This window comes from Myxocyprinus asiaticus, chromosome 45 (genome assembly GCF_019703515.2).
Source record: "Myxocyprinus asiaticus isolate MX2 ecotype Aquarium Trade chromosome 45, UBuf_Myxa_2, whole genome shotgun sequence".
Taxonomy (NCBI): Eukaryota; Metazoa; Chordata; class Actinopteri; order Cypriniformes; family Catostomidae; genus Myxocyprinus; species Myxocyprinus asiaticus.
This window is the reverse complement of record NC_059388.1, coordinates 2,870,973-2,943,061: the sequence shown is the minus strand read 5'-3', so window position 1 is coordinate 2,943,061 and position 72,089 is coordinate 2,870,973. Positions and strand designations below refer to the sequence as shown.

Below are 72,089 nucleotides of genomic sequence, written 5' to 3'. Positions count from 1 at the left end.
ACTCTCCCCTGAGGGTAACCTGTCATGACAGCGCATCCGCTGCAGTGTTGAGGTCGCCTGGGATATGAGTGGCTCGCAGCGACTTGAGGTGCTGCTGACTCCAGAGGAGGAGATGGCGGGCGAGTTGTGACATACAACAGGAGCATAAACTGCCTCGACGGTTGATGTATGCTACCGTTGCTGTGTTGTCTGTCCGAACTAACACATGCTTGCCCTGGATCAATGGCCGAAACCTCCGCAGGGCAAGCAGAACTGCCAACAACTCGAGGCAGTTGATGTGCCAACATAGCCACAGGCCCGTCCAGGAGCCGGTGGCTGCGTGCCCATTGCATACAGCGCCCCAGCCCGTTTTGGAGGCATCTGTCGTAACCACGACACACCTGGTCTAGAGGAACGCCTGCCCGTAGAAATATGAGGTTGGTCCAAGGGCTGAAGAGGTGGCAACAGACCGGCATGATGGCCACGCGATGTGTCTCGCCGTGCCATGCCCATCTCGGGACTCGAGTCTGGAGCCAGTGCTAAAGCGGTCTCATATGCATCAACCCGAGCGGAGTGGCCACTGTTGAGGATGCCATATGCCCAAGGAGCCTCAGAAACAGTTTCTGTGGGACCGCTGTCTTCTGTCTGAACACCTTCAAACAGGTCAGCCCAGACTGTGCGTGTTCTTCGTGAGGCGCGCCGTCATCGAGTCTGAGTCCAACTCCAAGCCGAGAAAAGAGATGCTCTGAACCAGGAGGAGCTTGCTCTTTCCCAGTAGACCCGAAGCCCTAGTCGGCTGAGGTGCGAGAGCACCAGGTCCCTGTGTGCACACAACACATCCCGAGAGTGAGCTAGGATTAGCCATTCATCGAGATAGTTGAGGATGCGAATGTCCACTTCCCTTAATGGGGCAAGGGCTGCCTCTGCGACCTTCGTGAAGACGCGAGGGGACAAGGACAGGCCAAAAGGGAGGACCTTGTACTGATCCGCCCGACCCTTGAATGCAAACCGCAGGAAGGGTCTGTGTTGAGGTAGAATCGAGACATGAAAGTACGCGTCCTTCAGGTCTACCGCCGTGAACCAATCTTGATGCCGGACGCTCGCTAGAATGCGTTTTTGCATCAGCATCTTGAACGGGAGTCTGTGTAAAGCCCGGTTCAGTACTCGCAGGTCCAAGATTGACCGCAACCCATGTCTTTCTTCGGTACAATGAAGTAGGGGCAATAAAACCCTGTCTTCATCTCGGCCGGAGGGACAGGCTCTATCGCACCCTTCCGTAGGAGGGTAGCGATTTCTGCACGCAAGGTAGAAGTGTTCTCGCCCTTCACCGAGGTGAAGTGGATGCCACCGAACCTGGGCGGATGCCTGGTGAACTGAATCGCGTAGCCAAGTTGGATGGTCCGGACCAGCCATCGCGTTAGGCTTTGGCCATCAGGGATGATTTAAACCTACAGGCCTTGGACGGGAGCTTTGGGTGCCCGCACCAGGTATCGGCGCTCTGCGGGCATAGGTGTACCGTGAGCGCCTTATCCACCGGGGGATTGCTGAATAGCCCTTGGCTGCCCCACCATTGAGGGTAGTGAGGGCGGGGGAGCTGAATGATCGGGAACGGGCAGTAAAAGGTGCCTCCCACAACCTTGTCAGCTCCTCGTGCACTTCCGGGAAGAATGGAACTGGGCCAGGGCGTGGCTGTGAGCGGCTGTGAGCCCAGGAACCAATCATCAAGCCGCGAGGGTTCAGGGGAAAGCGGAGGGTTCCACTCTAGCCCGACGCTTGCGGCTGCCCGCCTGTGACTGGGCAACCGTACCCAAGGGGGGGAGCCCAGCTGAGGCTTCCGCGTCCGACTGGACAAGTCCGCTCTCCGATGCTGCACTCGAGAGCTCATCACCTTCGCGGGCTCCGAACAAGAGGTCGAACTCGCCGTGAGACGAGCTGGTGGACTCTTCAGGAAGCCCGATCGGGGCAGACAAGTGTGCTGGGGAATGGGAGGTCTGTGGGGGGATACCTGGTGGAGGTGGTCCCATTGGGGTCCCCAAATTGCCCCCAGTGCTAGCCGCGCTGGCCTCATACCCGTAGGTAGAAGGACCGAGGCAGGGAGCCGCTGGGGTGGCTTGCTTTCTCACGAAGGCAAGCCACGACCGCAAAGTTGCCATGGTCATGTTCTCACAATGAATACATGATCCATCCACGAACGCTGTCTCCACACGGGTAGCGCCCAGACACGAAAGACGAGTCAGAAGGCGAGAGATAACGACCGCAACCAGGAATAACACACAAACGAAAAGGCATCTTTAAAAAGGCGCATCTTTAAAAAGACATTCCGTGTGTGCCGCTCTTTTAGAGAAATATACTCTTTTTTAGAATATACTCTCTTATTTCTGCCGAAGCACCCAGGGGCGTTCTCTGCAGTGCACCAGTGCAGAGGGGGTAGAAGCCACTGAAATGCACCGTCAGATCCAGCAGAGGTGAATGAACAGCCGTGGGAATTCAGCTCAGTGAGCATTGACCGTTCGGCTCCGAAGAGAAAATCTGAATGAGTGGTTGCATACCAGCTCCTTTTATACCCATATGTTCCGGGGAGTGCTATGCAAATACCACTCGCCAATTTTCATTGGCCTTTTTTCAAAGACCAGAGGTGTTTCGGGCTCCCAAGAGTGACCCCTAGTGTCACTACATCGACACAACGTCGAGTGAGTGACAGATAGGGAACAGGAAGTGTCTCAAATCTTCTGTGTGCAATCTGATTGAGATCAAAATTGAGATGTATGTTTAGTCTTGGGGGCTAATCCCATGGATTTGACTATTTTGGGTCATAGCGCCACCACCTGGCAGCAGGAAGTGTGGCTCTTACAACAGACTTTAAAATAGACCTCTTATATTTACCCAGATTGCTTCAAAATGGTTTAGAATAATGTGTCCACCTTGCATTATTTTCCGAAAGCCACCGGGTGGAAATGGACCAATTGTGCTAGGGCCCGTCATCGCTGCTTGCAGCTATATTTCAGGGTGTTTCCCGTCCACATAACTCTTCCTCAATATCTCCACCAGACAGTCTCTAACATAAAATTAAAATCTGCCTACCTTAATATTGGTTGATCAAGGTTACACCGAAGTAGTTGCCCACATTGCCTCCACCATAAACTGTTGGGGGTAACAGTTGGGTCCCCAATATGAATACTGAAGAATAAAAACATGACTCAGGTTTGCAATCAATTGAGAGAGAGTGTACTGATTTTTCTCTGCAGTTCCAATTAGCATCACAAGTCAATGGGATTCAGTAGTTCAGAAATACAGAAGAAAAAGAAGCCAAAAGAGAAAGAAACACAAGACAAAAAGGAAAGTACTCATTCAAAAATATTCACAAGAAATTATAGTCATTTGCTAATTGAATTAGAGGTGTCACAGTACAACAATTTCTAAGATTACGATAGATCACTTACTTCAAACATCCTAACACTTACAAATATGGCCTGTTTTCACCTTTGTACAAACAATAATTTGATAGCCATACCATTAATCAGTTCCCATCATTGGTTTTACAGAACTTATGTGCAGATGTCACAGGTTAGCTATAAGTTTTGACCACCCCTTTTTCTCTATCCAGAAGATACCAAGGAAAGTAATTAATATCCTTTGTGGTTTTTGACTATGGCAGAGTCACATGTTATAGGCACCACAATCATTCCAAACATTTAATGAGTTAGACATTGCCATGGGTAGGCACTATCTCCTCTAGGACTGGAGGCCTTCTCATAAATCTTGATGGAATGTGGGGCCTCCGCATCTGCAAAAAGCAAGACATAATACTGAGAAAAACAAAGCACACATAAGGCCAAACGCAGCACATAGTCACCTAATATGATAATAAAATCACATAAAGAAGCTAAAAGTTTCAGCTCAGTGATTATATGAGGTAGATATATTGTATGTAATGGTTACTTTTACGAACTACATAAAAACATGGATAATAATAAAATCATAATTAAAATCTCTCTCATTCAATTAATAATGTTTGGATTAACATGGAATCAAATGGTTCTATATAGTATATATATATATATATATATATATATATATATATATATATATATATATATATATATATATAGTTGATTAATTATGTAATAATTATAACGGATGTATATTTTTGTGAATAAATGAAGTACAATATAAATGCATATCCTCCAGGAGCTGGGCTAAATAAATAATCACTGTTATTGTATTCCTGGCATGGGGCCAGACCATCAGTCACCCCTCAGATGACACATGTTACTTGCACCTTATGGTTAAAGGAAAATAGAAAATTGATTAATATAATAAGAATAAATGGAGATGACAAAAGATGAGATATAACCTGGTCTGAAGCCCACTGATGATCTGCATGATCACAGAAGAGCTGCTCAAGATGATTACTGAAAGGAGATGAAAATATTTGTGCTGCATTATGTATATGATGGCAGGAATCACCATCAATGTCTAGAAGTTTTGGGCAGTGGTTCTGTCATTCTATTATTTCTAACCCCATCTTGCTGACTCGCATGACAGCATGACATTACAGGAATCCATCATCATGCTCACAAGGTTGATCCATGAGATATTGCTGGCACTGAAGAAATTATCCAGAGCTTTCTCTAGACTGCCTGCGGTTACTTTCAAGATTTCTATAGACCCAAGGTGCTCCACATCAACATCCATCCTCTCTGGGTTATAATAGCTAACCAGGATGGAAAGGAAATTGTTTTTATCACCATTGCAGGTCCTTTCATCAAAATTAATTGAAAAAGGGTGTTTTTGTGTTTTAATGAAGATTCTCTCTGAAAAGGTTCGCCCCAATCAATGGACCATTTTGTAGGATGATTATGTGTGAGTGAGTGAGAACTTTATTCTGCTTAGTGCAACTTTGTCTACAGCCAATGTCTGGACTAAGTCCACAATCACACGTGCCATAGTGAAAGGGATAGAAACTTTTCCACTTTATCACATCCATGCAAACGCATATCTTATTATTTTCTTGATATTATGCTATATAGCCAGTAAAGTTTGCTGTAGGTTGTCAAGCCTAGCATATTTGTCTACACAAACTTCTGCATTGGTAACACGCTGAAATATTAGCACAGGCCCTTGAACTCTCTCATGACATCTGGTCCTTTGGGTGTTGCACTTTGGCTCAGGACAGGTAGAACACTCATAGTTGTCATTATAGTGTACTGTATACTTTCTCTTTATGTATTTCTGTCTGACAATGTGAAAAAAGGGCATGTGAGCCCTTGTTGCCAAAGTTTATTTCCTTGGTACAGAGGGTACACTAAGCATGCTGACGGTTTGTCATTTTTTATATATATATATTGAGAAAGGGAGAAGCTGTGCTGTACTCCCTTCACCTCAACTTTTCTCTCCAATTTTGGCTATTCCCCGCTCAACTTACACCTCACCCCTGTCACGTTCTGTCTCCATCATGTTTACCCTGGACTCTTATTTTGAAGTTTTGCTCTGGACTCCATTTCCAACAGTGCACTGCCCTCATCACCTTCATCTGTTCCACATCATCCTCACCTGTCTTCAATCTCCTCATTAGTTCTTGTGTGTATATATATACACTCCAGTTTTGTTCAGTGTTTGTCAGTTCTCATCCGTGTTATGCTTGTTAGTTTGTTGTTTTGGTTTATGGCACTCTGTATTGTTTTATATCATCTTCATTAAAAAGCCTACAAATAGATCCATTGCCTCTCTTTCATCTTCATCTTCACTACCACAAGCCATGACAACCCCTGACTCAAGTTGTGCTACATAAATGTCAAGTCAAGTCAAGTCATTACAATGTTTTAAATGTCAAAAATATGGACATGGGTAAAACAGTTGCAAAAATAAAAGCATCTGTTGCAAGTGTGGTGAAGAAGACCACAACATGGAGAGCTGTCAAAAATGACAAAAATGCTGTAATTGCACAGGAGACCAGCTGCATCAAAAGAATGTCCTACATGGATCAAGGAGAAGGAAATACAGAGAATCAGATGCACAAAGAAGATCAGCTACCCCGAGGCAAGGAAAATGGTAGACGCTGTCCCTTCTTTTAGACTGAGTAAAACATATGCTTCTGTTGTCAAGAAATCTGTGAAGACCACGCAATGCCAGACAGACCTGGATGCACAAAGATAAACCTCAAAATGTAAAGCAATAAATCTCTCAAAAGGACCAAGAATACAAGAGCCCAATGTGAATCTATCTCAATCAATACTCAGTCTAATCAGAACTCAATAGAAAATCAAACTACAAATAGAAATACAAGAAGATTGAGTTGTTCGCAAGCAAAAGATGAAATAGCAAAGACAAAACAAACCAAAGATGTCGAAATGAAAGAAAGGGATAGTTGGAGTAGAAGTCCATCCCCAAAAGGAGAAATCAGGGGAAATATTCCTATTTTTCCTACATGAGAATGGAAATATTTTTATCCAATGGAACTGTCGTGGAGTTGCAACGCCTAGCTACAATTCTCAACACCCTTGGTTTTTGACTTCAGGAGACAAAACTACCACCAAATTTTACCTTCTCTTTTAAAAATTTTACAATTTTAAATACTTTGGTCCTACTAATAGATAGACTTCTGGTGGTACAGTCATTTTAATCAGAAACAATGTGATTCATAGTCACATCAATGCGAACAGTAATTTACAGGTAACAGCAGTGCGTTTCACCCTGCAGAGAACTGTTACATTATGTCCCATATACATTCCTCCAAATCTTACTGTAACACACAAGGACCTGGATGGCCTAGTAGCCCAACTCCCTTCTCCATATATACTCATGGGAGACTTTAATAGTCACAACACTCAATGGGGAAATACCCATTGTGACACCAAGGGGAAGAGGATAGAAGAATTCCTATACAATCCTGCCTTATGTCTTCTATATGATGGATCCAGCACTTACCTACACCCAGGGCACGGAACATACTCGGCAACTGACCTAACAATTTGCGAACCCGAATTATTTTTAGACCTTTCATGGAAAGTATGGCAGGACCTATGTGGTAGTGACCACTTTCCATTAATACTAACCCTAAAAGGAAAAGAAGAAGCTCTAAGAATAACAAGACGGCAGTTTAAAAAAGTAAACTGGTATCATTTTCAAACGCTTTGATATGAAAGGTTTAATGAAGTCTCTGAAGATGATCTAGATGCTATTAAAACAGTTCACCAGCACACTCATCTCCATAGCAAATGAGACCATTCCAAAAACATCATCAAATGCAAAATGCAAACGGATGCCATGGTTTGATGATAAATGCAAGACAGCTATAAAAGAACGGAAGAAAGCGGAAAGATTATTCTTCAGAAGACCAACATATGAAAATCTTGTTAAGTTTAAAATCAGAATCAGAATCAGAATCAGCTTTATTGCCAAGTATGCTTACACATACCGTCACAAAAAACTTTCTGCATTTTTACATTTTTAATAAAACATCGTTTAGTATGTTTTTTAAGTGATTTGAATTATGAGGACACTAGAAATGTCCTCATAAACCACATTTATAGCATAATACCCTTGTAATTACCAGTTTGTAACCTAAAAAAGTCCTTGTAAGCCACTTAAACCTGCCCACACATACATACATACAAACATACACATACGTAGTGCAAATCTAATATAAATCTGTTATGTACAGTGCAAATACAATCTGTTATGTAAATAAGTAGGACACTATGGAATCCCAGGAAATGAGGAAGCAGACACTGCTGCAAAAGAGGCTTTATCTGCGGATTTCAAAAAGTGTCCAATACCTCCCACTGACCTAAAAACCTTAATAAATTAATATATTAAAAACAAATGGCAAACTGAGTGGGATCAATGCACCATGAACAAACTCCATGAAATCATCCCTATTGTTGGCAAAAGAAGTTCCTCTCTGTTTTCAAATCGCAGGGACCAGATCGTCTACACCCGCTGTCGAATAGGTCACTCCAGGATGACACACAAGTTTTTAATATTAGGAGAAGATTCACCAACATGTACCTTCTGACAAAATCTATAATCCCTGAAACATGTTTTATTAGACTGTACTGGTCTTAACCCCGTGAGAAACCTTTTTTATTCAGTCAGCACTCTGGAAGAAATTTTTAACAAAGTCAAATTGGGGGCCTGGGAAGCTCAGTGGTAAAAGACACTGGCTACCACCCCTTGAATTCGCTAGTTCGTTAGTTCAAATCTCTTTAAAAACCTTTTATAGAATTCCTTACACATTTCTCGCCATGGAAATAGCCATAGAAGCTGGCATGGTGTTAAAAACAAACAAACAAACAAACATCCTGCACCCCGGAGGCGTGGAAACCCACTGCCGAAGCCGGCTCCTTGCTTGCGCTGGTTTATCCCTTTCCCTGCAACTTCAGGGTCTACACGCTTTCCCCCTCAGGCGGATGTACCCGCCCCCACAAGTGTGAGTGTAGCGCCTGGGCCGGCCCGCTGGCGTTGCGGGGATCTGGAACACTTCCGGGATCAGTGTCCTGTGATGGAGCTGGGAACTGTAGTCCGGATCCCCGACACACCACAGTCTGACCCCGATGGGGCTGGAGGGTACATGATACCGGTAAGAATCAAGGGGAGTACACACCAAGCCTTGGTGGACACAGGTTGTAACCAGACCACTATCCACCAATGCTTGGTTCAACACAAGGCTTTGGGCACAACTAAAAGAGTGAGGGTGAAATGTGTACATGGGGATATTCACAACTACCCTGTGGTGACCCTCGTTATTAAATTTCGGGGAACAAAGCATAGAGTGGAGGCCGCGGTTAGTTCCCGCCTCACCCATCCGCTGATTTTGGGGACTAATTGGCCTGATTTCAGAAATGTGTTAAAGGGAATATGCGCGGATGGGTCCTGCACAAAAGCGACAAGATGTGAAATGTGCGATGCTCTGGCAGGGGAGGCGGAACCGGGGCCGTCTTTGTCAGCTCCACGTCAGGATGACATGAGGGGGGGAGAGGCAGCAGCCCCTCCCATCCTCGGGGGATTTTCCCATGGGGATTTCCCAAAGGGGATTTCCCTCTGGAGCAGTCGTGAGACGAAACCCTCAAGCACGCCTTCGACCAAGTGAGAGTGATCAATGGTCAACACCTCCAGCCGAATGTCACACTTTCATATCCCTATTTCGCAATTATAATTGAGCGGTTGTATAAAGTGACTCAGGATGCTCAAACCAAGGAAGATACAACCCAGCTCTTAATACCATGGAGCCGCCGGGAAATGGTTTTCCAGGCGGCTCATTATAATCCATGGTGGGTCACTTAGGGGAAAGGAAAACATTGAACCGACTAATAGCCATTTTTATTGGCCGGGCATTGGCGGCAATGTTTGCAGGTGGTGTGCGGAATGCTGCGAATATCAGCTGGTGAATCCATCGGCCACCCCAAAAGTGCCATTGTGCCCCCTTCCGCTGATTGAGGTCCCCTTCGAGAGAATTGACATGGACCTTTTCAGGCCATTAGTGTGGTCAGCACGCAGACATCGCTTTGTACTAGTCCTAGTGGACTATGCAACATGATATCCAGAAGCAGTGTCTCTGCGCAACATCTCAGCACATAGTGTTGCGGAGGTACTCTTCAAAATAATCTCCCAGGTGGGGATTCCAAAAGAAATCCTCACCGATCAGGGCACAACCTTTGTGTCACGGACACTACGCAAGCTTTACGAATTATTGGGCATTAAGTAAATTCGCACCAGCATTTACCATCCACAAACAGATGGCCTGGTGGAGCGATTTAATAAAACCCTTAAAAACATGATTCTTAAATTCGTGCACAAGGATGCTAGAAATTGGGACAAATGGCTCGATCCCCTGTTATTCGCAGTATGAGAGGTCCCGCAATCCTCCACTGGGTTTTCCCTATTTGAGCTGCTGTATGGGTGGCGCCCGCGTGGTGTGCTTGATGTCATACATGAAGCTTGGGAGGAGGGATCTTCAACCAGTAAGAATGAAATTCAATACATTCTTGATCTTAGAGAACTCCACACCTTGGGGCAACTAACACAGGAGAATTTGCTCCAAGCTTAAGAACGACAGAGCCGACTGTACAACAGGGGAACTCGGCTAAGGGAATTTGCACCAGGAGATAAGGTTCTCGTATTACTCCCCACATCAAGCTCCAAATTACTCACCAAGTGGCAAGGACCCTTTGAGGTCACACAGTGAGTGGGGGATTATGAGGTAAAGCGAACCGACACGTAAAATGTATCACCTTAACCTCCTGAAATTGTGGAGGGAGGCGGCCCATGTGATGTTGGCTATGGTAGTTCCTGAGAGGGCGGAGCTCAGGCCGGAGGTAAATACAAAACACAATCACGTCACCCTTGCGGAGACTCACCATACCAACTCGCAGAGGTTGCAAAACTACAACAAGAATTTGCAGATGTGTTTTCCCCTCTACCGGGTCACACAAACCTCATCCAAAACCACATAGAGACCGAGCCGGAGGTGGTGGTACATACCCATCCCTACTGATTGCCCAAACATAAAAAAGAATTGGATGCAGTGCTCGATATGGGAGTAATAGAGGAATCCCACAGCGACTGGTCCAGCCCAGTTGTTCTGGTGCCTAAGAGTGACGGGTCTGTACGGTTCTGTGTGTATTATAGAAAAGTCAAAGCGGTGTCTAAATTTGATGCCTACCCAATGCCTCGTATTGATGAGTTGCTCGATCAGTTGGGCACTGCTCGCTTCTAATCAACACTGGATTTGACAAAGAGTTATTGGCAGATCCCCAATAACCAGATCCCCTTGACACCAATTTCCTGTGAAAAATGGCTTTCTCCACTCCATTCGGATTACACCAATTTGTGACCCTTCCATTCGACTTGTTTGGGGCTCTGGCCACATTTCAGCGCCTCATGGACAGAATCTTCAGACTGCATTCGGCTTACGCCGCTGCCTATTTGGATGACATCATCATTTATAGCAATGACTGGCAGCAGCATATGCAGCATCTGAGGGCGGTTCTGAGGTCACTGCGGCGGGCGGGGCTCACAGCAAAGCCTAAGAAGTGCGTGATTGGGCGGGTGGAGGTACGGTTTCTCGGGTTCCACTTGGGCCACGGGCAGGTGTGTCCCCAAATTGACAAGACGGATGCAATTGCGTCCTGTCCAAGACCCAAGACCAAAAAGGGGGTGAGACAGTTCCTGGGGCTGGCTGGCTATTATAGAAGATTTGTGCCTAACTATTCGGACGTCACCAGCCCGCTGACTGATCTCACTAAAAAGGGAGCTCCAGACCTGGTCCAGTGGACGGAGCAGTGCCAACACTTTTTTATTGCAGACAGACGCTACAGACAGGGGGCTGGGCGCTGTACTCTCGCAAGTGGTGGAGGGGGAGGAGCAACCGGTGCTGTACATCAGCCGCAAGCTCTCCTTGAGGGAAACAAAGTACAGCACTGTAGAAAAGGAGTGTCTGGCCATCAATTGGGTGGTCCTCACTCTCCGTTACTACCTGCTGGGGCGGGCCTTCACTCTCTGATCAGATCACGCCCCACTCCAATGGCTCCATCGCATGAAGGATACCAACGCGCAGATCACCCGGTGGTATCTGGCACTCCAGCCCTTTAAATTCAAGGTGGTCCACAGACCGGGAGCGCAGATGGCAGTCCGGATGTCTCCCTGGCCTGAGTCGGGTGGTGGGGTATGTGGCAGCGGGGGCGTGGTCGAGCGTCCGTCAAGAGAGAGAGTGGTAAGGGTGCATACTTCTGAGCCAAATTATGACTAACACCTGTCTCTAATTGTAGTGAGATTGGGGAGTGCGGCATAAAAGGACCATGCCAGCACCAGATTGGGAGAGATAGACTGGGTCGAGAACTTTACTGTGAAGCTGATGAGTTATTGTGAAGCTGATGAGTTATTGTGAAACTGACGAGTTATTGTAAAGCTGTAAACCAGAGAAGTGGTCAATTAAAAGTTCACTACCTGTGTTTGAAGAATCCAGTTCCCGGTGTCCTTCTTTGTTACACCCACATCTAGCAATTCAGATATCCTAGACCTAGACAATTAGTGACATAGTTGAATTTTATGCGATGTTAGCAAGCTATAACCTAGTAGTAAGAAGCAACATAAAAAGCTTACTCAATTTCAGTTTGCTGACTTTGACATTCCCGCAGAGAAAGCAATTTGTCTTTGAGACTTTGCAGATGAAGTCTGAGTTGCGAGTGGCTCAAACAACATCAGTATACTTTTGACTGGACCACAGAATTATTCCACTGAAGAGATGACAGTATGTTGACCTGGAGAGGGTAGGATCCTTCAGCTCATCATATCATTGGTGCACACCCCCTCTCCCCCACCCCCCTTTAAAAAAACTCCTCGGAGTTGCATGAATCACATGAATGCCCATTTCAGTGTAAAAACAGCAAATTTATTTTTCATGACCACCCCTATCAGCGTGCCAAATTTCATAATTTTCCTACAAACGGTTCTATGGGCTGCCATAGACTCTCCTTGTGAGGAATAATAATAATAATACTAAACGCCAGTCACATACCTTTTACAGGTATGTGACTGGCGAGTTTGCAGGTATGTGAATGGTTCCTGGGCTTTTCCCCATGCAATTTTTTGTTGTGGTGCAGTGGATGTGCACTGACTTGTGTAACATAAAGGTGCAGGTTCAAATCCAAACAAGGGTGACTTGTAAAGTGGTGTGCGATTGCTCTATAAGTCATATGCGCTCTGTGTGATCTTTGGGTTGTGCAATGCTTGCCATGTTGGTGCTTGGCCCCGTAATTGCTGCTAGCAGCTATATTTAGGGGCCAAGCACCGAAGGTGCATAGACTCTGTTGTATCCGTTAGTATTATTATTTGTATTATTCCTCACAATGGGAGTCTATGGCAGCCCATAGAACCGTTTGTAGGAAAATGATGAAATTTGGCACACTGATAGGGGTGGTCATGAAAATTCAATTTTGGGACATCTAGGACAAACTCCATAGCACCACCACCAGTTCAAAAATTCAAAAATGTTCTATTTCATGCATCTTCTAAACCGTCTGTCCCAGAAACACCATTCTTTTTTTTTGTCTGATTACTCTCCTCTTGATGATTCAAATGGACGCCTTACATTAAAGTGCCTCCCATTGAAGTGGCTGCCATTATGGATAATATATTTTTCAGTTTAAAAGTTTCATGTCCTTCAAACTTTGTCCGATTTGTCCAAACAATGTCTTGAAATATTCTCCAGCTGCACAGAAATTATAATAAAAAATTTTGATCTTCGACATTGTTGAAAAGTTATGCAAACACATAGTTCCCTATCTGTCACTCACTCGACGTTGCGTCAATGTAGTGACACTAGGGGTCACACTTGGGAGCCCGAGACACCTCTGGTCTTTGATAAAAGGCCAATGAAAATTGGCGAGTGGTATTTGCATGCCACTCCCCTGGACATACGGGTATAAAAGGAGCTGGTATGCAACCACTCATTCAGATTTTTTGTTTGGAGCCGAACGGTCATGCTCATTGAGCTGAATACTACTGTTCATTCACCTCTGCTGGATCTGACGGCGCATTTCAGTGGCTTCTCCCTCCTCTGCACTGGTGCCCTGCAGAGAACGCCCCTGGGCACTTCAGCAGAAAAACTAGAGAGTAAATTTTCTGAAAGAGCTTTTTCCCCTCTGTAGGGCTTTACCGGTTGTTTAGATCAGTGTTACTATCAGAAATAATTAATAATTATTTCTGTAGTTATTAATTAATATTTAAATTAATTAATTGAATCTAACTCATTAAAACCTCATATGGGGCTCCAGTAAATGTAGTGCGCTACGTTTAGGAGCGGGTTTGGTTATTAGCAATATTTAATCATTATAAAAGATAAATATTAATTATTAAAATCAATAGAACATTGATGAGAATCAATGTTAGCTTTTTTAATCCTTTAAATCAACAATTATCAAAGATAATCGTTAATTGTTAACATCGATGAGACATTAATTAAAATTAACACTAGCTTATTGATTATTCAAATTCAACAATTATCAAAGATAATTATCAATTATCAAAAATCAACAGAATATTAATAAGGATTAACATTGACGAGGCACCACCCTGGAATCAGGGACTAATAACCAGATAGTATAACAGTCTCAATATTAGATTGTTTTCTTAGGAAAATCAATATCCGAAGAATATCGATCTTCAGCAACAAAAACAATGAATGATGGCTTGAATCCGAGCACTGACATCCCGTCAGCATGATGCAGGCGTATGCAAAACAAACCAAAACACTTCTCTTTGTAATATAAACAAAGTTTATTTATGCAGTAATATAAATTAATAATTAATACAATGCAGTCAATAAACTTCCGACTTACAACTACAAACTAAACAGTGATATGATTAGATATGGAAATCAAAATAATCCTATAACACATGAGGGTGTGTGTGTGTGTGTGTGTGTGTGTGTGTGTGAGCGAGTGTGTGTGTGTGTGTGTGTGTGTGTGTGTGTGTGTGTTTAGTACGAGAGAAAGAGAGAGAATAAAGTGACGGCCCTAAAGCCGATTTCGCGATCGTGGGAGAGAAAGCAGCTGTTAGTTTATCGCTCAGAGACGCGGTGGACGGCTCGTAAAACAGTCCGGCGTTCTTTGACTCTTTAATGGATAAACTCAGTTTACCGGTCTCACCTGCGATGGCGAAATTGCACAACAGTCCAATTTGGTTGGACCACAATACAGCAAAACAAATTTGTGATAATTAATACCCTGAGTATTAATAATGAGCAGACATGGCGTTCCGTAAACTGTACAAGCAAAAACCTTGAAACACAAGAATAACACACTATAATATTCTATCTCTGCCCAGACGTAAACCTCTTACTTGAATCGCATAAGGACGTAGAATGTGTGTTCATCCGTCCTTATGCTCCGACCCGGTTCCTTGAGGCTCGGGTGATGACGGGAGGCCGTTTCCTCGCTCTGTTGGTGGGCACAGCTGCTGATTCTCGGCGGGCTGGCGGAGAACTCAGAAATTTCGACTTGATTGAAGATGGAAGAGAAATCTTTAATCTCTTCACTTCTGCAGGCAAACGGATGAAGATGCGGATTGCTTGGCGGTCTCCTTCGGATCTGTTAGAGTGTTCGGTTGAACACAGAGTAATCTCAACTCGTCCAGCGAGATGGAGATTGTATGGCCACAGTTTCAAGTCGGACGTTACTTCCTTGTGCCACGAGGTTGCACCTGAGAGCTACGTCTATACAGGGCGAACAAAGTTGCTGAAAGCAAATCCCGGAAGCATTTCAGAGGTATTTCTACTCCTGATGATGTCATGGTTTGAGGGATGTTCTGTTGTGTGCCTCATCCAATAGGAGTTGAGAGTTCGATCCATTAGTGAGCATGGCTTCATGGGATTAGTAGTCTGTTTTGGACTCCCTTTGTTTGATTTTGGCATGATTTTTATCAGTATAATTTATGACCTGGTATGTGGGGGCCTGAGTTAGGTTTTTACGACTGTGTTAGGCCTGCCTTTGTCTTCTATCTGAATACATGAGGCCCAACACCTTTAAAAGAGTATATATTTCTCTAAAAGAGCGGCACACACGGAACATCTTTTTAAAGACGCGTCTTTTTAAAGATGCCTTTCCGATTGTGTGTTATTCCTGGTTGCGGTCGTTATCTCTCAACTTCGGATGGTCATGATTGCTGTCTTTCGTGTCTGGGCGCGACCCACACAGAGTCGGCATTTGTGGATGGTTCATGTTCTCACTGCGAGAACATGACCATAGCAACGTTGCAGTCGGGGCTTGCTTTCGTAAGCGGCTTGCTTTCTTTTCACGGCGAGTCTGGCTTCTTGTTCGGAGCCCATGAAGGTGATGAGCTCTCGAGCGCAGCATCGGAGAGCGGGCTTATCCAGTCGGATGCAGAAGCCTCAGCTGGGATTCCCCCTTCTGGGACGATTGCCTAGTCACAGGCAGATGCCGAAATGACGGACATGCTTTCCCGGGCGGCCACGAGCGTCGGGTTAGAGTGGAACCCTCCACTCTCCCCTGAACCCTCGCAGCTTGATGATTGGTTTCTGGGCTCATGGCGCCGCTCAAAGCAGCCACGCCCCACTCAAGTGCCATTCTTCCCGGAAGTGCACGAGGAGCTGACGAAGTCGTGGGAGGCACCTTTTACTGCCCGGCCCCGATTCCGCAGTTCCCCCGCTCTCACTACCCCGATGGCAGGGCGGCTAGGGGCTATACAGCGATTCCCCCGGTGGATAAGGCGCTCACGGTGCACCTATGCCCGCAGAGCTCCGCCACCTGGCACGGACGACCTAAGATCCCATCCAAACCCTGTAGGCTCACGTCGTCCCTGACGGCTAAAGCCTACAGCGCTGCTGGACAAGCCGCCTTTGCCCTGCATGCCATGGCTCTCCTGCAGGTCCACCAAGCCAAGGCGCTGAAAGAACTGCACGAGGGTAGTTCCGCCACAGATTTGATGCAGGAACTGCGCTCGGCGACCAACCTCGCTCTCCGAGCGACGAAGGTCATGGTCTCTCGGGCGGACGATGGCCACACTAGTGGTCCAGGAGTGCCACTTTGGCTCAACCTGGTCGAGATGGGCGAGGCCGACAAGACACAGTTCCTTGCTGCCCCCATTTCCCAGGCGGGCCTATTCGGCGACACCGTCGAGGACTTTGCCCAGCAGTTCTCGGTGGTGAAGCAGCAGATGGAGGCAATCCGGCACATCCTGTCCCAGTGCAGCTCAAGATCCCACACCCTGTCTGCTTGTCACCAAGGACGTCCCCCTGCGGTGACTGCACCGGCTCCACCGCAGCCCGCCCCTTCAGCCCGGCCCCGCCGTGGAGCCCACCGCAGGAAGCAGACGCAACCCGTCTCACAGCTGGCACCGAAGAACCCACGAAGAACCCTCAAAGGTCCTTTTTGTATGATTTCGCCGCATGCCCAAGTGGCTGCGGTACCCAACAGTTCAGCAAAAAAGCGGCTTCCTTCCTCCCTGGGTCACATACCCGGTGTGTACGGTCGTCACCACGACTACCGTCCATGGGCTTTTTCTTGCAGGATTGGCGCTCCAGTGGTGGCCTTTCCGCCCCTGAGCGCCCAGCTGTGGCACACAGCCACCCCCGATGTGGCAGTCTCCATGGGTTACGAGGACAGGCCTCTTCCTCCCCCCTCCCAGTCTGTTCTGGGGGTGGTCACAAGGAGCCAGGTAAGTGCTTCGATGTCCCTAGACTCAGCACGGCCACGACGTGGTATGGCACCTCGCGCTCCGCCCCGCTGCGAGGCCCCACCTGCCGGTATGTCCAACGACGTTGTCCCCTTGGTCCCCCTCACGCGGAACTTGGATGCGTGGCTCACACTTTCCAATCTGTCGCGATGGCTGATCCAGTCCGTCCGACTCGGCTATGTGATTCAGTTCACCATGCGCCCGCCCAGGTTCAGCGGCATTCATTTCACCTTGGTCAAGGGTGAAAACGCTGCCACTCTGCGCACGGAGATCGCTACCCTCCTACGGAAGGACGCGATAGAACTTGTCCCTCCAGCCGAGATGAAGAAAGGGTTTTACAGCCCCTGCTTCATCGTACCGAAAAAAGGCGGTGGGTTGCGGCCAATCTTGGACCTGCGAGTACTGAACCAGGCTTTACACAGACTCCCGTTCAAGATGCTGACGCAAAAACGCATTCTGGCAAGCGTCCGGCATCAAGATTGGTTCGCGGCGATAGACCTGAAGGATGCGTACTTCCACGTCTCGATCCTTCCTCGACACAGACCCTTCCTGCGGTTTGCATTCGAGGGTCAGGTGTATCAGTACAAAGTCCTCCCTTTCGGCCTGTCCTTGTGTCTTTACAAAGATCGCAGAGGCTGCCCTTGCCCCGTTAAGGGAGGTGGGCATTCGCATTCGCATTCTCAATCTCGATGACTGGCTAATCCTAGCTCACTCTCGAGACATGTTGTGCGCACACAGGGACCTGGTGCTCTCACACCTCAGCTGACTAGGGCTTCGGGTCAACTGGGAAAAGAGCAAGCTCCTCCCGGTTCAGAGCATCTCTTTTCTCGGATCGGAGTTGGACTCAGTCTCCTTGATGGCGTGCCTTACGAACAAGCGCGCCCAGTCGTTGCTGGCCTGTTTGAAGGCGTTCAAACAGAAAACAGCGGTTCCACTGAAACTTTTTCAGAGGCTCCTGGGGCATATGGCGTCCTCAGCGGTGGCCACCCCACTCGGGTTGATGCATATGAGGCCGCTTCAGCACTGGCTCCAGACTCGAGTCCCGATATGGGCATGGCACCGCGGGACACATCAGGTGGCCATCACGCCGGTCTGTCACCATCTTTTCAGCCTTTGGACCAACCTCTTGTTTCTACGAGCAGGTGTTCCTTTAGAAATGGTCTCCAGGTGCGTCGTGGTCATGACAGATGCCTCCAAAATGGGCTGGGGCGCTGTTTGCAATGGGCACACAGCCGCCGGCCTCTGGACGGGCCCACGACCGCATTGGCACATCAACTACCTCGAGTTGTTGACAATTCTGCTCGCCCTGCGGAGGTTCCGGCCATTGATCCAGGGCAAGCACGTGTTAGTTCGGACAGACAGCACGGCAACGGTAGCATATGTCAACCGCCAAGGTGGTCTGCGCTCTCGTTGTATGTCACAACTCACCCGCCGTCTTCTCCTCTGGAGTCAGCAGCACTTCAAGTCGCTGCGAGCCACTCACATCCCGGGCAACCTCAACACTACAGCGGACATGCTGTCATGGCAGGTTACCCTCAGGGGAGAGTGGAGACTCCACCCTCTGGTGGTCCAGCTGATTTGGAGTCGATTCAGATGGGCACAGGTGGACTTGTTCGCCTTCCAAGAATCCTCCCACTGCCCGCTCTGGTACGCCCTCACCGAGGCTCCCCTCGGCATAGACGCGCTGGCACACAGCTGGCCCCCTGGCCTACGCAAATATGCGTTTCCCCCAGTGAGCCTGCTTGCACAGACCCTGTGCAAGGTCAGGGAGGACGAGGAGCAGGTCGTCCTGGTAGCACCCTACTGGCCCACCCAGATGTGGTTCTCAGACCTCACGCTCCTCGCGACAGCTCCCCCCTGGTGAATTCCCCTGAGGAAGGACCCTCTCTCTCAGGGATAGGGTACCCTCTGGCACCCAGACCTCTGGAATCTCCATGTCTGGCCCCTGGACAGGATGCGGAAGACCTAAGCGGTCTACCACCCACGGTGGTAGACACGATCACTCAGGCTAGGGCCCCCTCTACGAGGCGCCTGTATGCCTTTAAGTGGCATCTGTTCACTAAGTGGTGTTCTTCCCGACGTGAAGACCCCCAAAGATGCGCAGTCGGATCAGTGCTTTCCTTCCTGCAGGAGAGGTTGGAAGGGAGGCTGTCCCCTTCCACCTTGAAGGTGTAAATTGCTGCCATAGCAGCACACCACGACGCAGTCGACAGTAAGTCCTTAGGGAAGCATGACCTGATCATCAGGTTCCTAGGAGGCGCCAGGAGGCTGAATCCCTCCAGACCGTGCCTTGTTCCCTCATGGGACCTCTCTGCAGTTCTTCAGGGTCTACAGAGAGCCCCCTTTGAGCATTTGCAGTCAGCCGAGCTTAAGGCACTCTCCTTGAAGACTGCCCTCCTGACTGCGCTCACTTCCACCAAGAGGGTAGGTGACCTGCAAGCATTCTCTGTCAGCGAAATGTGCCTGGAGTTCGGTCCGGGTTACTCTCACGTGATCCTGAGACCCTGACTGGGCTACGTGCCCAAGGTTCCCACCACCCCTTTTAGGGACCAGGTGGTGAACCTGCAAGCGCTGCCCCAGGAGGAGGCAGACCCAGCCCTGTCGTTGCTGTGTCCGGTGCGCGCTTTACACATCTATTTGGATCGCCCACTGGCTCATCGATGCCATAACTATGGCATATCTCGCCCAGGACATGCTGCCCCCGGTAGGGCTACGAGCCCATTCTACCAGAGGCGTAGCGGCTTCCTGGGCCCTGGCCAGAGGTGCCTCTCTAACAGACATTTGCAGAGCAGCAGGTTGGGCAACACCCAACACCTTTGCAAGGTTCTACAACCTCCGGGTGGAACCGGTTTCGTCCCAGGTAGTGGCACGCAACACAAGCGGATAAGCCCGGGATAGCTGGCCGGGTGTATCGCTTGCACATAGCGCCTTCCACCTCCCTTGGAGCTGAAGATGTGCACCATTAATTCCCAGTAGTGTTCACAAACGTGTTCAAAAAAGTGTTCAAAAAAGTGCCGGCCCAGTACACGTGCTAACTAAGAGTCCTGTTCTGGGGTATGTGCTCCGCATGTGGCGGTTCCCTGTAAGGCTAACCCCATGTGATATATATCTACCGCTAGTTTGTTTCCCTGTTGGCAAACTGCGTCTTCTTAGGGCAGAGCCCCTCTGCCCCAGTCTCCATGTTTGTAGTAACTCCTCCCCCGTTGGGTAGGATCTACCTTGAAGACTCTCCACATGGTCGGAAAGACCATGTGACGTATTCTTCCACTTAAATATCCCCCCCTCTCTTTGGGTGAGGTGTGGCCTCCACGGTGTCTTCCCCTTGGGAGGGACACCCCCCGACTAAACCTGGCGGCCCAGTCGGATAATCCCCCTTCTTTTTTAGGGAGTGGAAAAAGAGAAGAGGAAAAGAGGCCACGACTGGGTTAAGCCTGTCTCTATCTTTTGGGTAGTCGACTTGTCCCCAAAGGGTCGTTCGACACTCATAACTATGTTGGGGGAGGTTATGTGTCGACCTGGTGTGCTGGCTATGAGGCACACAGTAGTCTGCCCACCACACACCGCCAGTTCAAGTAACACAGTTCAGCCAATTGTGGCATTTCGTATAGGGACCCCTAGTGTCACTACATCAACACAACATCGAGTGAGTGACAGATAGGGAACGTCATGGTTACTTGTGTAACCTCCGTTCCCTGATGGAGGGAACGAGACATTGTGTCCCTCCTGCCACAATGCTGAACTACCCGCTGAAATGGCCGGACCTTATATCGGCTCCTCAGCATAAAACCTGAATGAGTGGTTGCATACCAGCTCCTTTTATACCCGTATGTCCGGGGGAGTGGCATGCAAATACAAAATTTCATGGAAATTTTCATTGGCCTTTTATCAAAGATCAGAGGTGTCTCGGGCTCCCAAGAGTGACCCCTAGTGTCACTACATCGACACAATGTCTCGTTCCCTCCATCAGGGAATGGAGGTTACACAAGTAACCATGACGTTAATGAGGTGGCCGTGAAAACAGATTTGAGGCTGTATCTCGGTAACCCTTTGTCCTATCGAAACAAAACTTGGTATGCTTCATGAGGACCATGGTCTGCACATGCCATGGAGGGCACATACAGCGCCACCTATGGGTCACCACCATATTTCCTAAAATCATGAGGTTGATGTCTTTGGACTACTTAGTAGGTCCTCGTGGTGGCGCGGTTACTCACCTCAATCTGGGTGGCGGAGGACAAGTCTCAGTTGCCTCCGCTTCTGAGACCGCCAATCCACGCATCTTATCACGTGGCTCGTTGTGCACGAAACTGCGGAGATTCCGCTCGTGGAGGCTCATGCTACTCTCTGCGATCCACGCACAACTTACCACGCGCCCCATTGAGAGCGAGAACCACTAATCGCGACCACGAGGAGGTTACCCCATCTGACGCTATCCTCCCTAGCAACCGGGCCAATTTGGTTGCTTAGGAGACCTGGCTGGAGTCACTCAGCACACCCTGGATCCGAACTTGCGACTCCAGGGGTGGTAGTCAGCGTCAATACTTGCTGAGCTACCCAGGCCCCCAATCAGGATTTTAACATCTGCTACCAATCTCCAATTTTCTTTTCTTCTAACTGTCCGATGTCAATCATTTTACTTTTTATCAGCAGCTCTGTCAAAACTGGTTAAATGTAAGCTTCCTGATCAATGTCACTGTTATCTGTGTTTCCCTGTTGGTAAAACCATAGTTGTTGCCTAGGTTTTGCTATCAAAAATAGGCCTACTGTTGGTTGCTTTAATAATTAAACTCAAAATATTCCATTTTAATCTTTACTCTAGGCCTTAAAAACAAGTAGGATTATACAGACTATTCTCTACTGTATATACAATTGCCCTAAAGAACGAGGCTTTATGTCAAACTGAAGTTGATCTGATAACCCATTGGTGAAATTAAACTTAAAGTGAAAGTTTTAGTTAGTTTGTCACCATTTCATTTTATTATTTTTGTTCATTATTTTATTATATTTCATTTAGCAATGCATTATATTATAGTATCTAAATATTTTATATAGATTTATTATATGTACGTTCCTTTTCATTTTGTTGGATATTGGTAATATTAGTTCTTAGTACTTGTTGGCCGCTAGGAGTGTAATAAAGGCGACACACGTGAGGTACACAAACGACAGGAGAATGAACGAAGAGCGCATGTTTCTGGATTATACAGGTGCTACTGTTATTGCTGTTTGCTCAGCAATCATTTAATACAGATGCCTGAATTATACCCATCTTGTATTCCGTGTTATTATTATGATACATGTGCCTGGCAGAGACTGAGATGCTCATGCTGTTACCGCAGATGATAATAAAAACCGCTTCACGGAGGATGTTCCGGTTTAGTGTAAATAATGCGCTTAGCGCACGTAAGCAAACGGAACTGAGCTTTGTTACTGTAAGCATGAGATGGAGTTGTGGAGCACAGAACCACTCTGAAAACACTGTAATAATGCTCTAACTTAATATAGACTGGACATAGCAGATAAAATTTGAAGTGAGCAGACTATTTATTTAATTAATTAAATTGCAGCCCTTTGTGATTTAATAATAAATAATCGATTTTATTTCAATTAATTGTGCAGCCCTAGCGCCACCTATAGTTCAACAGATAATCCATACTAGTGTGCTGACTCTAACCTTGAAATGTCTCTTTGCCACTCATTGAGCATGTCAGCTGAGTGGCACAGTGTGTTAACTGTGTGCACTGGACTGTAGTTCAAAAGGTGCTGTGTTTGAAATCCCACCTAAGCAAGTCATTTAGATTGATTTCTGTTGTACTGGAGATTTTTGTATTTTGCTTACTGAATGGTTTCAGGGCTTGACCCTGATTTCTGCTTGCAGGTATTCCTTTACTTATTATTATTTTTATTGTTCTTCTGATACATATGTTTTGTTTAAAACTGATACATATCTTTTGAATGCATTGTAGAATGTAAAAGAAAATTTTTATACGTCTTCAACGTTATGGCTTGAGGATACCTTAAATGTTTGGAGACAGTGCCACCTATTGTTAAAAAAAAAAAATAAAAAAAAATCCACACTTGTGTGCTGACTCTTAGGCCTTGTTCAGACAGCCACTAAAAATCAGATTTTTTGCATATCCAGATTGTATCCAGATGAGTTTTTGATAGTCTGGTTAGCAAAAAAACACATGAAATCTGATTTTTCCGAAATCTGATTCAAACCACATCAGGAGGTGGTTTCAAATGTGATTAAAATCAGATTTTTTCAGATGCATCTCAGTCTGGACGCTCTGGCTGCTCAAATCGGATTTCAAATGGTCTTTTGCGTCACTCTTAACGCGACACACAACGATGACGTCAAAAATCAGTGACTGCAGCACAGAACATCACAATATTTACCAGTCTCCTGAGTTTTTCTTGTGCGACGGAAGAGTTCTGCACCACGACTGGACAGGGTGCTTATTTGGAGAGGGAGATGATGCACTTCCATTTTTCCCGCATCTGTTTTGAAAGCATCGTCGCATGGGTACGCCTACGTCATTACCAACGCAACCCATGCAGATAGGTTGGTTATCTCTGAACGCGCAAATCTGATTTGATCACTTGCAATTAATAGTGCGGACAGTCTGCCTGAAAAGATCTGATTTGAGAAAAAATCTGATTTGCCTGCAGTCTGAACATAATCTATGTTATGTCAGCTGAGTGACACTGTGGTTAGATCATTGGACTATGCTCTAAAGGTTGTGAGTTCAAGTCCAGCAAAGAATGATGTCAAACTTTTTTACTGTGCAGTTTAAAGACAGTGTCACCTATAGTTCAAAATATAACCCACACTCGTGTGCTGACTCTAAACTCTGGATGTCTCTTGGCCATGTTTGAGCTACGTCAATTGAGTGGCACAGTCTATAGAGTATTGGACTATAGTTCCAAAAGTTGTGGGTTTGATCACCATCTCGACCAGTATTTCAGCTGAATTTTGTTCTGGAGGTTTTTGTGTTGTACTTTGTGTGAATAATTGCAGTGCTTATCCCTGATTATTTCTGCTTGCAGATATAATTATTGTTCTTTTTCACCCCAATGGAACTTTAAGGCAGCACAATGAAGCATAACTTTTGAAATATATGTCTTAAAATTATGAGCTATTTCAAATCATATAAAGTTATATGTCTTTTGAACACGTTGTTGAATTGAAATTGAAATGTGTATGGTTCATCCACATCTTTTCCTGAGGGCACCTGAGTAGTTTGAAGACAGAGTCACCTGTAGTTTAAAAAAAATCATCTGTTTAGCATGGTTATCATGCTACATGCTTTAATAGCTAAGCATGATAATTGGTTAGCATGCTAACTATAGGGTATCCTATCTTTTAAGGCTATTTGATCATAATGCTGTTCCGTAGGAAACATTAGCTTAGTATGCTAATTGGTTAGCATGCTATACAACACTTTTGGGTGTTCACTCTAAACTTGTAATGTCTCTTTGGGAGTTTTGAGATGTCAATGGAGTTGCCCAGTGGTTAAATAATTGGATTATGGTTCAAATGATTGTGAGATGGTTTTATAATTTGTACTTATGTTGACCTCTGAGTCTTTTTGTTGTGCATACTACTACATAGGCTGTACTACATTGTATAATTATTGCTAGAATTTAAAACCACATAGCACATAGAGATTTTCTCAGCAATTGTTTTATACTCTGAGCTTGGAATGTCTCTTTGGCACTGTTGAGATACAATAAGTCAACCAAGTGGCCCAACAGTTAATGCATTGGGATGTGGTCTGTTTTCTATAGTTCTTGAGATTTTTGTATTGTGCTCACTGAATAGTTGATGGGCTTTTCCCCAGTCAAATTTAGATTTTAATCTTTGTTGAAAAGTCACATGAATATAGTTGATAATGGTGACTGCTATGGTTGGCTGTGATTCCTCTAAGCTTGGTATGTTCCTTTGGTGACTCAACATTGTGGCTGTGTGGTGCAGGGGGTTGTGCACTGATATGTGGAACAGAAAGGCGTAATATATATAAATAATATATATAAAGGATTAATATATCCTGGTGTTATTTTTAACAGGCGTTTTGGTAAAAGACGCCATAATCTTTACTGGCTCAGGAACGTGCAGTCCATAAAAATTCTGGAAAAACTTCTATCAAGAATAAAGGTAATGCCGTTGACTTTAAATAAATTGAGGAAAACTCAAGTCTCCTCATCAATCAAAGTGTTCCTTGTCGCTATGCTGTTTGTTGTGAGGACAGATGTGATGTAAATTATGTCATGTAACACTAAATTTGTTCGTGTTAATGTCATTTTTCTTGACAAAAACTGTTTCCAGACTAGTTTCTCTCGAACATTTGACATGTCGACATAGGATGTATGTACTAAAGTTAAACAGAAAAATATTATGTTGACACTTGTTAAATTTTATCGATAATTTGTGTTTCCATCAGCTTAATTTTGATGTGCTAAACCTTTTTTCTCAAAAAATCCTTGGATGGAACCAAAGTTAGTGTCATCATAAATTACAATAACAGAGTGTAACCGCCGCATATTATTACCACATATAGCGTTTTAGCGCATTAGTGTCATGAATTCAGAATATAAACAAGACAAATGAAACATTTGCTACTGCATATATATTACTTTAAATCATCGTGTGGTTAAAACAATTTCTTTTACTGACCTCATGTGAATTCTACTCATAGAATGAGGCATAAAGTCATTGATAGAACATTTCAATGTCACACTAGTTAAGGTTTTACATGCATTCTCATATTTAAATGTATTTCTAAATGCCTCCCACAGCAGCGTGGCAGGTGTCTGAATGTTCGCAAACAGTATACCATTGCTCAGCTGTTTAGAACTTCTTTTTACCTCTGAATGAAGAATGAAGAAGAACTTCTCTGAAGTATATTGGGGCCTTTGCTATAGTGGGGTTTCCCTCTTACATAAAACTCTGGGATTTCCCCAGTGTACCAGCGCATATACGTGAACATGAGGGACAGTCGATATTTTACATTGGTGTGTTTAAATGGTATAGTTTATAGTGTATTTGCTTTTCCCACTCTACTCCAAGAAATGTTGAATTATTTCCGTTGCGTTTATGTTGCGTTTACTTTTGCCAATTCATTTCTTAAGCCGCAGAGAATCGCCTGCTTGCACGTGAAGAAGCCGTTGGAGACATTTAAACAACCAATCATAGTTCATTTTGTTGTTGTGTTCCAATGTTTAACTACAATAGACCGGCATGCAACAACTCCTCATTTAAATGGTCCCGCATATCAAAGCCATGACAGATGCCTACCATTCCTTCAGTGAAATCTGCTGGTGGTGAAATTTTTACCACGGCCATTGAAATTAATAATGCTTTTAAAGAATTCTATCTTGATCTCTGTAGCTCCACGTCTTTGTCTACTGATGAAGATATTTGAAATTTTGTGGAACCATTAGAACTCCCTAAACTGACAACTGAGCAAAAAAATTCTCTTGATTCTGAGATAACCTTGGAGGAGCTTGGTGAGGTAATTAAGGCCTTGCCTACAGGCAAGGCTCCGGGGCCAGTAAGATTTTTTAGATCTTATGCTACAGAACTGGCTCCACTTTTGTTAAAAGTTTATACGGAATCATTAAAGAATGGAAAGCTTCTGCCAATCATGACACAAGCCCAGATCAGTCTGATTCTTAAAAAGGACAAAGATCCAAGTGAGAGTAAGAGTTATCATCCAATTTCCCTGATCCAGCTAGATGTAAAAATATGGTCAACAATTTTGGCTAACTGATTAAGTAAAGTTATGACATCTTTTATACATATAGATCAGGTGGGGTTTATTCGGGGCCACAGCTCTTCTGATAACATTAGGCATTTCATCAATATTATGTGGTCATTGGTGAATGATCAGATTCCAGTCGCTGCCATCTCACTTGATGCCGAAAAGGCGTTTGATATGGTAGAATGGGATTATCTTTTTAAGATTTTGGGAATATATGGGTTCGGGAATACTTTTATTGGATGGATTAAATTACTTTATAGACACCCGGTAGCGGTGGTACAAACAAATGGATTTATTTCAGATTGTTTTACTCTGGATAGGGGCACCTGGCAGGGTTTCCCTCTTTCCCCATTATTGTTCTGTCTTGCTCTGGAACCATTAGCAGCTGCAATAAGAAAGGAAGATTATTTTCCAGGGGTGGTGGCGGGAGGTATGGCGCATAAGCTTTTGCTTTACGCAGATGCTTTACCTATTCGTCTCCAACCCCACTAGATCTATGCCTTGCCTCCACAGAATTATTAATTCCTTTTCTAAGTTCTCAGGATACAGAGTCAGTTGGTCTAAATCCAAAGCTTTGGCTCTGACAGCATACTGTCCAGCGACGGCTTTCTAGCTGGGTGTCTTCCAGTGACCCAAACAGGGCATGAAGTATTTGGGCATTTTAATACCAGCAAATTTATGTGATTTAGTTAGAGTTAATTTTGACCCCTTAATAAAAAGGTTTTCGAGTGATGTGGGCAGGTAGGCTTCATTACATTTATCTATGATTGGAAAAGGTTAATGTTATTAAAATGAATTGTATTCCAAAATTCAACTACCTGCTACAATCTTTTCCTGGCGATGTTTCCCTCTCTTATTTCAAGCAATTTGATAGCATAGCGAAGTCCTTCATTTGGATTGGTAAGCGTCCCAGATTACATTTCAATAAGTTGCATAGGCCGATTGACAAAGGTAGGCTAGGCCTACCCAAGATTTTGTTTTATTAGTATGCATTCGGTCTCAGATATTTGGCTCATTGGTCGCTTCCACCTGAGAGAGCCCCTCCTTGGTTTTGTATTGAACATGAAGTTCTTGCCCTTATTTCACCATTGCAAAGCCTTTCTATCAAACTAACCGGAGAAGTTAACTTACACCCCATTATCTCGCATTTGCACTCGGCATGGACAAAAGTGTCCAGAGTGTAAAATTCAGACATTTATTTAAATGTTGCCTCAAGCATATGGCTGAACCCAAAATTCTGTATTAATAAGTCCCCTTTCTGCTGATCAGAGTGGGTTGCTACACTCGGTGACCTATATGAGAGTGGAGTATTGAGATCCTTTGAAAATTCCCAGATCTCAGTTTTTTAGGTATTTACAGCTGCACCACCTGCTCTGTACTATTTTTGGGAGTAGAATACACCCCACTAAAGTGGCAGACTTTCTGGTTTCTGACTCTAAAGTGGTGATTACTGCTTTTGGAAAAGGTCATGAGGCATCAGTGTATTACTCCCTGCTAATTCAGAGTCTGGGGGACAGAGCTTTAACTTCTATCAAGAGATTATGGGAGAAAGATTTTAACTTGGTATTGGAGGAGAGAGTGTGGGCTAGGATTCTAAAAAACATCAAGTCTGTATCTAGAGATGCAAGGGTGCACCTTATACAATTCAAGATTTTACATAGATTCTATTGGACCCCCTCTAGATTGTATAGGCTTAGTCTTAAAGACACACCCACCTGCTGGCGATGCCAATTGGAGGATGGAGACACTGCCCATGTTTTTTGGTGGTGTGTTGAGATCCAGGAATTTTGGTTGAAGGTTCAGAGTTTTGTGTGATGTGTTGGGCACTTGGGTTTTGTTTTGCACCAGTCTCTGTGTTTTGGGCGATGGGGCGGTCATTGATATAGGAGATAAATACATAAAAAACTGGGTCTTAACCAGTGTTATGACAGGCAGGCAGATGTTTTAAGGGGATGGAAGTCGGCTGGAGCGCCCTCAATTTGGGAGTGGTGCGAGGAGATGGGGAAGGTGGCAGCTTTCGAGGAGGTGTCTTGTAGATGGCTGGGGATCTGGGATTCATTTGATGGGAAATGGGGAAGTTATTTGACATTTTTGGGGGACTCTCGGGAGGGACTGTGGAGAGAGAGGCATAGTTTTAGATGTGTATGATTATTATTTATTTTTATTTCATTTTTTTGTGTGTGTGTACTTATGTGAGACCACAGGGATGTTCGTTGGGGGGGTCAGGGTGGGGTTGTTGATGGGGTGGGGGGGTAGTGGGAGTTAAAGGTTGATTCATTGTATATATGTTTTGTTTTTCTTTATCATCTCTATGAATCAATAAAATTGTCTGCAAATATCTTGTTTTAACAGATGTAATTCACAAACCTCAAAACTTGCGCAAATCCAACGTCCTGTTGAGCGCTCATATTTCTTCCTCTAAAGCATGTATTCTATCAGCATCTTTTCAACAGTTCCCTGTGACTTTTAACTGTCTTGTCTAATGATAAAAAGGCAAATATCATTCTTCTATCATATACCGTCTGCAAATATGCAGATATCTCATTTAAACGGATGTAATTCACGAACCTCTCAAAAATCCAGCATTTTCTTTCTTCCTGACAAGTGCTCATAATATCTTCCTCTGAAATGAAGTGCGTTCGGTCAGACTGGATAAAAACTCAGTTCCTCTTATTTACGAATGTCACGTAATGGTCAGTCCGTGACAATACAAGCAGGCAATCTGAGCCGTGTTAACTGAGAGTTGTCAGGAGATTGCTGCTCGCTGCATTAACACTAGCATGTGAGAGCAACTTCAAAGTAAAAGTGCATCACGTGTGCTATAAATAAATGTCATTTTCACTGTGCTCTTTATGTACAATTGGTTTGATTTGGTCTTTTGATTGCTAGACTACAGTGTGCACTATTTCCTTCTTTCTAATATATTACACAATATATTTTTATGTTCAAATAAATTACTTAAATTGGATGACTAAACAGAAAGCAGAAGAAACTGCACTCTACCATTTAAAACACAATCTATTTTTTTTTTAAGATTCTTTTTTATAAAGTTAAAGTTTTGTGTGAAATTTGAGTAAATATAGTGCTAAATATGAATGTATAATTGTTTTTTTTTTATAGCAATTTTATATTATTTACAATATTAAATTGTGTCATATATCGCCATTATATCGGCCACCTTGCTCTCTGGATATCGGCATCCATGTCGGTCACCTCTACTCCTGATGCCAGTTACGACACTCATTGACAGACGATGAACGACAATATCAGTAAATGGCAAAACCATGGATCTGGTAAGTCGGCAGAAACAGTAGCCCAGGGTGTTATATTTGCACCCGCAACCCGCTAAATGTGATCAGGCTGAATCCATCTCCTTATTCGCAAAATCCTCGTCCAAAAAATGCAAGTATTACATGAGCGTGTAAGTTTGTTCATCTACCCACATCAGGTGTGCGACCTGTAAACTGGCTCTACATTAGCTGATTTTTCCAATTATATTCAGGTGTTAGCTTCATTAACATAATTACCGGCCAGGCAGAGGGAGACAGAACGCCCATTAGCACCTCTCTGCAGGAGGTGTTAATCACTTGGCCATCAGGACTCCCTGCTGAGTTAATGGCTTCAAAAATTGAAAAAAATATATTTGTTTTGTTTGAAAAATAATTCTGTCACTGAGAATAACTGACAAGATGACAAGCTGATCGGAACTTTTTTTTTTTATCACAATCAGCTGCATATCACAAACACTGATTAAAATATATAGTGATTCTATCATTCTGCAGAAATAATGCTGTAAAAGATGAAGCGAGAAGCAGTTTTCCTTCTTCAGGTGAGGCTTTATTTCCCCTCTTCCTCGACACCACTTTACAGTTTACCTTTATGCAAAACACTAACACACACTGCTTCCACAAATAAACTTTCACTATGAGAAAATCCTTGCTCTGGCTCGGCTCTGTCGTATCCAGTCTCTCTCTCGACTAAGTGTTGTGTCGCTCTATTTATGCCGCTCTCCCCGTGCTCACTGAAATTAGAGACAGGTGTTAGACATAATTTAGCTCAGATGTAAGCGCCCTTACCGCTTTCTTACCGCTTGACAAACTTTTTTACAGTTTTGGTGCATTTTAAAATATAACCTTGTGAAAGCCAACAGAACCATGAAGAGAATGCAACATAATGTAACTATTTTAGCCCCTGTTTCAGAACAATCAAGCAAGCTACAGTTCACACTATTGCACTATCAATCACAAATCACACTATTGCAATTGCAGTTTTACTCATGTTGTTATTTTGGCAAACCCCACGTGACAGGGATCAGAGAGAGATAGTTGCGGTGAGTCGTTATGTGTCACCCCTCCACCATTTTTATTTGGCAAATGTGTCATACCTCTGACCAAAGAGAAGGAGATCTGAGCAAAACAGTCTGCATGTGTGACACCCTTGGCCAAAATGAGTTCTTTTGAGTCTGCTAGTGTAGAGCCAGCTTAAGACGTTTCAGAGTAACACAAAGACACACACTTGATCTCGGGAGGTGCTTGAAATTTACTTTGCTTTATTTCCATGGAGCAGTTCGCACTTAACAGGTATTGTGAACTCTGCAGGTTTGCTCAAATATAACTTTGTATTTAAGAAGCAAAGAAGAAAGTGATTAAATCATAAAATAATACAAGACCACGTTCACTTTGAACCTAAAATTGAGTTCTATTTTATTGTCTTTAGGCATCATTATTTTGGGAACACATGGAAATGTATTAGGCTTACGCTTAATTTGAAACTGTAATATGCTGAACTTTCTATAGGTGATGTTTTGGTTTTTTTATATTACTGTTATAATAATAATAATTATTATTATTATCTTTACATTTACATTTAGTTCTTAGTTTTTAGGCTATTAGTAATTTCCCACCTGTTGTCATAGACGAATACTTGAGTGACGGCAAACGGGGCCATTGGAGTTGGGAAATGTTTGAATTTGGGAAGGTGATTATATAAGATTTTTTTTTTTATCACTTCGTTATTGTAATTGCTTTTTTCATTTTATTTAAAGTGCAGTTTTAATTTAGAAATATCTTGTGTTTAAGTTTGACTTGTTTCAATAAATGAATTTACAATTAAAGCAAAATCAATAAAACAAACATATTCAATGACCCTCGTCAGGGGCGTCGATGATATAATCGGATACTGTGATATTTTTTTAAGGCAATTATTGATAAAATATTTTTTACATATCGCCCAGTCCTATCATAAACTAACATTTTCTTGAGTAATTTCAGTGACAAGATTAACACTGCATCTGCGTAAGTACCATGTTAACCTCTTAAAGGTTTTTCCTGGGTCAAAAATGTTCTTGGTGACTGATGTATATGATCATCCACATGCTCGAAGTTGGTTTATTACATAATTGCATTTAATTAATATATAACATAATTACTTAATTGCATTTCATGTTTACATTGGATATTAGTTATTTTTCACTACGTTTATGGAACCTTTTGAATTAGATGCAGATTTTTTTACTTTAAGGTGAAATGTGAAATCAAATTAAATTTAACACCTTATTTTTATAATTATTTTATTAGAAAGACTAGCTACATTGAACAACCACAGAAATTAGGAGCCATCCATGGTCTTACTTATGCTAATGGCATTGCATAAGGACAAATACATAAAGAGGATTAAAGTCTGGACCTCAAAGACTTATCAACAAATTAAGACAAAGTTTTCTTTAAAAAAAGAAAAAATACCACAGTTACTGTTACTGCTGTAAAATCGTGATCAGCATGCATCAAAAAAGCAATGCAGATCCCTTGCGCAAGTACTTATGTGATGGTTCACGCGAATCACGCCACTGAGAACCAGGCCTCAGTCACACTGCACAAATGCATGTCTCAGATGAGAAGCATATTTTGTATGTATAAAGTGTCGAAAGCGAGATGAATATAATTCATTTCATTTTGGCAGCTGAAATTTCACTTGTGCGGCAGCCAAAAAATGTTCAACGCAGGAAAGGCCCTGCTCTCGTGAGCTAAAATTACCTCTCAAGTGAAAAACTGGGCATAGACACGAACGGAACTGGGGATACAACTTCTGTCTCATTGTTTTTCCTTCTATTATGCTTCTTCGATCTCGTCCTGTTGTTCTTTTTGTCAGTGGTTTGACAAACTCCGTTTTTGGTCTTGGTGACACTGTATATTGTGAGTAGTCCCTTAATGGAGCCGTTTGGGGTGTGGGCCCCACAGTAGGCTGTAGGCTGTGCAACCTGGTGAACAGCCAGGTTGCACATGTCGCAGAAGAGGATGCCGTTGCTGTCCTGACACTCGCCATCCATGCATATACAGCAGACTGCGTCTGGAGGTTTTCTTGGCCCTGAATCTCTAAGAATGATTCTTTTTCTAAACTACTGATGAGGAACTCGAAAACATTGGGGAGACCTTGCTGAGACCTTCGCCATTTATTTTCTTGTTGACCAGCTCAAGCCAGGCATAGTCTTCTTCATCTATATCATGCTCCACTTCCTCATCCAGCTCATTCTGGTAGTACGTTGGAGGTCTGCATGGGACCGCTTGGAGGTTGTACTCTACTGTGCGGAATTTGGGCTCAGGGAGGGTGCTGTTTTGCAATGGAGGTTTTTGTGTGGTGACAGCCGCATTCTTTTCTGCTGGTTGTTTTGAGGTGGGCGGAACATACCAAAACATGGTGGTGTTTTTCTGTGTTTTCCTTATTACTGGTGCGGTGGGATCGTCATCTGTGATGATGCTGATCTGGTGTAGCCGGTCGTCGACCTCCAGCTCCACAGTTCTCTGGGCTTGGGCGTAGGTGAGTGTCTCCCGGTTTGGGGAGGGTTTGATGGGAGAAGGCAGCCACTGGGAGACATGTTCTTTATGAGGCCGAGATTTTCTTTACATTGTGAATTTTAGAAATCTGCAAAGAGAACAGAACCATTGGTTTATTATACAGTACAGTAGATTCATTCCATAAGAGAAGCTCAACCACCAAACTAGTTGGATTTTTAAATCAAAACTTCTTACATGACATAAACTTATAAACAGGCCATTTCACTTCGGAGGTAATTACATTGATTAATCAAAAGTACTGCAGTGGTACCATGGAACAGTTATCTGATAGGAATACCATGATACTTTGATGCGTATTATAGCACTGATTGAATACTATATTCATGTACTATGGTCTTTGTATGGTACTCCAAAGGTATTTCGACAAATACCACAGTATCATTTTAATGGTAGCATAGGCACATTCCGAACATTAGAATCGAAGCATTTTAGCCATTACAGGTGCTTTTCGAACGTTTGAATCAATGCATTTTGGACATCACAGGTGCCTTTCTGAGCAGTTGAATCAAAGCAGTTTTGGGCAGGTGCTGAGGTAGCTGAAGCACCCCATAGTGAGCAAGACTGGAAAACAGTATCATCGAGATTTCATATATTTCATTGCATTTATGCAGTATATATAATACAGTTTTCAGTATATCTGTCATTTATGTTAATAAAATCGCGTCTTGCATGATTTGTCATGCTTGTGGGCAGAGCTCTGCTGAACTGAAGAGAGCCCTTGTGATGGATCACAAGTGAAATTGTTATTCTCCTTTTTTCCTTTTATTTGCAGAAAAGCAAAAAGTGATTCACAATGAAACAGTAATTTGACAATAAATAACGATTAAATTGTGTTACTGTATCATTAATGTTGTTTAATAATAAATATTGTAGTGTAATATTACAGTTTATATGAATATTAAATTAATCAATCCTCAATCTTAATTTTTTTCTTCAGAAGAACATTGTGCTTTACTCATGTGTAAGGTAATCCTTTAAAATTATAACAGGTTAGAGCTTTAGTGTTCCTGTGTTTTGTCGCGCTCATTGACACCTGACCTTGGATATTGAAAATCTCATGAAGACGTTTTGGGGTGTTCAAGTAACAGGTATGTTACAGACACATTCAGCGATAAACGGCTTTAACTCCTAAACGGCTTAGCAAATACTTCCCAAAATAGTATCACTGTAAAATCTGGAAAGCTAATAATATTCCACAAGCTTGTTTTCATTATTTTCACTCGATATTATGAGCACTGACCTGCAAAATCCATCGCAATGTGAGTTACCCAGGGAATAGTTCCTCTTGGCGTAGCGGTAAGTAAGGGATCGTGGAGAAAGTGCAATTTTCTTTCTTTTCTTTTTTTTTTTTAATAGCTTGGTGTATGAACTGCATGTCCAATCTAAACCTTTTAATAGCTTTTTTGTTGAAGGACATAGAGGCACAAAACTAGCGTCATAAGAGTAGGACAGTGGGCAACTTTCACAACCTTTCATTTTACACTTATTGGTTGAATAGGGAACTGTATGTCCAAAATTAACCTTGTTTCTGTAATAGCTTTTTTGTTGAAGGAGATAGAGACACAAAACCAGTGTCATTCAAAAGAGGACAGTGGGAAACTTTCACAACCTTTCATTTTACTCCTACTGGTTGAATAGGGAACTACATGTCCAAAAATAGCCTTGTTTTTGTAATGGCTTTTTTTTTTTTTTTAGGACATAGAGGCTCCAAACCAGTGTCATTCAAAGGAGGAGTTCAGTGGGAAACTTTCACAACCTTTCATTTTACTCCTACTGGTTGAATAGGGAACTGCATGTCCAAAATTAACCTTTTTGTAATAGCTTTTTTGTTGAAGGAGATAGAGACACGAAACCAGCGTCATTCAATACAGGAGGACAGTGAGCAACTTTCACAACCTTTCATTTTACCCCTACTGATTGAATAGGGAACCTCATGTCCACAATTTTCTTTCTTTTTGCAAGAGCTTTTTTGTTCAAGGAGATAGAGGCACGAGACCAGTGCCATGCCCCTGTCCATTCTGAGTCCGAGAATGAGTTGGAAGAAGAGGATGAGATTGACCCTCAGTCAGCCCCAGGACCAGCCCATCCGCAACCAGGACCAGTCCATCTTCAACCAGCTCATCAGCAGCCTGCAGGAGAAGAAATATGGATGTCAAAGAATGGTGAAATTGAATGGTCTTCTGGCCAGGGCCATAACCACAATACACTTTGTGGGGGACAAGTCCACCTCAATAATCAGATATTGCCAGATTTTCCCCCTAAATAATTGATTACCTTGAAGCTGTTCTGCTGCATTCCATTAGGCACCACTGTCTAATTGTCATTAAGTTGTTGCAGGAATGACATAATGGTTTAAAAAAGTAAAATTTTTCACTCAGTAGTGTAACACCGCTCGTCAATGTCAGATCGATGAAGGGGGGACTCAAGTTTATCAAGATGCTAAGCGGGAACCTCGTGGATTATCCCAGCGCCATGCATCAGCAAGCAGTTAAGGTTAAGAGTGTTTGTGTTATGTGAGATGTCAGTATCTAACTAAACATGCAATATTTGACCACTGTTTTATGATTGAAATGTTGTACTGACCGACATTAATTTCCAAGGGCGCAAACTATTCACCATTTGGCTAAATTCACCATTTTGAATTTAAAATATGTCACGTACAGTACGTGATTCATATATTCATAATCATGAATGTGAAAACATTAATAGAGCAGTTTTCAGCATGTGAGACTTAAGACAAAGAGCGAATGTGTGCATGTTGTTAAGGAACTGAATGAATGTGGTAATCTGGCAGGCTTTTGTAGTAGCATTTTAAAAAATTCTCTTGACATTGTCTAAGAAAATTATCTATAAAAAAACACAAAGTAGAGCGTTATCATCACCCAGATTAGAACTAGAACATGGTAAGACCAATGACTTGTGACTTCTATTGTGCTTTTAGGTTTTGGCAAGGACAGTGTCATACACTATATTGCCAAAAGTATTCGCTCATCTGCCTTTAGACGCATATGAACTTAAGTGACATCCCATTCTTATTCCATAGGGTTTAATATGACGTCGGCCCACCCTTTGCAGCTATAACAGCTTCAACTCTTCTGGGAAGGCTTTCCACAAGGTTTAGGAGTGTGTTTATGGGAATTTTTGACCATTCTTCCAGAAGCGCATTTGTGAGGTCAGACACTGATGTTGGACGAGAAGGCCTGGCTTGCAGTCTTCGCTCTAATTCATCCCAAAGGTGCTCTATCGGGTTGAGGTCAGGACTCTGTGCAGGCCAGTCAAGTTCTTCCACACCAAACTCGCTCATCCATGTCTTTATGGACCTTGCTTTGTGCACTGGTGTGCAGTCATGTTGGAACAGGAAGGGGCCATCCCCAAACTGTTCCCACAAAATTGGGAGCATGGAATTGTCCAAAATCTCTTGGTATGCTGAAGCATTCCTTTCACTGGAACTAAGGGGCCAAGCCCAGCTCCTGAAAAACAACCCCACACCATAATCCCCCCTCCACCAAACTTCACAGTTGGCACAATGCAGTCAGACAAGTACCGTTCTCCTGGCAACTGCCAAACCCAGACTCGTCCATCAGATTGCCAGATGGAGAAGCGTGATTCGTCACTCCAGAGAACACGTCTCCACTGCTCTAGAGTCCAGTGGCGGCGTGCTTTACACCACTGCATCTGACGCTTTGCATTGCACTTGGTGATGTATGGCTTGGATGCAGCTGCTCGGCCATGGAAACCCATTCCATGAAGCTCTCTAGGCACTCTTCTTGAGCTAATCTGAAGGCCACATGAACTTTGGAGGTCTGTAGCGATTGACTCTGCAGAAAGTTGGCGACCTCTGCGCACTATGCGCCTCAGCATCCGCTGACCCCGCTCTGCCATTTTATGTGGCCTACCACTTCGTGGCTGAGTTGCTGTCATTCCCAATCGCTTCCACATTGTTATAATACCACTGACAGTTGACTGTGGAATATTTAGTAGCGAGGAAATTTCACGACTGGACTTGTTGCACAGGTGGCATCCTATCACAGTACCACGCTGGAATTCACTGAGCTCCTGAGAGCGGCCCATTCTTTCACAGATGTTTGTAGAAGCAGTCTGCATGCCTAGGTGCTTCATTTTATACACCTGTGGCCATGGAAGTGATTGGCACACCTGAATTCAATTATTTGGCTGGGTGAGCGAATACTTTAGGCAATATAGTGTATATTCTTAATGCAAATATTATTAGGTAATAATTTAAAAATCAATTTAAGATTTTCTAAATAATTTATTTATGTCTTTAATTAATTCTGAATTTTGTACAGCATCTCCTAAGTCTTCATTTAAAAGAGACCAATTTATTTTGAGGAGGAGCCACCAGTTAAAGTAGTTCACCTAAAAACAGAAAATGTACTTATACGCACTCATTTACTCACCCTTATGTTGTTCAAAACCCACATGCTGTTACTTTTTCTTGGAACATAATAAATATTTTAAGCAGCTGTATTCCATAGAATAACAGTTTATAGTGAGCAGGAGCTGTCAAGCTTCAAAAAGGACAAATACTATAAAGCACAATTAAAAGTTCAGTATAAAGACGTCATAACAGTAGTCCATATGACAAGTGCACTATATTCCAAGATTTCTGGGGCCATACAGCAGCTATGTGTTGTCTGGATGTGACAGATGCACGACTGGCGTTGAGTTGCCCCAATCAGTGGGAGAGAGAGATAAGGAGGGGCCGGAGACACCAGAGAGAGAGAGAGAGAGACACGCAGCTGTGTGTTTGTGCGTCAGTGTTTATGTTGACTCTAAAGATTTCGTCAAAGTTTTGTATTAAAAGTCTTTGTGATTGTTAATCTGGTTCCCGCCTCCTCCTTTCCCTTAAGCAAGAGACCTTGTCTGCCACACTGGTGCAGAAACCCGGGATTGGAGGAAGACGCGCTGTCAGAGACACCTCGCCGCTGACGGAGGATCGTGACGCCGAGGATACACGATCCGGTGGTATTGGAGCGGTTCGCCAGGAGGCGGAGGAGGCGCTGCCTTCCACCAGGAGGTGAAGGAGCCCGCTGCTACCCTTTGTATTCCCATTTATGAAAAAAAAAAAAAAAAGTTTAAATTGACAAATTGCAAAACAACCACCGATTTTTAAAGAACATAATACCTCTGATCTTTAAAGTTAAAGACAGAAGCAGCTTTCCACTGCGATAGCCTGCAGTAATTCCGTACACAACATTCTCATCCAAAGACCACAGATTATTTCTGCTTGGATAAATCTGGAATGCAATGAAAGCTTATCCTCAGCGGCCGCCAGGATAATGGTATAATGTTGGAGTAACATGCATTAGAAAATGATTGACTTGATCGCCATTCAAACACACTGCTGTTTCCTTTACTGCTTTGAGCTTGGCCTTGGATCAACAACAATGCCAGCGGTTCAAAACAGAATGAGCATGCCACTCGCTACGCACGATGTTATGATGCTCACTCATGGGTCATACAGGATACCCCTATACTTTAATGTGCCATACCTAAATACTTAATTCGTTGTACTTGTAATACTCCATTGTTATAAACGTGTTTTTTTTTTCATAAAGGCAACTGAACATTTGCTTCTGTTACTAGGAAAATGTTATATTTATCAGACAAAATGAAGTGTTTTAAAAGTCTAATCACCCATTCTAGACATCAATTTTAAGTATTTTCAGTCTATCAAAATTATACAAGACAGACTGACAGACATTATCTTTGCCTTATGAATTCAACAAATTTTGCATTTCCATTTACTTATTTATTTTTATTCCATTTCTGTATATACTTTTTTATACTTATTTATAGGCCTATTTATATTATTGATGTTTTGTATACTATTTATTGACATTACTGTTGATTGTAATATTACGCATTTTTAATAAAAACGTTTTTTAATTATACAGTACAGTAATGATTTTAAGCATAACAATAAAAAAGGAAAAACAATGTGTTCAAAATTCCAATGTCATACACATTTCTTGTTGTAAGATAATTACTTCTTATTTTCATAACAACAAACTGAAAATATGCATTAATTAAAAAGCTTTAATAGCAAATACACAAAAATAACTAACCTTTTCAACTGACCTAAACATACATTTAAATACCAAAAGGACTTGTATATTTTGCCCCACCCCTGCTGGGGCCTGGTTGCCCCTGGGAGAGACCCTCGGGGCAAGAAACCCCAGTATGTTTACTTTAGTGGATGAGCAATGGACTCTATGCACGGCACGCAGCCTAGTATTTCCACTAAAATCTCAGCTAGCTACTTTACTTCCTGTATAGCTGACAAACTGAATCGCAAACAACAATTAATTATTTAAGTATTATATAGTTAGGTGTTGTTATAAATATAAACATATATAATATCTCATTATAGTAATGACTTCCAGAAAGTTTCAATATCAACGACGGGAAAACAGTAGATCGGCAAACATTGCTGTGTTCCGATGTCATACACAGGGTGAAACAACACAAGCTATTTGACATGGTCATCCCTCTCTTCATCACTGGCAGCATCATCCAGCTATGCAGTTACTTGCCTCCTTGTCAACTATCAAAATGGACCCCTAGTAAAAGCATGGGCTAAGGATTAAAGTAAACCTAGACACAACACTTGTTGTTGGGATGGATAAATTTGCTTTTATTTGTACAAATGTTAATAATGTAAACATGTAAATATAAATAACTTTGTTACAGTGTTACCTGCAATGCTGTAATGTAAACATGTAAATTTAAATAACTTCAATACAGTGTTACCTGCACTGCAGTAATACAGAAAAAAGTATTAGGCAGGGTCAGAAACTGAGCAAAGTTTCCTTAGTTTAATTTGTTGTCTGACCTTTGATATTTTTCATTATAGTCTATTTTCATTCCTTAGTATGGGTATGGTATAGTATGGGTTAGGGATGCACCGATACCACTTTTTCTCTTCCGATCTGATTCCGATATCGGAAATCTCAGTATCGGCGATACCGATCCGATACCAGTGTTGTTGTTTTTTTTGCATAATCAATTTAGAATATCTTTACATTATTGTGTGGAACTAATTGGGTGTGCTCTTTAATATGTAAAGAAACACAAACCTCTAACTACACATTATTTCAATATAAATGTATTGCTTAAGAAAAACTTTGTTAACTAGTATACTGGATAATGTAGCAGCAAAATTAACAGTAATTCCAGTATAAGTCATCAGTAACAAAGTCCTTGTAATCTGGACTTTAAAGGATTCAGATCTCTTTTTTTTTTGTTCAATTTAGTTGTAAGATATCAGCTCACTTTTCATTCAGTGATTTTTGAAACCCATTCAACTTAAATATTATTATTATTTGTAAACAAATGATAATAATAATAATAATAATAATAATAATAATAAATTATAATAGTAATATATCTCAATCGTGCACCTTTAATTTTTAAACCCTCACGCTTTTATTTTGACATTCTGAACTCTCCAGGAAGTCCTGTGTGTCTGTTTGTAGGCAAGTTCACAGTAGTTTAATTCACTTCTTATTCAAATTCTGGTATAAAAAAAATGTAAAAAAAAAAAAAAAGCACCTCCAGTGCCATTCTAAATGCATATTATAAGTGAACCGAACGATTGAGCATCTACATCTGAGATGTTGTTCGTGAGTAGCACTCAAATATTGCGCACCGCGTGAAGGCTAAAAATAGCCGCGAGTGTGTGTAAACAGAGCAGCGCCATTCACTGACGCGCTGGAGTTGTGCGTGTATTTTATACATTTATTATTAAACACAGCCTTTTGTGATTCACAGAGCTATTGTACATCTTCAAGTGGCTTTGAATAAAATGCACGAGTTATATGAACAACTTTGTGTTTTTATGGTTCTTTTATGTCATTTATTAAGCTTGACAGTAACGAACATGACTAACACACAGTATCAGATTTCGATCGGGCTCGTTGGACCGATACCCGATCGTTTAAAAGCTTCAGTATCGGAGCCAATACCGTTCCAGGTATCAGATCGGTGCATCCCTAGTATGGGTTTGAAGTATTGCTGCGTTTTTATAAGGTTAGAAAAAACATGCCCTCATATTGCTCTCAAATGCCCCTGAAAAACAATTCCAGGCAAATATTGCTCCTAATAAAACATTAATTTTTGACACTGGTATTGGGAAAGTCCATTTTTATCTCTAGGGCTGATCTCATCCAGTAAGTCTTTTGTAAATTATGAGTATAGTAAAAAAAAGGTGGAGTTTATGTAAAATGCTACATTGATGAATGTGGGGATGTTGCTCCTTAACCCCTCAGCAAGTTTCCTCTCTTGGGTCTTACAGACAGGACCACCATTCCACTGACAGGACCTGGCTTGACTCCCTAGGAATACAAAGGGGCCATGTTAATTTCATTATTACAGGAAATAATCTGGGATACTTGATTCTAGTAGGTCAAATATTTCTGAATAATGACCGTTTTCCATAGAAATGTTGTATAACTGACCGATCATCTAGAAAACCTATGTATCCTACAGAGTGGTACTTGTGTTCTGTCTCTCATTAATGCTCGTCTCAAGTAAGCTAATAAAATAATTTCAACTCAAATCATGTCCATGTATTTATTGCTATATTACATGATCCCTTAATAAAGTTTATTTATATAATTCTTAAAAGCATCCGATAATTCACATCATCTTACCATTGTTCTGGGTTTGTGCCAGCTCTGCTCCCTTTCAGTACAGCTATGAACAGGAGGAACTGCACTGATGCCAAGCTATGAGTAGTGTGCTGTATAGTACAGTAGTGCAACAATGTGGTTGCACAATGCTGTTCCAACAACACAGGAACAACTGCTTTGGGACATTATTTCAGGATGGCAGTCCTTTAATACAGTCTGTGAAGATAAGTAAATTAAACCATAGCAAGAGTTATGAATTAATAATCTATGTGAATATATTTAATCATACCATACACTGTAATGAGTTATATCCCTAAATTTAAAAACTAAAGCACTTATGAACCTTTCTGATGAATAGTTTCACTATGCCTATCTTCTTATAGATGTAGGAACCCTCAAAAACTTCTGTATGTAATGAGCGTGTAATTCAGATTTAAGCTCAAAGGCATCTTTTTTCTTTTTGAGTGTCCTCCAACTCTCCAACTTTGTGGCTTCTCTGAGTTCCTCGTCGACCGGAAACATGTCACCCTCACGCTTATCTCTCCTGTCACCTTGATCCTTACTGGAAACGGAGAAGTTACGCATAGTTAGTGACATTCATAGTCCAAAAATCGTATACGTTACATAAACAAGCACATTAGTCAAAATAGAAAAACAGTATAACTACAAATTCTAACTAGACAGATAAATAAAATAACGAAAACATAGGTATGAACTGTCAGAAACTGAGACTTAGCATGAGAATACTCACCCTAAAAGTTGTCGATGTAACTCGAAACTTGTCATTTAAAGCCATTCTCCTCCTCACAATGCTATTAACATCGTTACCAGTAACCTGGGGAAGCTCCTGTAAACATCGAGTGTAAAACGACATCCTCTTCTGCGCCATGTTCGCAGATTTCGCCAACAGGGAAAAACGACTTCCGGCGCTGCACCGCACCGCACCGCATGTAAGCGACATGTGTTGGCTGAGACACAATGCGGAAGTGACTGTGCAGAGTCCATACTGCCTTGTTGTTTTCGTTATTTGTGGTTTGGACGAATGCGCATCCAGATTCAAATGCTTCGTGTCTTCATTGATACGATTAAAACCTTGCATTTATTCAACCATGGAATACCACGACATCCGGTGGTCTTTTAACCGTTTTGTTTATTAATTCCGCCAACCATACCGAAAGCCCTATGACGTCATAGAGCCCATTGCTTCCGTCTTACGCCGTGTGGCGCTACTACAGCACACTATTTACTGCACAGGAGACAAAGCAACCAACTCAATTACCCCACTGGATAAACCATACGCTTTATTTAACTATTTCGCAACCGAAACTCGTTTAAGTAAACCTCATGACACAAAGGTAAGCAATGATATCTCTTAATTTACTCTGTCTCAGACAAACACATGCATGATTTTTAGTTTAGATCTAGTGACCCGGCTGGTTCTACGAGTTTATCTGTTTTGTGCTACCAGGATCCGGTTCTGCCTCATCAGTTTATGTCCCGTGTGGCCTAACGTAACCACACCATTGAGTTGTCACTAAGCCCAGTGTCTTCATTTTAAGACTGTAAATGACTCCATACAGACATTTAAAGCCATATGAAAAAAGTATTACAAATTAAATCATAAGAATTACGAAGTTAAACGAGTCACTTATATCCATATGGCATATGGGAAGCGTAAAGTGTTTTCCGGTTGTTTTTGTCTGCAAGCTAACGCATTAGCATGTGTCGCGCGAGCTAGCGCCTGTGTAGTCTCGTGCGGTCTCGTGCAGCAGCACAATTTGATAACTAGAAACACCTCAGATCAATTTTACGTTATTTATTTGATTATTTTATCTAAATATACTTATAAGTACACTCTGAAATATTTTGGCTTAGTTTTTCTTGTCCAGTGTATATTTTTGTTTATTCATTGTATTTCTGCTGTAAAAAAAAAAAAAATCGTCATTGTGTGTATTTGGTTGAGAGCTGACCGATAATTTTAACTTTATTAATTGGATTATTTTCTCTAAATATACGTATAAAAGATTACTTTCCTCGACTATTTTGTAATAGTTTCGTTATCCCAGTGTAATGTCACTGTGCTTTTCTTGAATTTAACAACTGACAGATACATTTTAACGTTATCTGATTGTTCGCTCTAAATATACAAATAACGAAATTAACTAGGAACTCTTATGGCTAAAGGCCCAAACATACTCTATGCAAGTACGTGAATGCAGACGCACCTTGCTATGCAAGCTCGATTTCACGCGTCGTTGAGTTGAGAAATGTGTCAGCGCTCAATTCATAACACATCGCAAGTATGCGCTGCGTTCTCAGCGTTGCCACAAGGGGCGCTAGAGCGGATTTCCTTATTTCAATCAACAACTGTCATGGCGGGCAGCAATTTGAGTTAAATCTTTTCGAAAAATATACACAACTTTTTATCCGCAGTCCATTCAAACAAACTGGTTTTTTCTCCGTGTCTCAACCCAGTCCTCAACTATAGACTCATCTACCACATCAGGGCAGAATCCGAAAACATAGGCAGCTGACTTGCTGCCTAATCAGTTAATGGCTTAACTGACAGCTGTTTTGAATGAATGGAACTCTTGAAACTGGTCTCCGAACAGTTTGAAAAGCACCTTATTTTTATCCTGCCTCTGTATACAGCCTCCAAAGGTAGCAATGTCCTGGTTTTGGATGCAGCACCGGTTTCGGATGCAACACCGGTTTCGTGGTCACATCTAAAAAAAATCTATTGCCCTCTTGTGGTCTGAGGTTTGTAACCCAGAGCAATGCAAGAGCTGACATAATGTATGCACAATGGGACCAAGCATTGGCCAAGCGCTCGCGTTTGCGTACTTACGTGAAGTATGTTTCTGCCTTAAGTTTAGCTTGTCCGGTGTTTTTGTCTATTCGTTTTATTAATGTAGTAATAGATTGTTACAGCGTGAGTTTCATGAATTTGACAACTGGCAGAATATAAAAATGTACGTTTCTTGAATTACTCTAGTTTTTGTATGAATATCATGGGATCGCTTACTGTACATATTTGCAGCTGTCATACAGTGTCAATAGAAAATCATCATACTTCTTTGAAATAGTATCTTTTTGTCTTACAGCCTGAAATCAAAACACAATAAATTTTTTTACCAACTTAAATTAAAAATGTTGCCTTACAACATTCAAGTATTGAGAAAAAAAGGTAGTTCCGAAAATGTATAAAAGATGAAAAACTAGAATAATGGTTTGAAAAGTGATCATACCCCTGGATTTAATACTTTTTAGAGCTACCTTTTACTTTAATTATAGCTATCAATCAGTTTGGATATGTCTCTCTCTACTAGCTTCGTACACTTAGATTGGGGAATATTTGCCCATTCTTCCTTGCAGTATTGTTCAAGTTCAGTGAAATTGTGGGTGAGTGGCGATGGACTGGATTTAGGTCAGGGCTCTGACTTGTCCTCTCAAGGACATTGACCGTCCTATCCTTAAGCCACTACATTGTTTAATTTGTTTTTTTTTTGGCCAGTGTGTTTAGGGTCATTGACATGCTAAAAGGTAAACTGCCTGCCCATCTTTAGTTGTCGAGCAGAGGGCCACAGATTTTCCTCAAGGATTTAGGTGTACATTGCAGCACCCATTTTCTTTTCAATCCTGACCATTTGTGCAGTCCCTGCAGAAGAGAAACATCCCCACAAAATAATGTTGCCATACCATGCTGTGGTATGTTCTGGGTGATGTGCTGTGTTTGGTTTTCTCCATATACAGTGCTTGGAGTTCAGTCCAAAAAGTTCATTTTTTGTCTCATCTGACAATAAAACGTTTTGCCACATGTCTTTAGAAACCTCCATGGTCAGATGAGACATAAATGGGACTTTTTGGACTGAACCAAACACTGCACACCACCCAGAAAATACCCTTACCTACTGTGAAGCATGGTGGTGGCAACATTATGGTGTGGTGGTGTTTCTCTTCAGCGGGGCAGTTGGTCAGGAATTGAAGGGAAAATGGATGCTGCCATGTAGGGGTGCACTGATCAATTGGCCACCGATCTAAATCGGACAGTCTTCAGTAAATTCTATTTCTCATGGGAAGTCGCCAAAGGCTTGCTGAAAGGTAGCTAAATTACGTGATGACGTCATTTATTACGTAAGATGTAAAATGTACATACGTAAAGAAATTGGTGTAAAGAGCTTCCATCATGTTTTTTTTTTTTTTATTGAACTAATCATTTAACTGCTAATCATTACTATTTTATATATATATATATATATATATATATATATATATATATATATATATATATATATATATAAAAATAATATACTGCATAATTGAACAAAGACGAGCTGGCTCAAAATATCAGGACCGTTAGCATTATTATACATTATATTCAGCATTATTTACAGTTTAATATAGTACAATCATCTAAACCCTGTGGAGATTTACTCTCATGCTAAAAAATCTAATCCCAGTGCTCACTGTATTACATGAGCTGCACAATTGATTACATTGAAACTGAAATCGTGGTATGATGTTGCACACTTTAATCCAAATTAGTGCCCGACTGATTTATCTGTCAGCTGATATTGTCAGCTGATATTAGCCTTTCACCGATATATCGTTATTGGCGTATATGTTTACCGATATGCGCAGATATGAAAACTTTTTTCAGAACATATAATGCAGAAAAGTGCTTGAGTTGGTGTCATAACATAGTTTGTCCAGCAGAGTGTGCTCTGACTCCATTGTTTGCTGAGCTGACAGTGGCTCTGCAGACAGGGCGGAGTTAAGCAGTGTTTTTTCGGTAAGTCGCTAACTAGTTTGTGAAATACATATTGGAAAGTTAATAAACAATGATCCAATCAATTTCCCTTTTCAATATATCTAATATAACGTTAACCCTGTCCCTGACAACCATGTCACTCATGTCTGTTTGCTGTTAGCCAGCTATAGTTTGTCAGTGCAGTCAGTAATGTAGCAGATTGAAAGGTAAACATCACAGCATATTTTTACAGATCAGCAGACAACAGTGCGGTGGTGGATTGTGTCTGTTGAGTGTTGATTTCACGCTACGTTGTTATGTAAACTTGTATTCACCAAACTGTTTTGTTCAGGATTCGCAGTTTGGTACCCCCTTCAGCCGAACAATTCCAGTCGTTGCATTTACAAAATGTAATATTTAAGAGTCTGATTTTCCACCGTTAAAAATTTCCCCTGAATTGTATAGCAGAATACGGTGTAACACCGTATTATTTTCTTTATTTAAATGGTCAGCATTTGACTGATACTAAACAGTACTGATGTTTATTTAGCTCTCTTATTTTTATTTTTATTTATTCTTTATTTTAATGGTCAGCATTTGATTGATACTAAACAGTACTGATGTTTATTTAGCTATTTATTATATTTTTATTCTTTATTTTAATGGTCAGCAACTGACTGATACTGAACACACAGTACTAATGTTTATTAAGCTATATATTGTATTTTTATTTATTCTTTATTTTCTCAGTGTTCATTTCTAGAATTTGTTGACAATGTATAATTGGTTTGGGGTTGGTGAATGGAAATGGAGGCACTAAAATCCTAAATCCTTGCCTCCCTGAGGACAAAGATAGGCTCAATTATACGATCAGAAATGAGGGCGGTGCTGGCTGTGGATTTCGATCAGCTCAAAAGTGTGTTACAGAAAATTAAAACTGAAATAGCTAATAATACATCTGCAATATGCACTGAACTTGACAGTGTGAATGGTAATATCAAGGACATGGGAGGGCTGTCAACACGGTCAGACAAAATTGTAACGCTCCAAACAATGGTGACCAACCTCGAAAGCCAGTTAAAGTACCCGGAATTGAAGGTACTGTGAGTATATGGAGGGAAGAATGAGAAGAAATAATGTGCGGATCGTGAGGTAGCCGAAACACTGGGCTCGAGCAGCACTACTGCAGCTGTCTAAGCCAGTGTTTCCCAACCTTTTTTCTGCCACGGCACACTTTTTACGAATAAAAAAATCCCACGGCACCCCACTATCCCACATAACCATCGTCAATAGTTTTCCTTTTCAAGAACTTGTCCATGTTTTCTGTCTGTCTTAGTAAAGTTTGAAATTCGGCTATGCAAAAAACGCAAGTCATGTAGGCATGCTGTATAATGAGGTCACAGGTGGCTAGAGCACTAATTGGGTAATGAAAAAACAAGCATTTTTTTTTTTTTTTTTAATTAAAATACTCTGACAATGGGATTGAGCTTTCTTTCATGGTTTCTTTTTATCAGGATCTTATCTGATTTAAATACAGTCATCTGAAGACAAACAAAGCATTTTTTCTACAATCAGAGGGCATTAGAAAAGATTTTACACAGAAGGAAAGTTCCATTGTATCCATAGTTTTAACTGTGCAATATGATCATAGTAAACAAAGTAAAACCATGATTAGCAGTAACCATAAAACAAATTATGGAATTATTGAAATATTTCTTAAAAAAAATAAAATAAAAAAAAACAGAAATTAAATTGTATTTCCTCAATACACTGATATATTGATATAAATTCATGGAAAATATTTTTTAATATCTGTGATGTGTGGATTGAAACCTTACCATCTCTGTCTGCTCATTGTGCAGATTTCTCCTTTATTCCTTTTCAGTGCTGTTTAGAATGTTGGGGCCGTTTAATATCATTTTAAACTGGTTTAATCATCGACACATTATGGGTTCTCATAGAGGTTTTAAACAAATAATCAATGCCGAATCCGTGACTCAGCCCGCGCTTCTCGCAGCTCTGTTTACAATGATCTGCACAGCTGAGCGCTCGAGACCGGTCCACGTGTAAATGCACGTCTCTGCAATGATCTGTCCATTGAGCAGCACTGACTGATCCGGGTAAAGCTGTTTCCTTTCGCGTTTGGAACATTTGCCATTTGATATTTCTTGTACGTAACAAAAAACGATAATGCACAATCAAGAGAGTCAGCCAACTTTGTAGTTGCACCAGTGCGATCCCTTGCAATATTTAATCACACTGTTAGGAAAAATGGTTGCACTAGTGTGCCGCGGCACAGTGGTTGGGAAACTGATCTAAGCTACTTCGAGAAATGCTGCAATTGAAAGGGAGATACAAATAGATCGGTCTCATTGCAGTCTCGCACCCAAACGACCAGGAGGGAACCCACAAGCCATCATTTCCCTTGCACGTTACTACCAAGACCTTGAGGAGATTCTGAAGAAAGCATGACAACCGGCGCCATTGCGGTAAAAGATTAGTTGATAGCCATTTACCACGATTTCATGTCAAGTGTAGCAAAGGCCAGAGCGGTGTTCAAGGAGGTGAAAAAGCATATCCACAAAGGCTTGGCCTACCCTGCCAAACTTCGGATCACGTTTAATGGTGAAGAGAATTCCTTGGCCCGGACAAAGCCATGGACTTTGTAACAAACACCATCATAACAAGCACATAGAGACTTGAAAGTGAGGGAATAACTGAATCATATATCAGCCTAGTTTACATAATCATAGCCATTAACCCACTGTTAATGTTTGTGGTTATTTATAACAGACCTTTTTTTTTATTTATTTAATTTTTTTTTAGATTTACTTTACATAAAACATGTTTCTACTGGAGTTTAAGGGTACTTAAATCTAACTCTTTCATCAGACTATGCAAGTGACATTTGTAATAGGAATTCAAAAACTGCCCATCAAGTCTTCATTTTAGGTACAGGCTTCAAAGCCTGAGAAAACTCCCAGTTACACTGTATGGCTTAAACCTTCTTTTTAGTTAAGAGATGTTCCTCACTATCTCCCAAATCTAGGGGTGTGAATATTTGGGTTAAAAGCGAATAGTCTCAATTCATGATTCATACATTGTCGATTACACGTATTTTTTATTTTTTGAAAATTCAGAATGATTCGATTAACATTTCGATTTTGCATTTTTTTAAATGCATTTACAGGATTTTTAACATTCTCCCCAATGTGTCTTGGGCAAGGAAAAGAAAGACAAAATACTTAAGATTAGGGCTGGGTGATATGGCAAAAAAAAAAAAATTATCGCTATATTTTTTTCATATGTTGGATATAGATATTTAGCATGATATGCATTTCATACCATTATGGGGCAAAACTGCATTTTAAATGTTTGTTAGACCTTAAGAATTAATTAAACATAACTTGTTTGTTTACAAGTATACTTCAGAGGGTATGCTACCTTTAAAGTATACTCAGTTTAGGATTTAATCCTATGTAAGGTGTGTGACCTTTTTAATCAAATTAATCCAATTTCATCATCTTCAGCTGATGTTTGACTCCACTTAAAGACTTTCTTGTGACGCTCCATAGTCCAGCTCTGTAGGTGGTGGTAATGCACCATAAGCTGGATTGCCAACTGCCAATAAACAGCACAAGAAGAAGAAACACTTTCTTGCCTTTGTACACTATGGATCATAAAAAAACATTTAACTTAATAGTACATAAATAAACAGCAATGTAGGGATGTAACAGTTCTTGGTAAAAAAAAAACAAACCGTATGGTTCACCACCCACGGTTCAGTAAGCACTGGCATCGTGGTTCACTTCAGGTTTAACGATTCATCTGAAGCACAAGGTTTGGCGAAGAAAACAAAACGTCAAAAAGACAAGTATAGTTCCAACCTCCACTAATACCCCTGAATGGATCTGTAAATGGATACGCTCCACCTGTTTTTCACTGGGTCAACTTGATGACATCACATTTCTGCACACGTTGTGTGTAGTTGAAAATGGCAAGTGGATAAAATGAGCCTCTGATAGAGAAGCCCCTGCATTAATCAAGTCTCCTGTTTGGGAATATTTTCTTTTTGCAGTCAATTACAACAGTGATGGTCAAAAAATGTTTACAAAACAGGCACTGTTTGCAGACATCTCTCGATGCGAGTGTTGTATACTGGTAATACATCAATATAATTAATAATTTACGCCAACATCGCCCAGGGAAAGATAGCACAAGGCATGCACAGAGGTGAGCCGAAACTGTACCAACTCCCTTCTGTTTTTAATCAAGCACAGTGCTAATTCTGACAGATATGAAATAATAATGAAAGCGCTTGGGCTGTTCATTGCCAACGATATGTTGCCCTTCTCCTATGTCAGCGTATGATTAAAACACTCGAGCTGCATCACAACATCACTTCTAATATCCATTTTAATTGCTTATTCCTTCAATAGTGATGTAGGCTACAGCTTCTGAATGTTGAATATAATTTGAGTTGTTTAAAATGCACTTTGTTTGTTACGTATGTAATAGTGCAGGTATTACGTTAAAATGTTGATTAAGTAATAAGAGAAGGTTTTTTTTTTTTAGTTAAGGACCCTAATGAAAATTAACCATGGTTTTACTATAGTAATATTTTAGTAACCATGACTGTAATAACAATGACTGTCACCATGGTTTTCTTAACAGAAATCATGGTTATGATACAATTAACCATGGTTTTACAACCGTAATACTGTTTCCATATAGTAACCATGGTTTTACTAAATGTTGTAACCATGTCGATTTTGTGGTTACTATGATTGTACTACAAATACCATGATTAAACTTTGGTTATTGTAGTACTAAAACCATGATTTTTATTAAGGGCAAACCTGTTGGAGTGTTTACCAAATAGAGTACTCTTACTTTGGATTTGGCAGTAATATATTTTTTTCCTGAACATGTTAAATACCGTACTGAAACCGTGACCCAAAACCGTGATATAAACCGAACCGTGAGAATTTTGAACCATTACACCCCTACAGCAATGGTGGTGTTTTCGTAGTTGTTGTGTTCAGTTCATGATTCTATTGCATTGTCAGTGCTGTCTTGTTCGGTACACTATGATGTTAAATTAGCCGGATAACTAGCTGCTAGCTAGAGTCTACCGAGCCTCATTGCCAGTTTCCATGACAGCAGGGCTGCCTGCTAAAACTTCCTGACTGGCTGATTTCCTGACTGTGATTCAGTTGTATGTATACCTTTGCTGAACTACTTGCGTTTTTATTGAGACATACCTGATTCTATTGTCTAGAATGTAGAACATAAACTTTTGAGTGATAATTACGATATTTAGCCTATCATCAATATGAAAATGATTATTTTTTCAATAAATATCAATATTGTTTTATTGCCCAGCCCTACTTAAGATAGTTTACTGCACCAAAAGCAGCTTGAAAGAAAACACATTAAATACACGTACATCTTGGAATACAACAGTGCAATGTGCCGCTAAAATATTTTAGAGCCAAGCGTAACTACAAAAGTATTCCATATTTTACTAGACACAAATTCCATTATTTCACCACAATGACAGCATTTTATTTCAGCAATGGCATCGCAAAGGCTGCGCTTTAAAACATAGACAACTGACTTGCTGCCTAATCAGTTAATGGCTTAACCGACTTTCTTTTTAGGATGAATGGAACTCTTAAAGAAACTGGTCTCTGCTTTGCGATTGAGCAAATGCCAGCTTACAGTTTCTTTTATTATTAGTTGCTTTTTGCTTTCAGAACAAAAGCCTACTTGCCTGGTGTAGGCTAAATAAATAGTTACTGCTGAGATTATCAGCTGGCGTATACACGGTCCTTAACGTTCCACACACACAAGATGGTGACTCAAAACAATATAATTAAAGGTGCACTCAGTCAAGTTTTACTCTTAAAGAAATTCAGTTGTTGTAAAATATATGTATACTTGATCACTTACATGAGATGAAGAACTCCGTATTAGTATGCTGATAAAAGTTGTTTCATTCTACATGGACAGGGTCTGTCTGTCTGTCTATCTATCTGTCAACGTCTTGGTGCCAGATACCACAGGACACCTTCAGAGGTCTTGTGGAGTCCATGCCTCGAAGGGTCAGAGCTATTTTGGCGGCACGAGGAGGACCTACATGATATTAAGCAGGTGGTTTTAATGTTGTGGCTGATCTGTGTATATTATATTTTGTTACATTTTTATCATTTAATTGCATAATTTGTAGTTTTGGTGAACATGTGCTAAAAACCAGTACAGTCTCTTTAAGGGAATCCGGCATTTCTGTAAACAGCATCTGTAAATGAGCGCAAGTTAACGAGAGAGACTCTAATAGCTTTATCTCATCTGTGCTATGTCAGATTACAATTAAATGTTTATTTTTGTTGTTTTTGATCAACAACTGACTGTAAAGAACAGAAATGAAAAAATACATTATTCAATGACAAATCGGTTGCGTGGATTTCGTCTTTGGACAACCACAGAACATATTTTCCTTTTAATACGCAGTGAAAGGATCTAGCTGCTGAATACTTCACAACTATACTACACAATTACTGGTGAGTGAAATCTAAACATTTACCAGCCAGTTGCCACATATAAACATTTTTAGTCATGTAGCGCAAGCTTTGGTTGCAAATGCGATTGACTTCCTCTCATTGTAGTAGACGGTTGCTTATAGAGTAAAAGAAAGATCCATGGCTTTTGAAAATCGATATCGAATTGACCAAATTAAAAGAAACAATCGAAAAATGTATTGTTTCCCAGCCCTAAAATACATTACTCTCCAGCAAGATTGAAGGCAAGTTGAGATTTGCTAAGCAAAGATATTATGAACCTGGCAATAGGGCATGCAGACTACTAGCATTTCATCTGAGAAAACAAAAATCCACAAATACAGTACAAAAGCTAACATCTAGGAAAATATCTACTTTTCTTACAAAACCAGATGAGATTTCCATTAGTTGCTGACATTTACAAGGCCCTGTACAAAAATGCTGATACATGCATGAATAATGAAGACAATTTTAAGACTTAAAAATAACAAAAGCCCTGGCCCTGATGGCTACTCAAATTAATTCTGTAAGACATTCAAAGAGATTATCTCCCCACTGTTATTAGATACATATCACATAGCCTTAGAGACAGGAGTCTTGGCCCCTTCATTAAATGATTCAACAATAGTAGTTATCCCTTAGGAGGGCACATATCCAACATTTAGTCAGTAATATAGATCTCATTATTAATCAGGGATCTCCGTATAATAACTATTTTAGCTCGACGATTAAATGAAGTTATTACCTATATCGTACATCCAGATCAAACATGATTTATAAAGGGAAGGTACTATGGTGATAATATTCGCAGATTATTAAATATAGCTAAACACTCACTATATAAAATTGAGGCAACAGTTGTATCACTAGATGCACATAAATGATTTGACCGAGTGTTCTGCAAGTTTCTTTTCCATACCATGAGAGGATTCAACTTTGGACCTAATTTTTTAAATGGATGCAAACTCTGGGTGATGTTTGTGGATTGGAGTACAGAGTTAACATGTACAAATCAGATGCATTCAGATTAGAGCGAGGATGTAGACAGGGCTTTGCGATGTCCCCCTTACTGTCATAAGCATAGAGCCTCTTGTTCAGCTCATAAGAGAAATTATTGACATAAAAGGCATAGTGATAGAAGGTGAGGAGCACAAAATCTCATTATATGCAGATGATGTCTTGCTTATCAAATCCAACATCAACAACCCCAACTTAAAAAGCTAATTTCTGAGTTTGGATACTACTCAGGGTATAGAGTAAATGTAGACAAAATTGAGGCAATGAACATGGGAGGCCAAATTTCTGAACAGGTTATAACAAATAGTGCATCAAATACCTGGGGATCCACATACCCCCATCATTAGAAAAACTTAATGAAGTCAGCTATAAGTTAATCTAATGGGGCTTTTCCACTGCACAGTACAGCTCAACTCGACTCTGCTCGCTTTTTTGGGGTTTTCCACTGTGGATAGTACCTGGTACCTGATAATTTTTTTTTTTTTTTTTTTTTTTTTATTTATTTATTTTTTAGTACCACCTCGGTCGAGGTTCCAAGCGAGCCGAGCCGATACTAAATGTGATGTCAAAACCCTGCAGATCACTGATTGGTCAGAGAGAATCATCACTACCACCATCACTGGATTTGCAACACGGGACATCAACCCGCTAGTTTTAAAGTTAGCAACAGCGACAGCAATATAATTTGTTCACGCGACTTTCAAATTGTAAAAAGAAATGGCTGTGCGCAAAACCACGGCGTGGTCAAAAAACGAGGTGCAGACGTTTCTCTCGTTAGCGACGAACAAAACGATGTGAAACGAAAAAGTCTTTCAGGAAGTGTCTCAGCTGTTGGCCGCACACGGCTACCACCGGACCTACCAACAGTGTAGGGAAAAGTAAAAAAAACGTAAAAGTGACTACAGAACCATCAAGGACCACAACAGCTGGAGTGGTTCAAACAGAAGAAAGTGGGAGTGGTTCGACCAAATGGACGCTATCTATGGCAATAGACTGGTGAGCAATGGGAGGGAGAGTGCCCTGGACTCTGCGTTATTGGAGTCCACGATGGAGGATGGTACGTTTTGTTACGTTAACTCTATATTCTGTTTGAAAGCTTCACTTTATTTAGTTGAACAGCTACTGGAAAGCTTGCTTCTGAAACAACCAGGCCAATTTAACTGTTACACTTGTGTAAAATCACCATGCAACAACTGCTTTATGCAGCACAATGAGCTAATAGCTAACAGCTAGCGGTCGTGTTATTGTTTATGGTCAGTAATGTTTGTGTCGCGTTTAAGATGATGTCACGGCAGTAGAGGCGGCGCAACTATGACGATCAGCCTATGATCCCATCCACGTTGAGTCGGCACTAAACTGCAGTGGAAAAGCAAGCTCAGAAAAGTAAAGCGAGCAGAGTCGAGTCGAACCATAACGTGCAGTGGAAAAGTGCCTTAAGACATTTGTAAAGACCTGCAGCGATGATCAGCACTCCCCCTATCTTCTCTAGGCCATATAGAAAGCATACGTATAAATGTGCTACCAAGACTTTTCAACCCCTTTCAGATGCTGCCTGTGGAAATCCCAAAAGTACATTCATTAGATAAATTGATATCCTATTTTTTTTTTTTGGCCAGGACAGATGCCAAGAATTCATTATATACAAAACTCTACAGCTTATGAGGACTGAAGGAGGGATAGGTCTCCCAAATCTTAAGTACACTACCTGGCCCAAAAAAAAAGTCACATACTCTGATATTTTGTTTGGACCGCCTTTAGCTTTGATACCACTCTGTAAAGTCTTTCAGTACATCCCAAAGACTTTCAATGGGGTTAAGGTCAGGACTCTGTGGTGGCCAATTCATGTGTGAAAATGATTCCTCATGCTCCCTGAACCACTCTTTCACAATTTGAACCCGATTAATCTTAGCATTGTTGTCCTGGAATATGCCCATGCCATCAGGGAAGACAAAATCCATTGATGAGATAACCTGGTCATTCAGTACATTCAGGTAGTCAGCTGACTTCATTTTATTGCTGCATAACGTTGCTGAGCCTAGACCTGACTAATTGAAGCAATCCCAGATCATTACACAGCCTCCAGTGGCTTGTACAGTGGGCACTATGCATGACGCATGCATCGCTTCATGCACTTCTTTACTTACCCTGACATGCCCATCGCTTTGGAATAGGGTAAATCTGGACTCATTAGACCACATGACATTTTTTCATTGCTCCACAGTCCAATCTTTATGCTCCCTAGAAATTGTATTTTTTATTAGCCTCACTAAAAAGAGGCTTTCTTGTGGCCACACAGCTGTTTAGTCACAACCCTGTAAGTTCTCGTCACATTGTGCGTGTGGTAATGCTATTACTTTCACTATTAAACATAGCTGTGAGTTCTACTGTTGATTTTGTTTTTTGTTTTTTTCTTTTTTTGTGAATGATGTGACTTCAAGCATTTTAGTGATCTCCGATCATGATCATTCATTATCATTCAAGATTCTTTTTTTCGACCACATTTCTTCTGTGAAGCTGATGGTTCACTACTATCCTTCCAGGTTTTAATAATGCGTTGGACAGTTCTTAACCCAATTCCAGTTATTTCAGTAATCTTCTTAGTTGTTTTTGCTTGATGCAGGCCAATATTTTGCCCCTTCTAAAACACAGTAACATCTTTTCCACGATCACGGGATACATCTTCCAACATGGTGGTTTAAGAAATGAGAAGCTACACACTGCATCAGTTAAGAGTTAAAAGAATTGTTGCCAGCTGAAACTTATTAATCACTGGAAAAATGACCCAATCATAGGCTCTTTAGTATCTGCTTATTTAAATCCAAACGACGACTTTTTTTTTTTTTGGCCAGGCAGTGTATTACTACTGGGCAGCACAATTAAAACCCACTGGGACATGGATGAAGGAAAATGTTGATACACGCTAGCTAAACATGGAGAACATTTTTTGCCAGCAGCCCATGTCATCACTACCCTTTGTAGACACCCCCCTTAAAAGTATTGAAATGGGTAAATGGACAAGGGCCACTCTAAGAAGATTAAATAAAATACAATCGTCAATAAAATGTACTCACTCTATCGCTCCTTTATCCAGCAAGTGAACTCCTGACGTCCAATCTGGACATAGGTTTTAAACCATGGTCACATTACGGGCTTAATTTCATACACTAACTCATCAGCAAAGGTAATTTTAAATCATTTGAAAAAATTGCAAAGGGAATTTGAGCTACCAAAAACAGACTTTAGGTATTTACAAATAAGGGACTTCCTTACAAAGCACAAAGACTGGAAGGGAATCACTAACTCAAATGAAATGGAGATATTACTGATAAATATACAAATGGGAAACACAGATAAGAGAATCATCTCAAAACTATATCAAGGACTGTCGACACTTCATCCAGGTAATTTGCTTGTCTACAAAGAGAGATGGGAGGCTGAGATGCAGAAGGAGATTTCACAGGAGGACTGGGCAGACATATGTTCTGAGGCCCATAGAGTGACTAATTCAAACACTTTGAGGAAATTTATGAGGAAAATTATCACAAGATATTTCCATACCCCACAGATAACAGCAAAGATGGGAGCAAAGTGCACAAGCAAATAAATGCTGGAGGGAATATAGGGCACAAATAGGTAACCACACCCACATGTTCTGGTCATGCCCAAGGTTAAAATCATTCTGGGAAGATGTTTACAGAGTCCTTAGAGATATATTCCAGGTTGATGTGCCTTTTGACCCAGATGTTGCCATATTAGATGTAATACCTGAGGTTATAGTGGAAAGAAGTGTGAATTACCTCTGAATTATTCTATCAGTTTGTCAGCTTGTAAAATAAATAATGTAACATGTTCCAGTTTTGTCCTCAAGGGGGCTCTGTAGGCCTACAACCAGTAAGTTGCAGGTGTTTACATAGAACTACTCTTACTTAGAAGCTATTACTTCTGCTTAAAGATAGTCTCAGTTAGCTGTAAGGATGTCATAAAATATTGATTATTGATCTGCACTTTATATATATATTTTTGAGGCATCAATATTTTAAAATTAGCCAACCTTTAAATTAGAAGCCTAATTTGCGTTATGAAGGTTTTTGTTCAAGAATTAACAAAGTGACGTTGATGAGTTTGCTGAAGGTTAGTGAATCTGGTGAAACTGCGCAAACTGAATGATTAGAAATGGTGACGTTTATCATGCAATTTCTCTGTATGTACAGGAACCGTTAATAGGTCTTTCATTCATGCTGTCAAACCACAAAACAACATATTGTAACTGTGAATTGTTCGAATTTTAGAATGCGCCATGGCGTCTGCTAGATGCGTCTGGTGTGCGACCCCCTTTGACTTACCCTGCCGCTTTCACTTTACCAAAGTTGTGTTGAGAAATATATCTGAAGAGACAAAGACTGTTGTGCAACGAGCAGCCTTATTTATATCGGGGGGGGGGGGATCACGATATATATTTGAAAATCATCTGGAATATATTCTGATTATCGATGCTTGAAAAAGGCATCGATCCCAAGTAGGGATGCAATGATTTTAAGGTTTCACAATATACCTCGGTTTTAAAATGGATCATACCGTTGAAATCTTCTCATAGACAGTATTGCATGAATAGAGATTTTTTTCAGAACTTTTCTAAAACCCAAATCAGTTTAATTAAGACAGAATCGGCATCATATTAACTTGGCGAGATAAAATAAATTTTTTAATTGCGCTTTCCTCATGTTACATTCGACTGTCACTCAATTTTAAAGGTGACATGCAGGTTTCGAGAGTGCAGCGCATCATGAGCACATCAGACGTGCAGCATGAGCGGAGCAGCACGAGCGCATCATACAGACATGTCCGAGCCTGAACCTTTTATTTCCGCCGCCAAAGCAGTTGAAGTCCACTATCTGGGATTACTTTGGGTATGTTAAAGACCCAGGAGGCACCATCAGTGTTGATGGTTACCCAGTCTGTGAAGGTTGTCTCCAAAAAGTATCGGGTCAGGCGGGCAACACTTTAAACTTAAGCACCATCTCCGTGATCCCACAGAATTTGCGGAGATGAATGTAAGTGGAAATACAGTATACAGGATAGTAACTTATAGCCCCTGTTTCATAATAACACCAGATTCAGTGTAGTTTTACAGTATATCATTTGTAATGACTAGGTAGGCTAAAGTTATGTTTATGCTTTGTCACATTCACAAATGCAGCAAACAGGTTTAAGCACTCGTTCAACATTATGATGTGCCAACTGTTTGTTCAGTTGCCTAAGTGCAGCGCAACAGCAGGCCAACAATGTCGCTGCATCCGAATATCCATACTTCCCTACTATATAGTATGTCAAAAACAGTATGCTAATTGAGTAGTATGTCAGAATCCACAGTATTCATGAAGCAGTGAGAGAGAAGTACCCAGATGACATACTATTTCTGGTGAGATTCTGAAGTGCGGATTGACTGGACACTTAATCTCATAATCCCTCGGGAGCTGAGGCAACGTCACGTTCAAAACGCTGGATTTAAAAGAACGCCGGTGAATCGCGAGTCAGACAGCTCTTCTCAACTGTAAGTGCTCCATATGCCAAGATAATTGGTCCCTGTGCTTAAATGGTGCTTGTTTAACTAGAGCAGATAGTTTTTACGGTAGTTGTTCTTACATCATATATTCGGGTCACGAGACAATGCCTACTTCCACGGATGAAGTATGTCCAAAATCTATGGCTGTGTCTTGTTTGGAAGGCTGCGTCCTCCGGAGGTCGCATTTGTCGGCCGCATACGTCATCGAGGCTGTCTCGTTTCATAAAAGCGAGTAGGACACTTCGAATGCAGCCTTCGAATGTGACGTTCTTTCACAGGAATTCGCAGGATGCATGAGGTGTATCCTTCGTGGGCACTCACAACCCACAATTCTTTGCTTCAACAGAAATGTCTAAAAATAATAATGCCAATTTGCATTTTTGTGCCGGCTTATGCCGGCACGAGATCCTCCTTGGATTCCTCCATCTCTGTGATTCCTCGTGGTCCCTCGAGACTTAACACTGAGGAAGCGATTGGGAGGCGGAATCGTCCCTCAGAATGAGGGTAACCCTGAAGCATTGAGACTCATGTCCTCACAGTGAGGGCAGTCTGTCCCCATGAGAGCTGCTTTGGCGTGGGTATGTTGGTCTCATGGATTGATGTGTCGCTTACAGGAACACTTGTGATACGACACACAAGCAGCTCTTATAGAGTGTTTTATGTCACTTGGATGGAATATTACACACACACACACACACACACACACATATTGTATTTATATGTATGTGTGTGTGTGTGTGTGTGTGTGTGTATGTATGTGTGTGTGTGTATATATATATATATATATATATATATATATACACACACACACACACACACACACACACACACACATCTAATATATATATATATATCTCTTTATATCTTCGCTGGCCATGGCAGAACACTGACATTCCTGTATTGCAGGAAATTACGCACAGAACGAGCAATATGGCTTGTGGCATTGTCATGCTGGAGGGTCATGTCAGGATGAGCCTGTTGGAAGGGTACCACATGAGGTAGGAGGATGTCTTCCCTGTAACGCACAGTTGAGATTGCCTGCAATGACAACAAGCTCAGTCCGATGATGCTGTGACACTGCCCCAGACCATGATGGGTCCTCCACCTCCAAATCAATCACACTCCAGAGTACAGGCCTCAATGTAATGCTCATTCCTTCGACCATAAACTGAGTCCGACCATCACCCCATGTGAGACAAAACAGTGACTCGTCAGTGAAGAGCACTTTTTGCCAGTCCTGTCTGTTCCAGCGAAGGTGGGTTTGTGCCCATAGGTGACGTTGTTGCCGGTAATGTCTGGTAAGGATCTGCCTTACAATAGGCCTACAAGCCCTCAGTCAGGCCTCTCTCAGGCTATTGTGGACAGTCTGAGCACTGTTGGAGGGATTGTGCATTCCTGGTGTAACTCGGGCAGTTGTTGTTGCCATCCTGTACCTGTCCCGCAGGTGTGATATTCGGATGTACCGATCCTGTGTAGATGTTACACGTGGTCTGCTACTGCGAGGATGATCAGCTGTCCTTCCTGTCTCCCTGTAGCGCTGTCTTAGGCGTCTCACAGTATGGATATTGCAATTTATTGCCCTGGCCACATCTGCAGTCCTCATGTCTGCATGCAGCATGCCTAAGGTACGTTCACACAGATGAGCAGAGACCCTGGGCATCTTTTTTTTGTGTGTGTTTTTCGGAGTCAGTAGAAAGGTCTCTTTAGTGTCCTGTTTTTCTAACTGTGACCTTAATTGCCTAACAAGCTGTTAGTGTCTTAACGACCATTCCACAGGTGCGTTTTCATTAATTGTTTATGGTTCATTGAACAAGCATGGAAAACATTGTTTAAACCCTTTACAATAAAGATCTGTAAAGTTATTTGGATCTTAAAATACAATGTCCTGAACAAGGGACGTTTATTTTATATCTCAAAGGATACAGCTCGTGCCTGGATGCTGCAGGAAGCAGTTAGATGTCTTGCTGAAGCAAAGCGAAGAACCCGATGCCTGCGGCGAGGTGGAGAAACTCTTCGCCGGAACACTAGAGGGGGTGGGTGAATCTTTCGCTGCAGGCGCCAAGAGTCAGGCGAAAAACTAATTTCAACTAGGTCGTGGAAAAGGAATTCCCCAAAGTATTTCACTGCAATGTCGAGTGAACTGAATTGATAAGGAACGCCTTTACATGTATTCCGTTACTCCCCAACCCACATGTCAATTGGACCACAATTGTCCCGGCGTTATGCGCACGCTCTTAGAAACAGAAGTGCCAAGAAAGTTAGTGTGGCTATTATGATTGTTCTCCCTTCTCCCTCCCTTGCCCTTTGCAGTAGCATCAAATGTCTTTCTTAATGGAAAAAAAAACTATATAAAAAAAAAAACATGATCTTACGTGGACTATTTTCATGAATTCCAACATTAAATACAATGAGTGTAACAGGTGCATGCTATGACCAATGCTTTCCTTAATTGGATAATGTTATAAATGGTGCAATCTGGTTTCAAAAATTGCTCTCAAGACCGTCATTACAGCTCTGAGTGTGAGAGGAAACAATACTTTGTTCACAGGTAAAGTAACTTGCTTTTGCAATATGTTGCTTAAATTAATAAACTTTATTCAACGTAACAACCATTCATGCTCAAGTGAGATTTTTAACAAATGCGTGAAGTGTAGTTTAGGGTAACACTATAAGAAACCAGGCCCGGTTCTACGGGGATGCTTTATGGTGCTAAGCACCCTTCAGTTGAATGTTTAAGCCTATATACTCTGGGGCATGTCTACGGGTGGGCATTGTCCACCCTGAAGGTTCGTCTGCCCACCCAAAATGATCGGACGGAAGGTGAAGCGACAAGGGCATTACGTTGAAGTTTAAAGAAGGCACTTAGGCCAAAACCGAGCGTTTCAGACACAGGGCCAGAGACAGGGTGGAAAATTATCATATTTCATTACGTTCTAATGGTTGATGTGAACTTTAACTGAAGCTCCTGAACCGTATCTGCATTATTTTATGCATTGCACTGCTGCCACACGATTAGCAGATTTGATAATTGCATGAATAAGTAAGTGTACAGGTGTTCCTAATAAAGTGCTCAGTGAGTGTATATCACCATCATGATATGAAATTATTCATATTGTGAAATAAGATTTTGGTCGTATCGCCCAACCCTACTCCAGTTTCGCCAAGATGCAGGAGTGTGACATAATGCAAACATGTCAGCACCCGAGGACATTTACAGTCAATGATAAACATTCACTTTTATTAAATAATATAAATAAATGAGTTTCCACATTACATGATAATAAAACTTGTTTAGCAAATGTTTGCATAGAAGGGTGTTTAAAGACCTGTGAATTATTCTCCCTTTTAAAGTTTTGTAAACCTGTAGAACAAATGCTAGCATTGCAGCATCATTTATCAGTTTGGTTACTATGGGACGTCACTGTTGACAATCAAGGTACAGCAGAAAATCACAATGTAATCATTCTCAAAATTACAAATTATGCCCCTCTTTATATAGTTGTCACTGAATTTCAAAACGTCACACATTTTCATTATCGATCATCATTTTCATGATCAATCATTGCTGTCACTTCTGAGTACTCACGAACTTGTGCCCATCCCTAGTTTTAAGAGCTGTTAACGGAACTGAACGTCATGAAAATCCCTCTGATCCAGTAATATGAATAGCATGAATGCACTAATTCACTAAGTAAAACTTAAAATCTGAGAGTGGTCTTCCCTTCTTGACGATGGCATGAATGGTCCTGAACATTGCCTTCATCTTGCTTCTAGATTTACTGATAACTGAGGCTATCAATGAGCAGTGGGGAAACTAGCTAAGGGCCCTTCTGTACAGTGAACTAAATCAAATGCCAATACTTGCATTTTTTAAGTATATTAATGGTGTCTCATGGGTCTTTAAATATACAATGTATTTCCACACCACAGACTTCAACCGCTTGGGTGGAGGAAATAGAGGTTCATATATCCAGTTGAAAGGAACTTTGAGTATTTTAATATCAGTTATTCCCAATCGAAGATACGTGTACTAGAAGTCTGCAGCCCCACCCAGGCCTGATGGGACCCGAGAACCCGACGGGTTTCGGGCCAGGTTCGGGTCAGTTTTTCAAGTAGGACTTCGGGTTCTGGTCGGGTTCGGATTTGTAATTAATGAAAAAATAAACGGGCCTACCAAACTTGTTTCGCGCACACGCTCGCAGACACACGAAAGGACAAATTAGGGGCCGTTCACACCGAACGTGTTTTTGCATGCATCTGTTCTGTTTTCCCATTGTTTTCCTATGTAAACTCATGCTGGACGAATGTCTTTGTTGCATCGCGTCTCACTGTTTCTTCAGCTTCTCGTGCAGGACCAGCACTTTTTGAAAACCGTGCCAAGTTAAAAAGAACTTCAAATTTTCATAAATGCATGTCGAGACACCTGTGTCTAGATTGAATCTTTGGGACACCTGTGCTAAAAACAATGTTCTGAACAAGTTCAGGTTGCATAGAGGGGACTGTTGCATTGTTTCATATTATTAGGGCCCAAGCACTGAAAGTGTGGAGGCCCTATAGTTCTTCTAAGGATTCTTCTTTTTAAATTTTTCGGTACTTTTGGGGTACTTAACATGCGTGAAAACTCTTGAAAATTTGCACACACATCAGAGTGGGCTGGGCAAATTTGCGGGGTGCCCTGTAGCGCCCCCTTGAAAATGGGCGTGTAAGACGGCCTCTGTAGCACCCCCACTTTCACCTACAGTCACCAAACTTGGTACATATGTAGTTCTCATCAAGCCAGACAACTTTCATAATTATAGTCATTAGGTCTGCCCAACAGAAGTCGGACATTTTGGATTTTTGGAATATTGCAGTCTCTGAACTTTTAAATACTCCTCCTAGGGGATTCATGAGACTGTCACCACATTTAGACTACATTATGCCAAGACATTGAAGATGCTAAATTGTGAACAGGTTTTTTTATATATCGAATGGTGTTGCCATGGCGAGGCTTTAAATTAATGCAGAAAAATGGGAAACAGGAAGTGTCTCATATCGTCTGTGTGCATTGTGTGATTTAGATCAAAATTGAGATGTATGTTTAGTCTTGGGGGCTAATCAAATGGATGTGACTATTTTGGATCATGGTCATGGCACTACCACTTGGTAGCAGGAATTATGGCTCTTACAACAGACTTTAAAATAGTCCTCTTATATTTACCCAAATTGCTTCAAAATTGTTTAGAATATTGTCAAAAGCCAAATGCATGTGTCCACCTTGCATTGTTTTCTGAAAGATACTGGGTGGAAATGGACCCATGGTGCTTGGGCCCATCATCACTGCTTGCAGCTATATTTCCAGATTGTTTTCCACCAAGCAAAATTTCAGCGCATAAACTGTTAGGCAGTGATTTTTTTTTCCCTTCTGCTCTAATCTACTGAGGGATGCCTTGTTAAAACTGTATACACTGATAAGCCACAACATTAAAACCACCTGCCTAATATTGTGTAGGTCCCCGTCGTGCTGCCAAAACAGCGCCAACCCGCATCTCGGAATAGCATTCTGAGATGCTATTCTTCTCACCACAGTTGTACAGAGCGGTTATCTGATTTACCGTAGACTTTGTCAGTTTGAACCAGTCTGGCCATTCTCTGTTGACCTCTCATCAACAAGGTATTTCCGTCCAGAGAACTGCCGCTCACTGGATGTTTTTTGTTTTTCGCACCATTCGGAGTAAATTCTAGAGACTGTTGTGTGTACAAATTCCAGGAGATCAGCAGTTACAGAAATTCTCAAACCAGCCCATCTGGCACCAACAAAAAAAGCATATCTAGTTTGTTTTAAGTGCATAAAACAATAGAAACATTACATGAACAAAAATTTGTAATCTTTACTACCCAGTACTGCATGTAAACAAGAAACATGTAGTAAAACATACGTATGCAATATAAAATATGCATTTCCAAGACATCATGTTTATTGATGGAATACATGGAATTTGTAAATTTTTAAAAGCTAAATGTAACAAATTATATATATATTAAAAAAAAGAACGATTAAAATTTGTCAAATTAATATTTTGTAATGTACTCAGAAATTCCCCTGCATAATTAACAGCATTAGCTACAGCATTAGCAAAATGGACATTATACTTTAAAATATAATTGATTATTATTAGCAACTATGTTAAATTATAGTCTTTGGTGCACATCTTTGGTTTTGTATGGATGAAGGGGTTCTTCAGCCTTACTTATGGTGCTGTGGGGTATACTTAAGGCAAAAAAGTTGGGAAACACTGCTTTATATTATGAATTGTTTTGTTAATTATCTTTCCATCTCTTATCTAATTTTGCAGATTGATTCTACAAATGAACAAGCTTTCTACACTGCCCTAAATGGAGGTCAATATATCTGCTGCATCTGGCTTTAGAAATAATGCAAATGTAAACATCTGCATGGAAGATAGTGGAAAAAGCTTAACCCATGACACTTGAACACTTAAAAAGCTGCTTTCAATAGAGAAAGATTTCTTTCCCTGCAGAAATTCTTCCTGCAATAATGGATGGAGAGGACGGCCTCTCACAAAAGGCTGAGGATGCAAGCCACGAACATAACGGCTCCAAAGATAATTACAAGAGGATAGAGGCCAAAGGAACCTGTTTAAAAATCGAAGGGAAAGATGGCTATGTGTTCAAATCATACAGCATTACTCCTCGTGAGATTTCGGATGCACAACCCCCTCCCTGTCCTTCAGAGACACTGGCTAAAGACTCTTCTTTGGTGCCTTTGCCATTTGAAGGCACAGAGGAAGATCTATCGTCTCAGGTTGACGGGGTTTCAACTGAGGATTCAACAGTTGAAACTTATGAAAAGCATGACTCTCCAGCTATTTCAAATAAGACCCAGAACACAGAAATAAATCATTCATCAGAAAGCAAAACAAGTGTATGTATCAAAGCAGAACCAAATGAAATTGGTGAAACTGCTCAGGATGATGAAAAGTTATCTTTTGATGGGGCCTTTGGCCCTTTTGCCACCAGAGGTTATGATGATGAGTATGGTAGCTTGTTTAGTGGCTACTCAAGTACACTTTATGATGTTGCAATGGATGCAGTTACACAAAGCCTTCTGTCATCCATTAGAAGTCCCCTTAACCCTAGAAAAAAATCTCCTGCCTGGAACCATTTTTTCATATCACCACGTGATAGTACCAAAGCAATCTGTATGTACTGTATGAAAGAGTTCAGTCGGGGTAAAAACGAGAAAGACCTCAGTACTAGTTGTTTAATGAGGCATGTGCGAAGGGCTCACCCCACTGTTCTTCTGCAAGATGGCGACCCATTAAATAATTGTTCCAATACTTCCTCATCTTTAATACCTCCTAATATATCAGCAAACAATGGAGACTTGTCTGGAAGCATCAAGCCCACCATAGACAACCATACTTCACTACCCACCTTTTTAGCGGAGGCCACAGACGTAATGTCCAAAGAGTCTTTACAAAAGGTCAAACCAAATGCAGAAAAGAGTGTCGAGGGTGACTCTAGTACAGTTCCATCCCCACATTCCTTTAACAACCATAATGAGGATACCATAGACCTAGGGTCTGAAAGCCCTGGATCTGCACCCAAGAGCTCAAATTCTCGGCGGCGCTCAGCAGTGTGGAAACACTTTTATTTATCGCCTGCTGACAGCTCGAAAGCTGTGTGTATTCACTGCATGAATGAGTTCAGTCGGGGTAAAAACGGGAAAGACTTGGGAACGAGCTGCCTTATTCGTCACATGTGGCGGGCCCATAGAGACATAGTCATTGAAGAAAACGGACAGGGCTCAAGCATTCCTCCACCTTACACCACTCCGCCAACACTTCTGTCACGCACACAGGTCCAGGACTCCACAGAGATCAAAAAGGAACTCTTCTGTACCCCATATCCCCCTCAAACCATATCAGATGATGTGCCCAATGATGACAGTGAGCACATGATGATTGAGACGGCGGCAAACAATGCTACATATCAATCTTTACAAGAGTCCACACTTGATGCATCTTTTGGACTGAAAGGGGAAAGCATACCTTTGTTATTCTCTCCAGAGGAGCACACAGAGGGGCAGAGTCTATCCCAAGATCCGAGCTCAATTTTCCAGCAAAACAAGAAAATAATGAAACGGGTTAAATCAGAAGTGTGGCATCATTTCATTGTATCTCCTGTTGACCAACTTAAAGCATTGTGTCGGTACTGTCCCTGTGTAATTAGTCGCGGTAAACGTGGGGACTTTGGCACAAGCTGTTTAATGAGACATTTGATGCGACGGCATCCTGATGTCCTCAAGACCCCAAAAAGCACAAGTGACAAAGAAATCTCACCCCAGTCACCACAATCTACTCCTGCTGCAGAGGAAAGCATGCTATCAAATGCAATGGACAGCCCTGCCGTTGAGAACAAACCCCATGCTCTGCCTGGTTTCAGCAAAAAGACTTCAAAGCTGTGGAATCACTTTTCTATTTCCTCTGCAGACCCAACAAAAGTGGTCTGTTTGCACTGTAGTCGCACAATTAGCAGGGGCAAAAAGACAACCAATTTAGGCACTAGTTGCTTATTTAGGCACATGCAGAGATTTCATGGACATGTGCTTGAAAACAATAGTAATATCTCAGGTGATGTGTCATCTGCTGAAATTCAATTGAAGCAGGAGCTCATAGACATTTCTACTTATGGGGAGAATGCAGAGAAATTCAGCGAATGCCACCCAGTTGCCAAAAAAATCACCAAACTCATAGCAGAAATGCTTGCACTGGATCTTCAGCCATCAACCGTAGTGGAGAATGTTGGCCTGAACCGGTTACTTGAATACCTCCAGCCACAGTATTCTCTACCTTCATCATCCTACTTCACCAGCACTGCAATTCCAGACATGTACAGAAGTGTGAAAGAGGTTGTTCTGAAACACCTCAAGGAGGCTGAAGGAGGAATCATCCATTTCACCACAACTGTATGGGTGAGCAGCCAAACCCAAGAGTACTTGATTCTTACAGCCCACTGGGTAACATTTGAGTCACAGGTTGTTCCACAAGGGCATGATTTCCACTGCTCAGCCCTTCTTGGTGTTTCCTCAATTGACTGTGACTTCAATATGCTGAGCGTACAGAAGCAGCTTGAAGATTTTTGGGACACCTGGATTGGTTCCTCAGGCCTTAAAACTGGATTCACTGTAACAGATAATCAAACTATTGGAAGCATACTAGAGAGCAATCACCATGCCACCATGCAGTGTTTTGGTCACAACATAGACCTCATTGTCAATGAAGCCATAAAAAGTCAGAGGATGGTGCAGAACTTGCTCAGCATTGCTCGAAAAATCTGTGAGCGAGTACATCGTTCTGTGAAAGCAAAGGAGAAGTTGGCGGAACTGCAGAAAGCTTATCAGTTGCCTGAAAATCAGCTGGTCCAGGACGTTCCCTCTAAGTGGAAGACGTCCTATTTCATGCTTGAGCGATTAGTAGAACAAAAAAAAGCCATCGATGAGATGTCATTCGAGTGCAATTACAGGGAACTGATAAGCTGTGACCAATGGGAAGTCATGCAGTCAGTTTGCAATGCCCTTAAGCCTTTCGAGGTAGCCTGCAGGGAGATGAGCAACCGCACTGCAACACTAGGTCAGGTCATTCCACTCATTCACATTCTCAATCGAAAGATAGACATGCTTTTTGATGAAACCATGGGTATTGATAACATGCTCAAGTCCTTAAAGGAGGCCATGGTGATGAGAATGTCTCCTACTCTTCATGACCCAAGGTACATATGGGCAACTATGTTGGACCCTAGGTATAAGACCTCCCTCTTTACTGAGGAGGAGGCCGAGCAGTGCAAGCAGGGCCTCATACAAGAGCTTGAGATGTCTTCATCTACCACTGCAGAGAATAAACCACCACTGTCCAATGGATGCAGTGAGATACCAGCTCCATTAAATAGCTCGGCCACAAACAAAGACAACCTCTGGGCGCTGATGGACGACATCAGACAGAAAATCAAGCAAGAGGAGAAACCAAAATCATTAGAGCTTGCAGTGCTGGAGTATTTGGAGGAGGACATTCTTGACCAGAGCTCTGATCCTCTAGATTATTGGAACCTGAAAAAATTGTTGTGGCCTGACCTTGCCAAAGTAGCTGTACGCTATGTGGGTTGCCCACCCAGCATTGTACCAGCAGACACTCTGTTCAGCACATCCAGTGTCAACTGTACCCTGAATCAATCCCGACCATTGCTAGAAAATCTTGAAGGACTCCTGTTTTTAAAGGTCAACCTTCCTTTGATATATTTTCAATACTGATTACATAGTTATATTTGCAAAACTGTTTTTTAAAGTCCGATGAGCCCCAACCAAGGACCAAATCACTTTTCTGAGAAGGCCCGTTTATCCATAATATTTTAAACTGAGGTTTATATTCAATACACATTTTGATTATTTGGATAATATTCAATTGCTTTGTGAGTACTACTGTTGAACACTTGATAACTGGAGTTTGTCTTATTTCTGGTAAAAAGTGTTTTCAGGGAGGGAGGGTTAGCTAGCTGTAGGGGTAGTTGTTTGTTGCTGAACTGTTTTGTACTATTTATTTTTAAATGACACGTCTTTGTCTTCTCTCTCCTTGTGCCTTATACAAACTACTTCAGGTCAACATGCTCTAAATATGATCTAATGTTCAAAGAAAGTCATAGTCTTCTGATAGAAATGATTTTGTAAAGTTGAATCTACATGCTGAAAACTGTTTTTAATGAGCACATGGCCCAAAATAAATGCTGTGACAGAGATGTTTAAATGTTTATTTAATTTTTTCATTGTGATTTTGTGGTTAATGGTACTGTTTTAATTAGTTTCTTTGCTGATGATTGTTTTTCTTTTTTACAGATAATGTAAATAATGTACTTTCAGGTTGAGTAATCTGTTTGAAAAGACATTTGTCTCTTAAGCACAACTCTTTATATCTAAGGGACTAAATTATGGGACAACAAGTAAATGTATTGTACATTTTATAATCATTTAATATAATTTGATAGAGGAAGTATTCAGACTGGAACGATTTAATTTCTGTGGTTATTTGTAAATAAAAGGTATGCTCTTTCAATTGTGTGTGTTATATCAACAATATTGACAGTAATCACAAAGATAAATAAATCTATTCTAATTCTAATCCAAACTGAGAAAATGTGGGAAAAGAGGTTTACGGTTTTCATGGGATTTGTGGTACGTGACGTTGCCAGGGAAGGGGTGATTTTACCCTGTTCAGCCTATTGATAAGTTGAATACATTAACGATGCACTACTTCTCTCTAGCAATATCTGTGGTTGAAACTTAAAACCGCAAACAATTGCGGAAGAACAACACATTATGCGAGTCGTGTTTTGGCACTTCTCTTCTGGCGGATGAGTCTCATGATTTGAGCTTACCTGGACATTGCCTCTGTGTGATTATGACAGATATTCAGAGCAGGAGTCATTATGTGCTATTTTCATTTTGATATGTTATACAATTAAACATTTAAAACTGAAGTATTACTTCCTTTGAAGCTCTCTCATTTACTTATTTTGAATAAATGACTATTACACTTATAGTGCTCTTCTGACACTACACTCAAAGCGCTTTTACATAGAGAACAGGTGACTCAATCACTTCCAGTATATTTTAATATGAATGTTCAAGTGTTTTATCTACTATTTATGTTTGTATTGTACTACACATATCAATTTAAAAGGTGAAACTTGTGAAATGGCTGATACG

The 72,089-nt window shown here is 41.5% G+C and overlaps 1 protein-coding gene and 2 long non-coding RNA genes across 4 annotated transcripts; 1 reads left to right on the top strand and 2 right to left on the bottom strand.

Annotated features, from left to right (window-relative positions):
- Positions 1 to 30,833: 30,833 nt before the first annotated feature.
- On the bottom strand, positions 30,834 to 35,096 carry LOC127435362 (uncharacterized). Its single transcript, XR_007896191.1, has 3 exons — positions 35,028 to 35,096; positions 32,969 to 33,854; positions 30,834 to 30,957 (listed from the first exon to the last, which is right to left on the bottom strand). It is a non-coding gene; the product is annotated as an uncharacterized LOC127435362 (long non-coding RNA).
- Positions 35,097 to 40,428: 5,332 nt separating this feature from the next.
- LOC127435356 (uncharacterized) lies at positions 40,429 to 43,395 on the bottom strand. 2 transcript variants are annotated; one of them, XR_007896185.1, is made up of 4 exons: positions 43,193 to 43,375; positions 42,785 to 43,003; positions 42,463 to 42,657; positions 40,429 to 42,144 (listed from the first exon to the last, which is right to left on the bottom strand). It is a non-coding gene; the product is annotated as an uncharacterized LOC127435356 (long non-coding RNA). The 2 variants fall into 2 exon arrangements; XR_007896184.1 differs by having other exon boundaries at positions 42,463 to 43,003; positions 43,193 to 43,395.
- Positions 43,396 to 43,441: 46 nt separating this feature from the next.
- zbed4 (zinc finger, BED-type containing 4) lies at positions 43,442 to 71,740 on the top strand. The gene is made up of 2 exons (XM_051688681.1): positions 43,442 to 43,796; positions 66,667 to 71,740. The coding sequence occupies exon 2, from the start codon at positions 66,870 to 66,872 to the stop codon at positions 70,638 to 70,640; it is 3,771 nt and encodes a 1,256-aa protein (XP_051544641.1). The 5' UTR covers positions 43,442 to 43,796; positions 66,667 to 66,869; the 3' UTR covers positions 70,641 to 71,740.
- Positions 71,741 to 72,089: the final 349 nt, after the last annotated feature.

Bases quoted from the DNA above. Each gene is read 5' to 3' on its own strand.
- zbed4 (XM_051688681.1), top strand. From the start codon at position 66,870: ATGGATGGAGAGGACGGCCTCTCACAAAAGGCTGAGGATGCAAGCCAC.